Source organism: Arachis hypogaea, chromosome 1 (genome assembly GCF_003086295.3).
Source record: "Arachis hypogaea cultivar Tifrunner chromosome 1, arahy.Tifrunner.gnm2.J5K5, whole genome shotgun sequence".
Lineage (NCBI taxonomy): Eukaryota > Viridiplantae > Streptophyta > Magnoliopsida > Fabales > Fabaceae > Arachis > Arachis hypogaea.
The window spans coordinates 4,323,896-4,395,984 of record NC_092036.1 but is presented as its reverse complement, the minus strand read 5'-3'; the positions used below and the strand labels follow the sequence as shown (position 1 = coordinate 4,395,984).

At 30.5% G+C, this 72,089-nt stretch overlaps 8 protein-coding genes across 11 annotated transcripts; 5 read left to right on the top strand and 3 right to left on the bottom strand.

The window, feature by feature from the left end:
• Positions 1–91: 91 nt before the first annotated feature.
• On the top strand, positions 92–857 carry LOC114924386 (uncharacterized). Its single transcript, XM_029288795.2, has 2 exons — positions 92–198; positions 281–857. The coding sequence occupies exons 1-2, from the start codon at positions 105–107 to the stop codon at positions 706–708; spliced, it is 522 nt and encodes a 173-aa protein (XP_029144628.1). The 5' UTR covers positions 92–104; the 3' UTR covers positions 709–857.
• Positions 858–10,041: 9,184 nt separating this feature from the next.
• On the top strand, positions 10,042–12,178 carry LOC112791439 (pentatricopeptide repeat-containing protein At2g17670). The gene has a single exon (XM_025834284.3). The coding sequence runs from the start codon at positions 10,159–10,161 to the stop codon at positions 11,584–11,586; it is 1,428 nt and encodes a 475-aa protein (XP_025690069.1). The 5' UTR covers positions 10,042–10,158; the 3' UTR covers positions 11,587–12,178.
• Positions 12,179–13,062: 884 nt separating this feature from the next.
• LOC112791433 (NDR1/HIN1-like protein 1) lies at positions 13,063–14,366 on the top strand. Its single transcript, XM_025834273.3, has one exon. It carries the CDS (start codon positions 13,354–13,356, stop codon positions 14,125–14,127), a length of 774 nt encoding a protein of 257 aa, XP_025690058.1. The 5' UTR covers positions 13,063–13,353; the 3' UTR covers positions 14,128–14,366.
• A 1,473-nt stretch (positions 14,367–15,839) lies between these two features.
• Positions 15,840–22,059, bottom strand: LOC112791420 (uridine kinase-like protein 3). Of its 4 annotated transcripts, none has more exons than XM_072236079.1 (16): positions 22,008–22,059; positions 21,816–21,871; positions 20,591–20,749; positions 20,193–20,284; positions 19,938–20,007; positions 19,548–19,666; positions 19,243–19,339; positions 18,878–18,957; positions 18,539–18,733; positions 18,348–18,431; positions 18,211–18,271; positions 17,184–17,244; positions 16,954–17,047; positions 16,791–16,863; positions 16,585–16,667; positions 15,840–16,244 (listed from the first exon to the last, which is right to left on the bottom strand). In XM_072236079.1, exons 3-16 carry the CDS (start codon positions 20,739–20,741, stop codon positions 16,071–16,073), a joined length of 1,434 nt encoding a protein of 477 aa, XP_072092180.1. In that variant the 5' UTR covers positions 20,742–20,749; positions 21,816–21,871; positions 22,008–22,059; the 3' UTR covers positions 15,840–16,070. The 4 variants fall into 4 exon arrangements, with proteins under 4 accessions (XP_072092180.1, XP_072092177.1, XP_025690037.1 ...); XM_072236076.1 differs by having other exon boundaries at positions 20,591–20,752; positions 22,008–22,052; XM_025834252.2 differs by lacking the exon at positions 22,008–22,059 and having other exon boundaries at positions 21,816–21,954.
• Positions 22,060–29,258: 7,199 nt separating this feature from the next.
• On the bottom strand, positions 29,259–32,033 carry LOC112790743 (uncharacterized). The gene is made up of 4 exons (XM_025833305.1): positions 31,445–32,033; positions 30,599–31,160; positions 30,169–30,542; positions 29,259–30,082 (listed from the first exon to the last, which is right to left on the bottom strand). Exons 1-4 carry the CDS (start codon positions 32,031–32,033, stop codon positions 29,259–29,261), a joined length of 2,349 nt encoding a protein of 782 aa, XP_025689090.1.
• Positions 32,034–46,186: 14,153 nt separating this feature from the next.
• LOC112791410 (kinesin-like protein KIN-14F) lies at positions 46,187–56,015 on the top strand. Its single transcript, XM_025834239.1, has 14 exons — positions 46,187–46,329; positions 46,591–46,796; positions 50,021–50,184; positions 50,748–50,891; positions 51,252–51,635; positions 52,216–52,284; positions 52,417–52,653; positions 52,751–52,832; positions 53,496–53,591; positions 53,682–53,861; positions 53,953–54,059; positions 54,545–54,723; positions 55,498–55,662; positions 55,751–56,015. The coding sequence occupies exons 2-14, from the start codon at positions 46,616–46,618 to the stop codon at positions 56,013–56,015; spliced, it is 2,253 nt and encodes a 750-aa protein (XP_025690024.1). The 5' UTR covers positions 46,187–46,329; positions 46,591–46,615.
• Positions 56,016–56,383: 368 nt separating this feature from the next.
• LOC140184480 (kinesin-like protein KIN-14F) lies at positions 56,384–58,251 on the top strand (the record flags this gene model as incomplete). The annotated part of the gene is made up of 3 exons (XM_072236026.1): positions 56,384–56,548; positions 56,640–57,259; positions 57,863–58,251. Coding segments are annotated over 3 exons (954 nt in total), but the record flags the coding sequence as incomplete, so codon positions are not given.
• A 5,712-nt stretch (positions 58,252–63,963) lies between these two features.
• On the bottom strand, positions 63,964–68,339 carry LOC112791402 (uncharacterized). Its single transcript, XM_025834225.3, has 3 exons — positions 67,249–68,339; positions 64,944–67,130; positions 63,964–64,584 (listed from the first exon to the last, which is right to left on the bottom strand). Exons 1-3 carry the CDS (start codon positions 67,889–67,891, stop codon positions 64,073–64,075), a joined length of 3,342 nt encoding a protein of 1,113 aa, XP_025690010.1. The 5' UTR covers positions 67,892–68,339; the 3' UTR covers positions 63,964–64,072.
• Between the last annotated feature and the right edge of the window lie 3,750 nt (positions 68,340–72,089).

The window sequence follows — 72,089 nt, the reverse complement described above, 5'->3', positions numbered from 1 at the left end:
TGGCCTTTGCTTCTGTTAAAATTGTTTCTGTTTAAAACCATTTCAATCAAAAGATTTATACTTGATTAACTTCTTGTTTACTTGTTCCTTTTTCAGCCAATACCATGGGTTTGAGCTCAGATTCGAAACAAGTTCCAAAACCTGCGCGTTCAGGAGAATATGCTTCTACGCCAATCTCTGAAAATACTTGTGCTGAGTGTAAACTTCTGAATTTTTCATATAATATTGCCTTTCAACAATTTAGTTTTATTCTTGCATTTATATTTATCACATGATATAGGCGTGGTGGGTGCTGAAGAAGATTCCCAAGCGAAGCAACTTCCCCCAAAGGAGATGAATCTTCCTCGCCGTTACTCAAAGCGCCTTGCTGGAATTCAGCCTGATCCAGTGGCGGAACTTGTAACAAGAAGCCGAGCACGGCGAGGTGCAGCCAAGTCTCAAAATGCAGCAAACATGTCACAGTCAACTAAGTTTTCTACTCCTGAATCGAGCAGCCAGCCGCGTATTGAGATCAGGTTACCTTTTCCAGTCCAATGCTTTGTAAACCATCAATTGGCGCACTCGACACCACAGATAGCAGCAGGGATGCCGCAAACCTTTCAAACACTACAGACAAAAGAAAATACTACAGAAGACGCCACGGCACCAGGCAGGGCGGCGAAGGCGGGACAGCACCAGGCAGAGGAGCACGCAGCGGAGACAGGCTAAGGAAGCAACAAAGAAAGGCGAGGAGAGAGTGATAATGACTGGTTTTGAGACCTTTTGTTCATCATTTTCGGAGCAACTTTGATGATGAGAGAAGAACAACAAACACAGATTATATTACTAAGTTATAAGAATTTGGAGTTAGAAAAAGAGACAAAATATTTATTTTTGTTTGTTATTTTAATTTTATTAAAAATTAATAATTATGTTATTTGTAATTTTAATTTGAACTTAATTTTTAATTTTATATTTATTAATTTATATTGAATATAGAAGGATTGAATTTTATATTTATTTAAAAAAATTTAATTTTTTTATGGATAGAGTATGTGTAGAGTAAAATTTAAAACTTTATACTTAGGATTGAGTTTTAAAAAAATTTTCACTTCACAAATAAAATTGAGATAGAGTGTAAACTACATGGTATCTTATTCTATTTTGACTATTGTGAGCTTTATATGTAAAATTATTTTTTTTATTAAAATATATCTTTTATAAAGTAAAAACAAGTCTTTTTAAAAAAGTTGATAATCGTATTTTTTTAAAATTTATATTTTAGTGTTTTTTATTTTTATTTTAAAAAATTGTCAAATACATTAAAATTTTAAAAAAGATAATTTTTCTGTTAAAAAATATCTTTGACTAAAAATTTGGAGAGATCTCTCATTCTTACTCTTCTTTCATATGAACATTCAAGTGCTTTATACATTTATATATATCACTTTTGATCTGACCTCTCATGAATCATTCAAGTTCCTTATGTGAGTCAAATTTGTAATGGAATGTATGTTAATCGGACACTCTACTATACAGATCGAGTGATATAGAGAGAGAAAATAAATTTTTTTTTATAGTTATTTTTTATTATTTTATTGTTATTCAAAGTGTGAGTCCTACCTTTTTCAATTTATCTTTCATTCCATAAAAAGAAAGATCTATAAACTTACATCTTTACCATATAATTCACCCAATCAAATTTGAATTATAAATATCTGTATAGACACATATAATAAATAAACCTTGATTGTACTGAAATTGTGATGGTTGGTTAACCTTTTCAATAATATTTGAGGAGAGATTTCTCATTCTTATTCTTCTTTCATGTGAACACTCAAGTACTTTATACATCTATAAATATCACTTTTGGTCTCTCATGAATCATTCAAGTTTTCTATGTGAGTTAAATTTGTAATGGACTGTGAGTCAAATTTGAATTATAAATATCTGTATGGACACACATGATAAGTGAACATTGACTGTCCTGAAATTGTGACTGCTGATTAACCTTTTTAATAGTATTGAAGAGAAATATCTCATTCTTACTCTTCTTTCATATGAATACTCAAATGCTTTATACATCTATATATATCACCTCTAGCCTTTCATAAATCATTCAAGTTTTTTATGTGAGTCAAATTTATAATGAACTATGGGTTAAATTTGAATTATAAATATCTGATGGACACACATGATAAATGAACTTTTATTATTTTAAAATTGTAACTGCTGGTTACTCTTTTCAACAGTATTATTTGAGGAGAGATCTCTTATGCTTATTCTTTTTTCATATATGAACGCTTCAGAACTTTATACATTTATATATATTACCTCTATGTTGACAAGTTCCCTTGTAAGCATTTTGTCTGCAACATCTCCGAAAATTGGAAAATGATACAATCAATTGAACCCTTTGTGAATAAGTCGATGTTAAATGTGAAGTAGAACAAAAATATGTCGGTTAAATTATTCTTCTTTCTTATTGAAAATATTACAATTAGGAATCAAGATAACTCAACTATACATTTAAATGCAAATGACTAAATCACTCATTGTGATATATCATACTCTTTTGATGCCTTAAATTAATGTTCATGAGTTATCTCGCCTTTGCTTCTGTTAAAATTGTTTATGTTTAAAATAAAAAGATTTATACTTGATTAACTTCTTGTTTACTGTACTTGTTCCTTTTTCAGCCAATACCATGGGTTTGAGCTCAGATTCGGAACAAGTTCCAAAGCCTTCACCGTTACTCAAAGCGCCTTGCTGGAATTCAGCTTGATCCAGTGGCGGAACTTGTAACAAGAAGCCGAGCACGCCGAGGTGCAGCCAAGTCTAAAAATGCAGCAAACATGTCACAGTCAACTAAGTTCTCTACTCCTGAATCGAGCAGCCAGCCGAGAATTGAGTGGTCTAAACATTAAAATTAAAATTTTGATATTCAGAGGATTGTTGCATTACGAATTTAGTTAGTCTATATACATTTTAGTTTTTACTATAAAAATATACATTTAAAGTGGGATAATAGATTAGTTTTTTAAATTGTAGATTCAGTTTATTTATTTATCTGTTTAAATAAATATTAAGAATTTAAATTTTATTTATTAATTAATAATAAATTTTTAAATAAAATTCTGATAAATTAATTATTGTGTTGGAAAAAAAATTCCGTAAAAAAAACTTGTTAATAATGCGAATTGAAAATTTACGGATTTAAATGGTGTAAATTATGGTTTAAACAGATTGTTCTACAAATCGTGTTCCTTATACTAGGCTCTATTTGCAAACAATACGTTGATAATTAAATGAGATTCCCCTAACCAAAAAAAAAAAAAATGAGATTCCAGTGAAAATTGCATGAAAATGCTCTAGTATTGTCCCATGACACTTGTCAATGGTCATTCTCATAATCATGCAATTCACATATGGTCTATGGAGTCATCTCCGTCGATAGAAGTAGTTCCATAGGCAGCAGGATGCCATCAATGGACCCTCATGTCATGTCATCACCACTATTTCTCAAAAATATACTAAATACATGATTTTTTATAATTTAAAAATAAAAAAAATAATTTTTATTATTTTTCAAATGAATTTTTACTTATATTTGTAATGAATTGTGATTAAATTTACATTATAAATATTTGTATGGACATACATAATAAATAAATTTTGACTATTCTAAAATTATAATTTTTGGTTAACCTTTTTAACAATATTTGAGAATAGATATTTCATTTTTATTTTTTTTATGTGAACACTCAAGTACTTTATACATCTATATATATTATTTCTGGTCTCTTATAAATTATTCAAGTTTCTCATGTGAGTCAAATTTGTAATATATTATAAGTCAAATTTGAATTATAAATACCTATATGGATACATATTGTTGAGTTAAGAAATTAACTAAATTAATTAGTGATGACAAACATTATTTTTAGCAAAATAAATAATTAGTGTTGATAAATCAATTAATAAGTATATGTTGCTAATTATTTATTTTTATGTTGCAGGCCTTAATTAAGTTGCAGCAGCCCAACATCAAACAAAAGATATCAACTAATGGGCTGAATAGTAAGTGAAAAATAAAGACAAGCCTAAGTCATTCATCTCAAGCAAAATTCATCAAAAAAGCAAAGCAAGGCACCAATGGGCTGTAGTAGAGAAGAACCCGATCCAAGTCCGATCTGGTTTCAGAAATGCAAATCCCTATTTTTTGCTTAACCAAAAGCAACGTTCATCTCTCTCTCTGATCAAGTCAAATCAGTTTCAGAAAAGTAAGAAAGAGAAAGAGAGAAAGAGCTTCCTCACCAAGATAGTCACCAAAGAAGCAAGAAAGAGAAACTAAGCTTGAAAGGCAGAAGTCATCTCAACAAATCCAAACCAAATCAAGCTTAGGTTATAGGTAAATCTTTTCCTCATACATGCAACTCGAACTCATCTCTTCTTCCCAACTCTCTACTCTATCCGAAAATGGCATTCAAGGAAAAGTTGTTCTCTGCCCTATTCTGCTTCACATCTACGGTCACAAGTGATACTTGGGGACCAAGTAGTTTGTCAATGGCTAAGATCAAGTTGACCATGAGAAGATTTCTATGGTTGCTGTTTTATGGCTTTCGGTCAAGATAAGGAAGTCAGAAGCAAAGTTTCTACTCTGAGGATTAAAGAGGAAAAGTGAACATGTGGGTTGGTGAAGCTCAAGGCTCAAGGTGTTGACCTTGGAAGAAGAACCCAGCAACATGCAAGGAGAATAAAAGAAGACTTCTTGCTCATTCAGAAGGCAAGGAGAGAAAACCAGAGAGTGAGAACAGTGTTCTGTTAAGAAGTTCATCTACTTGGATAATGCTTTCTTTCAAAGAAGCATTCTACCAATACTGAAGAACTGCATCTGAGGTTTGCGAATCTGGTTTTGCACATAGCTAAAAGGCTGCTGATAAAGTCAATCTCCTTCATGTTTTACTGATTGTAATGTACTTTTCTAAGTTTATCTTTCTGTAATTTCTTGAGAGAAAAGGCATTGTGAGAAAGCTTAAGAAAAAGTCATGAGTAGAAAAAGGCTGAGAGAAACACTTGAGAGAAAAGCCTAGAGTTATTTTTTGATTTCTTTAGGTTGGTTAAGTGTCTTGTATCTTGTACTTGTTTTGGTATCCCTTTCTTAGTTGGGTCAGCACTAAGAGGAATAGTTAGGTATTAGCATAACCAATGTCAAGTTAAGTTAGAACTTGAGTGTGAAAGGATTGGGTCAATCCTGTGAAATTGGTGTATGTAATACTGTTAACTATAGTGAAATTCTTCCATAATTGTGGAGGAGACTGGATGTAGGTTGCATAGCACAAGGCAACCGAACCAGGATACATGCTGGTGTTAGCTTTTCTCTTCTCTGTTGAGTTCTGTTTTCTGATATTCATGAGACAAAAATAAATTATCTCATAAATTTCCACTACTGAGTTCAAACAGAATCAGAATTGTAATTTTGTTTAAAAAGGATCATAACAGCAACTTAAAAAGGAAGGCATAGATTCAACCCCCCTTCTCTAAACCTACCACAACCTTCACATATGATAAATAAACCTTGACTGTCCTGAAATTGTGACTGCTGATTAACTTTTTTAACAATATTTGAGGAGATATCTCTCATTTTTACTCTCATTTCATCTGAACACTCAAGTGTTTTATACATCTATATATATCACCCCTGCCTTCTCATGAATCATTCAAATTCCCTATGTGAGTCAAATTTATAATGGACTGTGAGTCAAATTTGAATTATAAATATTTGTGTGAACACACATGATAAATGAATTTTGACTGTCCTGACATTGTAACTGCTGATTAACCTTTTTAACAGTATTTAAGGAGAGATCGCTCATTCTTACTCTTCTTTTATGTGAACGCTCATGTGCTTTATACATCTATATATATCAATTTTGACCTGTTATTAATCATTCTAGTTCTCTATGTGAGTCAAATTTGTAATAGATTATGAGTCAAATTTAAATTATAAATATGTGATAGACACATATGATAAATACTGTTGGTTAATCTTTTCAACAGTATTTAAAAAGAAATCTCTTATTCTTACTCTTTTTTTATGTGAATGTTCAAATACTTTATACATCTATATATATCATTTTTGACTTCTCATAAATCATTCAAGTCCCTATGTGTTTCACTGACAGGTTTGGTTTCCTGTAAGTATTTTTTATCTGCAACATCTCCGAAAATTAGAAAATGAAACAATCAATTGAATCCTTTGTGAATGAGTTGATGTTAAATGTGAGATAGAACAAAAATATGTCGGTTAAATTATTCTTCTTTCTTATTGAGAATATTATAATTAGGAATCAAGATAACTCCACTATACAGTTAAATGCAAATGACTAAATTACTCATTGTGATATATCATACTCTTTTGATGCCTTAATTAATGTTCATTAGTTATCTGGCCTTTGCTTCTGTTAAAATTGTTTCTGTTTAAAACCATTTCAATCAAAAGATTTATACTTAGATTAACTTCTTGTTTACTTGTTCCTTTTTCAGCCAGTACCATGGGTTTGAGCTCAGATTCGGAACAAGTTCCAAAGCCTGCGCGTTCAGGAGAATAGTATCTACGCCAATCTCTGAAAATACTTCTGCTGAGTGTAAATTTCTGAATTTTTCTCATATAATATTGCCTTTCAACAATTTAGGATTTGTTCATCATTTTCAGAGCAACTTTGATGATGAGAGGAGAAGAAGAGCAAGCACAGATTATACTACTAATTAAATAAGTTTGTTATTTGAAGAATAATATTGCAAGAATTTGGAGTTAGAAGAAGAGTGATCAAATATTAATTTTTTTTATTTATATTATTTTATTAGGTCCCTTACAACAAAGAAAAGAAAAAGAGATTCCAGTGGGAATTGCATGAAAATGCTCTAATATTGTCCCATGACACTTGTCAATTGTCATTCTCATAATCATGCAATTCACATATGGTCTATGGAGTCATCTCCGTCGATAGAAGTAGTTCCATAGATTAAGTAATGAAGTATATAACATACATTGTTCTTTTATTTTATAAAGACTTAGTTTTGTAACAATTAGTATATTTTATAAAACATAAGGATAGTGTAATTTATACTGAAATTAAATAAAAGTTTGTCATGCCTGATAGCATATGAACTCAAATAACAAATAGTGTAATTTATACTAAAATTTATTGTTGAGCTTTATGTCACTTAATCTAGTTAATACAGAATCTTCAAAGCAGATACTCACGTAAGTCCCACTCTGGTTATCTCCACTAGTGGATTATATTCTCTTAAAAGCCATGTGAATTATTTGAAGCAAAAAAATAATCACAAAATTTATGAGTGATTTGTGCAACAAATCTTATAAGTTCATTTTCAAGGGAAATATTCCCTTCTGATACTGTAATACATAAGTTTACAAATTGTCTTTTTTTTTTTTTTTTCATGACTTAAGAAAACTCAACTGATTTATTTTTTAAAAAATATAATATTTGTCTATTTTAAAACTTTATACAAATATATTAAAAGTCAAAACAAAACTTGCTTTAGTCACCAAAAAGAAAACAAAACTTGCTTTGCACAAGCCTATGATCCATTTTAATTTCTTTATGGATGAACAAACCTCTAGCACGCTAAACTCTTAACAAATTATTATGAATGTGTCAAAATCTAAACTCTCTTTCTTTATGGATTCAGTTTTAAGATTATATACACCGAATTAATAATGCATGAATATGTCTGAAGAAACCAACATAAGTTCAAAGGACAAATCTGGTTCTGTTATTATAGTAAATAGGTACACATGAGATTTTCATTTGAGCATTCTCAAACAAAAGCACAAGGAAATGATGTTCTCAAAGCTCACTTCAAGATTTTGTTTAAAACTAAAATTCTGCCACTTCAACCTATTTCTCTGATGGTAATGGACTGTGAGTCAAATTTGAATTATAAATATTTGTGTGCGAGTCAAATTTGAATTATAAATATCTGTATGGACACACATGATAAATGAACCTCGACTGTTCTGAAATTGTGATTACTAATTACCCTTTTCAACAGTATTTGAAGAGAGATCTCTCATTTTTACTCTTCTTTCATGTGAACACTCAAGTGTTTTATACCTCTATATGTATTACCTTGATCTCTTATGACTCATTCAAATTCCTTATGTGAGTCAAACTTGTAATGGACTGAGTCAAATTTGAATTATAAATATCTATATGAATACATATGATAAATGAACTTTGACTGTCCTGAAATTGTGACGGTTGATTAACCTTTTCAACAGTATTTGAAGAGAAATTGCTCCTTCTTACTTTTCTTTCATGTGAATGCTCAAGTGTTTTATGCATCTATATATATCACCTCTGACCTCTCATGAATCATTCAAGTTCTCTATGTGCGTCAAACTTGTAATGGACTGTGAGTCAAATTTCAACTATAAATATCTGATGACACACATGATAAATGAACCTTGATTATCCTAAAATTGTGACCGATGATTAATCCTTTCAACAGTATTTGAAGAGAAATCTCTCATTCTTACTCCTCTTTCATGTGAACACTCAAATGCTTTATATATCTATATATATCACTTCTGGCCTCTTATAAATCATTAAGTTTCCTATGTGTTTCGCTGACAAGTTCCCTGTAAGCATTTTTTGTCTGCAACATCTCCGAAAATTGGAAAATGATACAATCAATTGAATCCTTTGTGAATGAGTTGATGTTAAATGTGAAATAGAAGAAAAATATGTCAGTTAGATTATTCTTTTTGTTAATGTTGCAAGTGTGAGAAATATATAAAATTAGTCCCACATTAAAAAGAATAAGAAAGAGTTAAAAGTTTATAAGATAAAAAATCCACTATTTTAAGATTTTGAGTTGGATGTGATGTCTTTTCATTTTATATTCTTTCGCTTGATTCTTGACCGAAACCTCCAACCACGGTTTAAAACCATTTCAATCAAAAGATTTATACTTGATTAACTTCTTGTTTACTTGTTCTTTTTTTCAGCCAATACCATGGTTTACTTGTTTGTCATTTACATAATCATGCAATTCACATATGGTCTATGGAGTCATCTCCATCGATAGAAGAAGTTCCATAGGCAGCAGGATGCCATAAATGGACCCTCATGTCATGTCATCACCACTACTTCATGGCGTTGCCTTCCATGCTTGGAGTGGTGATAGAAGGTGCCTCGTGTGTGTGTAAGTGGGAGTGGGTAGAGACTAGAGAGGGAACAAAATGCAAATTTCATGTATCTTATTAATTTTCCATCATAATCTTGGACTTATTAAATTTCAAGATTTTTAATATAACATATAATTTCACTATTTACGTTTTATATTTTTATTTAGGTTAAAAGAAAAATATTAAGTAAAGTATACAAATAATGGATAAAGAATATTAGTTATAATAAATAATTATTTTTAAAAATATTTAATACCAAGTTGAATATAATAATAATCAATAAATTATAGTATATTATAAAAATAACAAATAATAAGTAGTAGATATGATTTTTAGAATAATTAATTACATTTAAATTTTACAAACCATTAAGTAATGTTTACTTATTTATTAAATTTAATTTTGATTAATTATCCATGTAAATAATTTTGTACATACATTTAATTTCATCAACAAAAATAACTATTTTTAACATTCACAGTATAAATAATTATCTAAAAAATGATATAATTATATAAAATATTTTATTAGTCGGTACATGAAAATTAAAATTCTATAATAATTAATAAATTATTTTTTTATATCATAAGAATAATTAAACTGTTTTTTATTATTGCTTGTAAAGAAAAAAGAATAAAAATTTTAATATTATTTAAAAGAATAAATCATAATTTCAGACAACAATGCAAAATAAATAGCATGTTATCATAAAATTGCTAATTAATAAAATGATAATCTTATTATATTTTTTTTTTATGTTTACTTCGGATTAAAAATTTATGTAATATTAAATTGTTTAATCACTAGTGTTTATTGTTTACTTAAAAACTAAACCCTAAACCCATGTTTGTGTTGTATTTGGAGGAGCTTTGAGACTTTACTCTCATTCTCTGCCTCCTTTCTTGTTCCCCTCCCATCTCTACTCTCAGAATCAGAAGAAGAAGAAGAAGAAGAAGGACAAAATGGGAAAAATACCACCTGCATTTCGATCCGCTGTTACAAACCCTCAATTCAGAAACCCATCTTCTCTAATTCCTCCGTCCTCTCCATCCTCCAAACCCCATCACTTTCCCAAGAAAATCCCTTCTCATTTTCCCGGAAAATCCCGAAAACCTAACAACCAGCAACAACCTCCGAAAACCCCCGTTCTCTTCAAATCCCCGAGCCTCCAAGAAGCCAAGACCGTCTTCAACTCCATAATCAAAACCTCCGATTCCGCAAATGCTTCCATTGACCCTCGATTCCACAATTCCCTTCTTCAATCCTACGCTTCAATCTCCACCTTTGACGATTCCGTCGCTTTTCTCCGCCACATGTCCGCTGCAAACCCTTCCTTCTCCCCCGACCGATCCACCTACCACATCCTCCTCTCCCAAACCTGCAACAACGATTCGCCTCCTGATTCCCTCTCCTCCCTTTCCCCAATTCATAAAACCCTAAATCTGATGGTCAAAGACGGCGTCTCCCCCGACAAATCCACCGCTGATGTCGCCGTGAGGTCGCTCTGTTCCGCCGGAAGGGTAGACCACGCTGTTGAATTGTTCAAAGAGCTTTCTTTGAAGCATTGTGTTCCAGACACTTACACTTTCAATTGCATTGTTAAACATCTATGTAAGTGCCGTAGCTTGAGTACTGTTTATGGATTCATTGATGAGATGCGTGATAGTTTCGGCTTTAAGCCTGATCTTGTTACTTACACGATTTTGATTGATAATGTGTGTAATACTAAGAACTTGAGGGAGGCTTTGAGGTTGGTTAGTGTGCTCAACGAGGAAGGGTTTAAGCCCGATTGCTTTTTATACAATACGATTATGAAAGGGTATTGTATGCTGAGTAGGGGGAGCGAGGCGATTGAGGTTTATAACAAGATGAAGGATGATGGGGTAGAGCCTGATCTTGTCACTTATAACACTTTGATTTTTGGGTTGTCGAAATGTGGAAGGGTTGTGGAAGCTAAAAAGTTGTTGCGAGTTATGGCGGAAAAGGGCTTTTTCCCCGACGAGGTGACTTATACTTCGCTGATGAATGGTATGTGCAGGAAAGGGGATGCACCGGGTGCGTTGGTGTTGTTGGGAGAAATGGAGGACAAGGGGTGCTGTCCGAATTCGTGCACGTATAACACCCTGCTACATGGGTTATGTAAGTCTAGGTTGTTGGAGAAGGCAATGGAATTGTATGGAGTGATGAAATCAGGTGGTTTGAAGCTTGAGACAGCTTCTTATGCCACGTTTGTTAGGGCACTGTGTAGGGATGATAGAATTGCTGAGGCCTATGAAGTGTTTGATTATGCAGTTGAAAGCAAGAGTTTGACGGATGTTGTTGCTTACTCGACATTGGAGAGCACGCTTAAGTGGCTCAAGAAGGCAAAAGAAAAAGGTCAGGCAGTTTAATTTGTTCTTTTTGCCAATGGTTGCCTAGGATGTAAAAGAGTTTGTTGACAAAGTCAATATACAAAACTGTGGAATGTTTGCTATGGCGAATGCTAAGAGAAGGAAAGAAGAGGAGAGAAAATCTCAGATTGGCACAGGCAGCAGTACGACACAGCCATTGCAAAGAAGAAGAATTGTCAAAGAGGTTGATCATGGTTTTCATTGGCCAGTACCAGACGAAGATCCAACAAATATTTAAGAGTTAGCTTATACTGATAAGTGAGTGATACCTACATGCCTGATGTGGGACAATCTATTTCTCGATGCACCGAGGCTACAGAGTGATGCCCAGTTAGTTGAATTGCATGTGTGAAATGACCCCTTTCAAGAGGATATAGCTTGTGATGTTTCCCATTGGTGTTTAGCCACCAGGCATGATTTTTTTTTTTATTGGATTAGTAGAATATGTTCTCTCAGGCATATCACACACTCAACAGAGAATTTGGATAGATTTAAACAAACATTTCACGAAATTTGCTGAGTTATTTTAGCACTCAGCAAGCTGTATACAATAAGAAGAGAAAATAAGGTTACGACATGAATTTTACATGAATATTGTTATCTATTCTTTTTTTCTAGTTTTTACTCTCATTTTCATCACCATCTCTTGTACCGAAGAACATATGCAAAGTTTGAGCTTGTAACAGATATAATGAAGGTTCAAACGGAGTGGGAGTTGTTCCGGAATAACTCCTGCATTGTTTTTTTATCCTAAAGGTGCGAAGAGTCAGTTTTCCACTGTTCTTCCCTCGCACTTTCTGCTTGGATGCTGCATTGTTTTTTTATTTTTTTGGTTTCTCACGGTATTTTCTAACCCGATAAGCTAAGGAATAATTCGTTGTGGATTGGAGTTCCATTTAAGGGTGCATAAGGTGGGATTTGAACCCCAATACTTGCTTAAACAAATTAGTGAATTAACCACTAGATCAACCCAACTTTGTTATTAGGTCAGTTTATATCAACTTTTGAGGCCCTTGTCCAAGTAGAAGAATGTATAGCATAAATTGCGTACATGCTCAATTCCTGTGATTGAGACTCGGCAGAAAAGCATGGACTTCATCACTGTATCCATAAAAAGAAGGGGTCACTATCCAGCATTGTTTTATTCTTTGTTTTATATACTTTCTAGCAGCTAGCTTCCTTAGTTCTTAAACATCCTACCCATCAAATACATAGTTTTGGAATATACAAGACATCTTGTTAACTAATTTTAATTTTCTATTTAATAATAGATAATAAATAAGTTGATATGATATTTCGTAATGAGTACCATAGAAAGATTTTAAAGACTTCAATTGAGTAGTGTATAATTCTATTCAATTTACCATTTTGACCAAATCTAGCAGCCATTGAGTTCCAACATTCTTAAATCGTGATGAAATAAAGAATATGAGGTGATGGTTCTCTTAAGCACTTGAAACTTCTTTAGCACTTTCTCAAAAACACTACAACCTAAAAACAAAAATTCAAAATCCAATCCTCAAATCCGCTCCAACTTTAGTACTTTAGCACCACCACCCTGTAAACTCAACCTTTTGCTAATACCCAGAAGAAGAAAAAAAAAATACTACATTGTCCCCACTATAATATCACAATTAAAAGCTACTTCTTATCTTCACTTTTCACTTTCCTTAACACCATCACTCTATTTTAGAATAATAAACAAACACCTTCATCCTAATCTCCACATTCATCTCTTCCTCTTTGTCCTACATAGATCACTAAAACATGCTTTCTCTTCCACCGCCGCCGCCGCCGCCGCCACAGCTCTCACCCCCACCAAGAAAACAATCAAAACCAATTTCACTTGACCAAATTGTCATATCAACAAAACAAACAAGAAACCAAAATTCTATTGAAACAAGTGCACCAAATTCTGTTACAACAAAGCTAATTAGGCCACCAACAACACCACTAAGACAACCTCAACCAAAGAGAACAAATCCAATCATATGGTTCACTGCAGTTCTATGCCTAATATTCAGTCTTGTCCTTATCTTCTTTGGTATTGCAACATTGATTATCTTCCTTATCATAAAACCAAGAACCCCCATTTTTGATATTCCAAATGCAAACCTCAATTTGGTGTACTTTGACTCTCCAAATTACATCAATGGTGACTTCACCCTCCTTGCAAACTTCACCAACCCCAACAAAAAAATCAATGTCCTTTTCGAGTCTTTAGACGTCGAGCTCTTCTTCTCTGAGAGGCTCATATCGGCACAGTCGATAGAGCCGTTCGCTCAGAGAAGAAGAGAAAGCAAGTTGCAATCAGTGAACTTCATATCTAGCTTGGTGTTTTTGCCTCAGGATATTGGTGTGAAGCTTCAAAAGCAAGTTCAGAACAATAGGGTAATCTACAATGTGAAGGGAACATTTAGAGTGAAAATCACCATTGGTCTAATTCATGTATCTTATTGGTTGCATAGTAGATGCCAGATTGAGATGACTGGTCCACCAACTGGAGTATTAGTAGCAAGAAACTGCATAACAAAGAGATGAACATAAGGTTCTGCTTTGCTTGTTTGATTTAATGTTTTCTACACTATATAGTTGTGCATAAGAATGATTCTGTAAAGTGTTTGATAAATATACCATATGATACAGATGGTAAAAGAATGAAAAAGGGAAAATGATTAGATGATGAATTTCAAGGTGTTTGGTATGTAGATAATTAAATCAGAGAATGTGATGTTGGGGGATTCATTTCATCTGCAAATAACAAATAAATGTTCAAATTATCTTTACTACTCTTGATTTTATCAGGGAATAGGTACTTTTGTTATATTTGACTTATTTAATCATTTTGGTATAGTTTTCTACTAGTTAGGCACTTTGATATAGTAATTTCTTTTCTAATTATTCTATTAATCTTATAATTGTACCAAATTTTTAATTAAACTCTTGTAATTTAAAAGTTTGTAATATATATCAATATTAGATAAAAATTTGTAATTAGATTTTTATCTTTACTAGTTATTTTTTCAGAAAAAAAAAACAATAAAAAATATTTGCTTTTAGAACATTCCATATTTCATTCTACATTAAACACAAAAACAAATCTTTTAAAAATATTTTAATAACAATAGTTTGAGACAACCTAATTTTAAAAAAAAATTATCTAATATATATATTCAATTATAAATTTCAAACGATTGAAACCTAATTAAAATTTATTAAAACTATAAATATAAGCAGAATAATTACACCTAATTTTTTATACAAAGAACACAGCAATCAATAACTTGAATTTTCTAAGGGTTTTGGAAAGTGTCCTTCAACACTATTTTGTTTTCTTAATTGCATAAAATTTATTATATATCAGCTGTACTTATTAGATATCTTTTTGACTGTCTAAAGCAATTAAAGCCAAAATGTAGAACAAAAGGTTCTGCAAAGATTGATGGACAATCAACCAAGGTTTCAAAATTTTTACTTGCACCAAATTGTTTAGGATAAAATACACTTATCTCTGATAAATTTAAGTAATGAAGTATATAACATACATTGTTCTTTTATCTTATAATGACTCAGTTTTGTAACAATTAGTATATTTTATAAAAGATAAGAATAGTGTAATGTATACTAAAATTAAATAAAAAAATGTCATGCCTGATAGCATATAAACTCAAATAACCAATAGTATAATTTATACTAAAATTTATTGTTGAGCTTTATGTCACTTAATCTAGTTAATACAGAATCTTAATCTAGTTAATACAGAATCTTCAAACCAGATACTCACATAAGTCCGCTTTTCACTCTGGTTATCTCCACTAGTGGATTATATTCTCTTAAAAGCCATGTGAATTATTTGAAGCCAAAAAATAATCACAAAATTTATGAGTGATTTGTGCAACAAATCTTATAAGTTCATTTTCAAGGGAAATATTCCCTTCTGATACTGTAATACATAAGTTTACAAATTGTATTTTTTTCATGACTCAAGGAAACTCAACTAATCTATTTTTTAAAAAATATAATATTTGACTATTTTAAAACTTTATACAAATATGTTAAAAGTCCAAACAAAACTTGCTTTGCACAAGCCTATGATCCTTTTTAATTTCTTTCTGGATGAACAAACCTCTAGCATGCTAAACTCTCAAATTATTATGAATGTGTCAAAATCTAAACTATCTTTCTTTATGGATTCAGTTTTAAGATTATATACACCGAAAAATAATGCATGAATATGTCTGAAGAAACCAACATAAGTTCAAAGGACAAACTTGGTTCTGTTATTATAGTAAATAGGTACACATGAGATTTTCATTTGAGCATTCTCAAACAAAAGCACAAGGAGATGATGTTCTCAAAGCTCACTTCAAGATTTTGTTTAAAACTAAAATTCTGCCACTTAAACCTATTTCTCCCATGATACTGTTGTTTTTAATTTTGATAAGCTGAAAAAACATTGTAGAAATTTCTTCCCTAGTAAGGAACTACTGTGAAGGAACCACCAACTGCTCATCATCATCTGTTCCGAAGTACCGGTCGCCGAACTCACCCATGCCCGGTATGACGCGGTAATCTTTATTCAAACCAATCTCAATCTCAGATGTCACTATTTTTATTCTAGGAAACTTTTTGCAGACCACATGAACACCTTGAGGTGCCTGAAAAGATGAGGCGACGATGGATGTTAGTAATCGTCAACTCGGCCCTTAAAAAGAAAGAAACACGAATAATATAATTATGAGTACATTCCAGATGTCGTCCTAGCCGAAAACAGGAAGACTAAAATGCCAGGTTGTCCACTTTATTTGAACAATGCGGACGAAGTTGGCCGGTGAGAGACAAAAATTGTCACTTTGAAATCTTGAAAGAGTAACTTGTCTTCCTTGTTTTTTTAGTGATGAGATGGGGATTTATTTACTCTATAATTATATTATTAAGTAAAAAGGGCCAAAAAGTATAGAGGAACTATGTATAGGAACAAAGAAATCATTGACTTACAGATATCAGGTTGAGAAATATAATGTTGGACTCCGGTACACCCTTTCTTATAAGTAAAGAGATCGCTTGTACAGCCGAATTACCTGAAGATGAATTGTTGATTCAATCAAAACCGTCACGGCGAAAATGTTGATTCAGGTAGCCGTAGGCAAGAAACAATTAGAAACATCAGAGCAATAATGAAAACATGCAAGAGAACAACAAACCTGTGCCAAGGATAGGATCCAACAGTAAAACGTGCCTATCCGAGATATCGTTTGGAAGCTTTTCGTATATTAGCTGCTCATTGATGGAAGGTTAAACTTTCAATGATCATGACACTCAAAAGACATAGACATGTGCCTGACTTATACATGCAGAGAGACAAACCTGCTGACCGTTGTCACCTTCTCTGTGAATTAGAATTTTCCCGATCTTGATACCTTTACAGCATGCTCGTAAAGCATTCTCCATACTCTCCCCACTGAAATTAGCAGATGTTAGATTTAAATACAATAAGTGCCACTAAGGAATGAATTATCAAGTGGTGTTATTTCATTTAAATAGAATAGATATTTTAGTCACCATATGGAAGTTCGAAAATTCGACAAGATTAATACCTCCTGATGACAGAGACACCACACAATCTCTTACAAAAGTCCACGCCAGTGTATACAGAACCTGTATTGAAAGAAACAACCAGAGGTTACCATGAGAAGGTTCAAAAACAGAACTTCTAGAGGTACTATAACACAAACACTAAACGCATTTGTTTCCCAACTTGTCCATTGGGTTTCCCTGATTGTAGATGGATGAGCGGTCAAACACGTATAGACAAAACAAGAACAAGGATATAAAAGAAAAAGTTGGAGTAGCACCTATTGTTGCAAAGATGGTAGAATCCCATCTTAGGTGATTTGGATATCTAGAGGTACTATAACATGAACACTAAACACATTTGTTTCGCAATTTGTCCATGGAATTTTCCTGACATGTAGATGGATGAGCGGCCGAACATGTATAGACAAAACAAGAAACAAGGATAAAAGAGAAAAAGTTGGAATTGCGTCTATTGTCAAAAAGACGGTAGAATCTCGTCTCATCTTAGGTGGTTAGGATATGTAGGGAGAAGATTGGCAAAACATCTCTGAGGACAAGTTTTGGAATTAAGCAAAATCAGGGAGTAGGAGAACTGAGTGGATCCTCAAGACCTAACTAACTTGTGCAGAAATTAAGTGCAAGGGAATGCCATGCTATAGGTGGGTGTTCGCACAGTGCACGCGTGTGTTTTTCTGTGGAGGGAGAGTGGGGATGCTATAGTGCTTGCTTCTAATTCTCTTCTATCTTCTCTACAAATGTGAGCTGAATTCCAGACTCATCAATACGAATAATACAATCACACTACTCCTATTCTCCGGTTTTTGGTTCCTTATAGAGACCAACTACGCTATATACGAATCATCCATGATAATATCTAGTAAAAGTAGGGAATAAAGCATCTATGAAGAACCATAGTGGCCAAACAATCCATGTAGATCCTTTAGCTGCAAGGATCTGACAAAAGAAAGAAAGAAAGAAAGACAACAACACATGAAGCTTTTATGGCACAATAATCTCAAAAGGAAAGAATAGAAAAGAAGAGGTTACCAGTGGGAGTGATTACTTGCTTTTCTGTAAATGGCAGATGCCCCAGCCCATGTTCAACAACCTGGTCAAGTGCATAAATTAATGAAAAAGCCATATCATAAAAAAATCATGAAAAAAAATGGATCCTGTCTGCTTACCAAACGAATCAAACGGTCAGAATAAAATACAAAATCATGCTTTGTTATCTGAGCATCACGTATCAGGGTATGCATGCCCCGTATCTGCATAGAAGCAATTACAATGAGGATTCAATCTTTATAGCAAACCAAATTTTGGAGTTCTCCCTAGGATGAGATGATAGTGAAGGTCAATAGCAAGAAAATGGTACCTGAAAAGTTGACTGAATGACATATAAATTGGAATATATTTTACACAGGTCATGTTGACCAAGCTTCGTGCGGATATGCTGTACAATCAGGTCAATGGCTACATGATTATCTCCCCCACGCGGTATAATGATATCAGCATACTTCTTTGTAGGGAGAATAAAATCATCAAAAGCTGGTTTCACAAATTTCGAATACTGCAACAAGGATTACATATGAATCAGCTTGCAAAATCCATTAAATTGAAACATAGCCTTCAAAAGAATGTGTTAAGTTAATTTTATGACAAGCACAAAACAAGTCATTCATGGTAGCATGCATGGTGTGACAGAAGTTGTTACCTGATCAAGAACTACGGCAATATCCCGACCCTTCTCGCCAGTATCTCGTCTAATCCTTCTCGCCAGACGAACATCAGCATCTGCGCTGAACAGTTTAATATGTAAAGCGACAGCTTAACTTAGTATTTTAACAAATGACTATAAGAAACACAATGTGAATTAGTACAGAGGGAAAAGAAAACAATTCCATGAATAAAAATGAAATAAATCTAACAATAGATCCCATATAAATGCCATATGCTACAACAGAACACACACAACAAGAAAAAAATACTGAGAGAAATAAAAATGAAATGAGTACAGATCCCAAATAAATTACAGAAAATAAAGTCCAACTTAAGGGTGAAACAACAATAATAAAAGACCTGTATCAACAAATATCTTCATATTCATCAACTCCCGAACACGTGGATCATGGAAAACAAGGATCCCTTCCAAAATTATAACATCTGAGGGGTTTACCTAAAAGGCACATCACAGCAACATTATTTGAATGGCAGTGACATATTATGTAATTGTATTCTTGACAATCAAAATTATGCATCGGGATTAAAATGCTAAATATATTTTTTTACAAGCTCTAAAATAGATTTCAATCTAAGGCTGTTGAGAATTTTGAGAAAAGTGGGGCTAAAGCACCTAATCCAAAATGAGATTTCCAGTGACATACCCTTCTTTTTGGATACACATCACTCTTGTAACTCTTGAAGTCGTACTTTGGAATATCTACTGCCTCACCACGCTTCAACTTGTCCATAACACATAGCAATAGCTCAGTATCAAAAGCATCTGCTGATGCCAACATCAGTTAAAGAACATTCACATGCATTAGGGAACCTTGCATTAAAGCTCGGCAAGGCCTAGGTGGGTACGGTTACATTAATGATTTAAATGTAAATGTGTGAAACCATTACAAGATTTCAGAAAAACCGAATTCCAGATTTTGTAAATAAGCTACATAATAGTAGAATACATAAAGCTGCCCCAGTAACATCAGATAATATTTCATACTCTATAAGGTCACTGAAAATTAAAGACTCAAAAGTATAATTTTACTGACCAGGATGGTCAAAGTTGTAATCCTGTACACGAGCAAGTTCCTCTTCAGTCAAGTTATGGTAAAAAGAATCCTGTCATAAATTAAGAAAATGTGACGAGAGGAAGAAAGGAACAGGTGGTAAAAGTAATAAATAAAGAAAGAAATTGGAACAATGGGACTACAAAGTTAATTGTTTGCATTCTATAATAATTTTGACATAGCTAATAAATCTCAATTTTGATGATATTATAAGCAGTAACAAAAAAAAATCACTACCTGATTAACTAATACAACTCGTTGATCATGAAGTTGCTGAATAATCATATCACAAACTGCAGTCTTGCCTGATGCTGCACCACCAGCAACACCTGCATGATGAAACACAAACAATAAATAAATTAAATTCCCCACAAAAATGATGGAAATTTTGTAAATTGAAACTAAAGGCATCCCAATTAAGACTCGTTTTTTATTAGTATTTCAGAAAGCAGTAGATGTTTGTTCAATAATAACTATATATGTAGTAGCTATCATCAACAAATTGAAGCAATCTGCAAAGCATGAAATACCCAAAAAAAGACATGTCTTAGTATCCACCTATGACTCGCAAAAAGCTATGACAAATGGTTGTTTATACATGTTAAGGGCTTGTCGTGACTCGTGAGAAAACACACCTATGACAAATGGTTGTTTATACATGTCAGTCGCCGATGTTGTCGGTTGTTCCATGCCTGACTTTCTTTGCTCAAAACCATCCATGTGAAATCCAGAAAAGTGAACCTCGGAGGAAGACTCCATCAAATCAACAGCTGATTTAGTATCCATGCAAAGACCTACTAAAATATCGGTTGATATTCACATATAGAGAAACCAATAACATAAACAAAAGATAGGGACATCTCACACCGGTCCCCATTTAATATCTCATCAAAAACATAAAAGACAAAGATAAATAAATATACAGAATTTAGTTTTAACAAACTCAAAATATGTCTGATTGGATTAAGTTGAATGAACCAATGATAGAAGACAATACAGTCAATGACAATGCTAATTGGATATGCAGACGATTGTACTGAATAAGATAGCAGATTAAGACAGATTATGGTAAACTCATTCTAGGTCTTGTAATTTTCGTTTTATATGTGACCTTGAACTCTGGTTAAAATTAGCTTTCCAATACCAAAAAACCAAGTTGGGTTGATTTAGTGGTTAGCTCACTAGTTCGCTTAAACAAGTGTCGGGAGTTCGAATCCCGTCTTGTGTATGCAGCAACCCACTGGCCAGCGGCAAACTCTTAAATGGAGCTCAGTACCGCGACAGATTAGTCCTTGACCTGCCGGGTTGAGGGATACCGTGAAAAACCAAAAAATTAGCTTTCCAATTCCTAAAGCATGCTAAGGTAATATTAGAAAGGTTTCCACTCTCTAATACCTACCACACACGATTTTTCTTTCTTATAAGGGTGAATAACAAGACCTCTTATCTCATTTCCAGAACATTCATAAAACAGCAATAATGAATGGGCATGATCTTATTTTGTTAATGAAAAACTTCAGAAGCCAAAAAAGGGAGGCAGTTCAAGCAAGGATTGGACAAGTTCATTCCAATGCAACCAACACCCAATAAAATATAAATAATAGTTAAAATAAAAATGCAAACTTTATGCTTGCCCATTTCATCATTGTATAAAATATACAATCCCAATCAAGCAAAGAGGCTAAACTCAAATGGGGTCTCAGATCCCATGGGAAACATGGAGAAATGAAATGAAAGATTGCAGCTTTGATCAAAATTGAATACAGTACCAAACAGTAGTAACATAAAAATCAAGCAATGCTCACAGGGATTTGTTGTAATGAAAAAACAACAATAAAAGATGTTGATTTCAGAACTCACCTCAAACTGGACACAAGAAATTAATTCAAGAGAGATTGAGTGAGTGTAGCGGTGACCTGCTGAATCAAAAGAGGTTTAAGAGTTATCAAAGAGAGGGCAGTGTCAATGTTTAAACACTAAAGATTATGAAGAATTTGGTGCTGCTTTTTTTTTTTTTTTGGTAAATGGACCCTCTATTTCATATCAAATTACCAATTTCACCATGTCCCTACCAAATCACCAGCGTAAAATTCAAAGCCTAAAAAGAGGGTATATATATATATATATATATATATATATATATATATATATATATATATATATATATATATATATATATATATATATATATATATATATACGAATCTTTGTTATCGAGTTTATTTTAAAAGCTTTAAAAACTATTTTTTTATTTTTTTTATAAAAAATAATAATATTAATATTTGGTATAATTTTTAAAATTAAATTATAGTTTTTTAAAAAGTTATTTAAGTATTTACAACAAAAAATTAAAAAAAAATGACTTCTCTCATAATAATAAATTATTTATTATATTTCTTTTAAAATAAACACTTTTAATATAAGTATTTATTGTTTAAGCTAATTTTTTAAAAAGAGCTTAATTAAATTATTTATCCAAACTAGACCTTATGTTTTATTGAAAAAATCTAAAATTATTTGCCATGATCATTTTATTTAATAATTAAATTAAAGTATAAATGCTTCACTATTATTTGTAAGAAAAATGCTTAATAAATATTATATTGAAATGTGAAAATGACAAATATATATTTAATTAAATTCATTAAAAATAGGAAAACATGTTTTATTCATTAGATAACTTGTAAGATTCATTTTTGAACATTGAGTATAAAAATCAATTTTTATAAAGTTAAGTAATAATAATATAAAAATATTAAATCATAGTTGGTAATTATCTAAAAGATATTTAGTTATGGTCATTTGAGAGGGAGAGAGAGATATTATAGTTGTAAACTTGTAATTATAAACTTCTCCTAAAATCCATTCTCACTTAATTTTCATGGATTGTCACTTTATCAAGTTGAAGATGGCTAACTTCACATAATGAAGAGTCCCATCAAAATATTGTTTGATATACTATGAAAATTTAAATATAATTGTTTTTATATAAAGTTAATAATTAAAAATGGTTAGATAATTTAATAAATTTGGTTAAATTATTAGTTAACAGTACAATTTTTAATAATAATTAACTTTATATACAAATAACTTAATGTGAATTTTTGCCTTGATATATATGTCTATATATAGAAATAACAAAAGTATTTTCAACAAATAATTTATTGTAATTTGAGACATATTAAAGAAATTTTAATCAAACTTTACTTGTAACATTACATATTTAGATGCTAAAATTATCACTTTAAAGGTTTTTTAGTTAGTGAGGTTGTTATCCAATTAAAAAAAAGTTACTTTTTTCTTTAAGATTATGTAAATTCTAAACAATACTAAAAGAGTTATGAATATATATTATTTTCAAAAACTGTATACATATATTCAATTTTATATTATTAAATTAATAAAAAAATAATTATTTTTACATTATTATTGAAATATTATTTAAATAAAATAATATAATTAATTAATTATATAAAATATTTTTGAACTAAAAAATATAAAAAAATTTTGAATATATCAAAAATATCAGTATTCTAATTATTTTAACTATTAATTTTAATTAATATATATTATATATTTTTTTATAATTTAAATCAATGATTAAAACAACTGAAATATCGATATTTTCGTTACACTTAAAACTCTTCAAAAAAGTATATACAATTCGTGCTTCAAACTTGTCGTGATTATTTTAGATTTTTCCTCGCTAAATTTGTGTTCCATTTTTAGTAGTTTTTTTAATTATATTTATTCTTGTGTAATGTTTCTGACTTTCTGAGCATGTCAGTGTGGGTTCTTCAAAGCTGATTGGATTTTTGTAAAATCCGACGTGGCAGTGAATCAGAGTTGGGACCATTGGCTGCTGCTTTCAGCTATATATTTTAACCAATACGGCATGTCGTTTTAGGAAGTTTCGTTCCGCTTCTTAACTCATTTGACTCAAATTGTCAATTTGTCAAGAAGCTTCAATTGGGTCCCACCGGTAACAATTTTTTTTAAAATATTCAAAGAAAAATCATTTTGTTTTACCAACAGGATAAAAGTGATTAAGGGTTGTTTGAAAAATTTTAAAAATAAGTTTTTTTATTTTTTATTTATAAAAAATAGTAGTATTAATATTTAATGTAATTTTTAAAATTAAATTATAATTTTTTAAGAAATTATTTAGGAGTTTATATAGAAGTTAAAAAAAATGACTTTTTTCATAATACTTCTACTTTTCATCACATTTCTATAAAATAAATATTTTTAGAATTAAAAATCAAAACACAAAATAACTTATTTATAAATTACTTTTAACAGAGTCATTTATTGTTTAACTTATTTTATCAAAAAGAGCTTAATTAAATTAGTTACCCAAATTAACCCTAAGTAAATACCTAATTTGGCTTCTGTCTTTTTTTTGGAAGAATATTGCGATTTTTGTTCAAAAAAAAGATAAATTGACTCCTGATTTATATTTTTGTGAGATATCGTAGTCCTTTTATTATTTCTCCTAATCAAAACTAAAAAAAATGTCTTACGTGTCAGTTAACATTGATAATGTAAAAATTAACACTTGTTGATCATTAAAAAATGGATAGAAGTCAATTTGTCTCGCTTTAAAAAGTAAAAACGACATCGTTCAAAATTATGAGACGTTACATTTTTAAAATTGGACAAATTAATTCCTATTCATTTTATAATAACTAACGTAAAATTTAATAGAATGTTAATCTTTACATTATTAACGTGACACAAAAAATATTTTTATATTTTTATTTGTTTTCATCAAAAAAAAAGAGTTTTTTAATTTTAATATGGGGATTATGATGGAGTGTAACAGCGTTATGAAGGTTTAGGGTGTATTTACGGCGGGGTAAAACAAATCGGACGGACCGATTTGGTGGGTAGAAATCGGATGGACCAATTTCTGGGTGGAGATAGGTCGCAAATCGGTGGCACCGATTTGAGGACAATGGCCAGGTGTCACACATGCACCCAGGTCCTGTTTGGCCCGTGACACTCCTTCTCCCAATTCAAGTGTTGTAACCCCCTCCCAACCTATCACTTTCACTCTTCGTTGGATCTCTCTCTTAACCCCACACTTTACTCTCTGAACCCCACCTCTTTCCCTTCTTTGTTCATCATTGTTGAACCACAAGAAAGGTTCAAAAAATTTTGAAGAAAATGCCAAAAAAAAAAAATTAAAAATGTAAATCAACCGGAACTTCATATTGTCAACTATCTTGGCCATTCAGATTATGTAAGTTTTTAATTTTTTTTAATATTCTAATTTATTGATAATAATAGTGATAATAGTAGGTTTTAGTAGTAATAGATATTATAATGGCACTAAATAAAAATTAATCTGATCATATGTGTGTGTATAACTATTTATTGTTTGTTAAGTAGTTAGAAATAGAAACTAAAATAAAAATGAATCCTCTATGTTGTATGTCTGAAATGGTTGGATTTAGATGTAACCGTTGAGTTGGAATGAATGAGGAAGAAAAATGAGATCTGTATATAATAGATTGGAGTAGATTGATATGTTGTTGTTGTTATTATCTTGTTAGTATTAATAATTGAGTTTAATAAATTATTATGATTAATAGTAATAATAACAATATAATAAATTATTTTATTTATGATGACTAATAATTGAATTTTAATTCAGTAAAATTTAGACAATAAATTAGTAATAAGTAAATTTAGATTAAGAAATTAATAGTATGTTGTGTTAGGAATAATAATAATAATAATGATAATAATAATAATAATAATAATAATAAATAAAATAGTTTGCTGTTTAAAATAATAATAATAATAAATTCTATAGTATGCTGTTTAAAATAATAATAATAATAATAATAATAATAATAATAATAATAATAATAATAATAATAAAGTTAGTTAGAATAAATTAAATCCAGATTAGTTGGGGTATTTTTTTTAATAATCTAATTTATTGATAATATTAGTGATAATAGTAGATTTTATTAGTAATATATATATATATATATATATATATATATATATATATATATATATATATATATATATATATATATATTATAATGGTGGCACTAAGTAAAAGTTAATCTAATCATGTATGTGTGTATAATTATTTATTGTTAGGTATTTAGAAATAGAAATTAATCATGTATGTTGTATGTTTGATATGGTTGGATTTAACCGTTGAGTTGGAATTTTGTTAATAGTTATTGGTTAAAATAAAATTAAAGAAAGAATGAATGTGATGTGATGAATGTAAGGAATGAATGAATGAATGAATGAATGAATGAATGAATGAATGAGAAAGGAGAATGAGATGTATACATAACAGATTAGAGAAGATATTGATATGTTGTTGTTGTTATTATTTTATTAGTATTAGTAATTGAGTTTAACGAGTTATTATGAATAATAATAATAACAATATAATAAATTATTTTATTTATGATGACTAATTATTTTATTTATGATGACTAATAATTGAAAGATTGTTGTATCATTTACTGTGTATGCTTCAATGCAATTATGATTGGAGTTAGTTATAATGGACATGTTAGGATAATTGTGTTTTTGATAATGTAGTTATATTATGCTGGTACTTATAATGGAGATTTGATATTGTAGGGTTCACGGATGTTAATGTGTGAGCATTATAAGCCGCCGGATCGATACAACGAAATTGTTGAGTCACAGTTACGCGAGACTGGCTTTTATTATGTTTCTCAGATTGGAGTGGTCCAATGTCAGTCAGCAATGGTTAATGCTCTGGTTGAGAGATGGCGGCCTGAGACTCACACTTTTCACTTTCCGGTTGGTGAGTGTGCCGTGACGTTGGAGGATGTGGCGATGATTCTCGGTCTGCCGACAAATGGACTTCCAGTTACAGGACCGACAATGAGTAGTTTTGAGGCATTGGAAGCTGAGTGCTTGCACCAATTTGGAGTTGCACCGAGGAAGACAGACTGTAGAGGGAGCTTTATAAAATTAACGTGGTTTAGGGGTTTGAAAGATCGTATAGTGTTGAATGATGATGTTCACATTCAGATGTATGTAAAGTGTCACATAATGTTGTTATTTGGAACAATTATGTTTGGAGATAAGTCTGGTGCAGCAGTGCATTGGAAATTTTTACCTTTGCTCCGTAATTTTGGTGGAATCATACAGTTTAGCTGGGGTTCGACATGCCTAGCACACTTGTATAGGTCATTGTGTAGGGCAACTCGTGTCGATTGCAAGAAGATTGACGGGCCACTGACATTGTTGCTTACTTGGGCTTGGATCCGGCTACCATTTCTAGCGCCGATTCCCGGCAATCCCCGATTGTTTCCAATTGCAAATAGGTAATTGTGATTATTGTATGCATTGAAAGAAGTTCTAGATAATGTAATTTGTTTTTGACAAGATAAGTCAATTAATTAATTGTCGGATGGCAGGTGGCGTGACTGGGAGCGTGAAAACTATGGCTACCGATACACTTCGCTTGAAAATTACAGGAGGTTGTTAGATGATCTACAAGAAGGACAGGTATGTTGTAAAATACTAATACCGTATGTAGCTTGTTAAGTGAGTTAATTTTTGGGTACTCATCTGAATTGTTCCATGTGTCCAGTTTGTTTGGCAGCCTTATGGCATTGGAGACATTGACCCAGACTTGGTTCCTTTAGCCATCCGTCATAATTTGGTTCTTTGGAGTGCCAGAGTGCCACTTATATCCTTTAAATGCATCGAGTGACATGCAACTGATAGAGTCATGAGGCAATTTGGTATGAGACAGGGTGTTCCTACTCTAGTGCAGGATTTAGGTGCATCACACGGCGAAATTCTAACTGGGCCTAAGAATCAAGATTGGGCCAATACCCACTTTTCTTGGGTGATGCAGTGGACCAACCGGTATAGTCACATTCTCTCTGATGACTTGGTGCCTTTACATTATCAATTGGAAAGTTACATGGATTGGTACCGAAGGGCATATGGTGACCACTTGCAACTGTCGAACCTTGTATTCCAAGAGAATCCAGAAGGTCCTCAGCCACCACCGGCACCGGAACCGGAACCGGAACCGGAACCAGCACCTTCACCACCGCCGCCACTGGTACCGCCACAGCATGGGGTTGACTATAGGCCAGCATATGTTCCGGACACGCATCCGTCTGATTATTTTTCATCCTCAGTCCCGGTACATTCACAGTATTGGGGTGGTACACAGTATGAGTATGGAGAGCATACTTCATTCAGTCAGCTGCTTGGTTTGATGGCCTCGGGGCCTCACCACTCATATTCAGGTAGTCATGCTGACATTCCCACCGATCATCCAGCACATCCGGGTATGATTACTCCAGGTAGGAGGTCATTGGATTCGAGGCCTCGGGTTCGCACTTCCTCTGAGAATTCCGGTGCCAGAATGTCTGTTGACTCGAGCAGAAGTGCCGAAGGGGTGGGAGGAATTATACAGAGTGAAAATCCTAGACGTATTCCGATGAGTCTGATTCATGAGAGTAATATGGCAGTTGATGATGAGACTGATAACTATCTTGTTGACGATCCAGAGGATGAGGATGAGGATGAGGATGAGGATGAATTAAATGCTGTTGATGATGACCCAGCGCCTAGTGCAGGTAAAATATTTTATTCTTAACAATTTAGTCGTTCATTATGAATGTCTATTAGTAGCTTCATGGTATTTTTTTATTCGCGTTATATATTCAAGTACATTTTGATTACTAGCATCCAATTGGTAGGAATTTCATTATGAATGTCTATTGTATTATTTTGATAGGTACGACCACAAGTGAAAAAGGTAAAGGTTACAACCTTAGAGCTGATCCTCCACGTCGGAGTGCGAATCGGTATACACCATCCGCCTTTAACAAGATTGCCAAGAAGTGCAAAAAGTTATACAAAGATATGAAGTGGGGACCGAGGAAGTAAACTTGTATGGATTAACTTTGTTTTTAACTAGGTAGTTATCAGTAATTTAAAAAAAACTTGTAACTTTGAAATTATTGAGTATGTTACTATTTGGGTGTTGTTACTTATTAACTATTGAGTATGTTACTATTAGGGTGTTGTTACTTATTAACTATTGAGTATGTTACTATTAAGGTGTTGTTATTAACTATTGATAATGTTACTATAAGGGTGCTGTTACTTATTAATTATTGAGTATGTCACATTGGTTGTTATTAATATTTTTCCATGAAGTATGTTAATGACGTTGGAAATCACTACAAGCACGAAAATTAGCAAAAGTTCAACCAAAAGTCAATGTCGTACATAAATTCAAATGAAACGTAACAAAAGTAATTACTAATCGTCGGCTGGTCCAGCACTAGGTCCACCAATTTGACGACATCTACTTCGACTATGACCCTCGTCACCGCATTGCTTGCATCGCCTAGGGCGACGCAACATACGAGTGTCCATCTCATTCAAGAAGCGGGTCTTCTTCGGACGACCTTTGGCAACACGTCTGAGGAACGGGTTTCCAACGAATCGAGGCCCCTGGTAAGCAGGCCATGTTACAGGATTTCCCAGTGGCCTAAACCTAGCCCTGTATACTCTTCGAACTTGGTCCATCTTGTATACATCATGAACGTACACTTGCCAATCCAACCGCTGGTTTGCACAACATGCAAACACATGTCGACACAGAATTCGGTCAACCTGAAATTCACCACAGTCGCAACGACGGTGGCGTAGGTCAACTGCATACTCAGCCCCACTTGGCATCTCGCGTACCTCGAATACCTCATTCTCTCTATCAAAACAGCTAACCTGTATGTTACTTGATGCTCGTTGATTTGCATGCAGCTTGGAGGTCACCACCTCAGAGAACACAAGTCCATTATTAATTCGGGCTTCAGCCTCAGCTCTTTTCCTTGTGAACAACTCGTTCAGTCTGTAAAATGTAGCCTTAACAAGGGCAGTCACCGGGAGATTGCGTGCACCCTTTAAGACGGAGTTGATGCACTCCACAAGATTGGTCGTCATATGACCCCACCGGTAACCACCATCAAATGCCAAAGCATACTGCTCACGTGGGATCCGATCAAGCCAATTGGTGTAAGCCTCACCCCGTTCCTTTAATCGTTCATAGCGCATCTGGTACTCCTTGATCGTCCTCGAGTATCCTATGAAAAACATTTAGTCAACGATGGACATCATTATACTTTCTCGTACTTACAATCACATTAAACTTCATTGTTTTCAAACTTACCAATGTTGACGATGAGCTTCTGCAAGTAAGGTGCCTTGAACTTCCTCAAGAAGTTTGACTCAATATGCCAGATACAAAACATATGGAATGCTCTAGGAGGAGACCAAGCACCATTACTTCTTTCAATAGCTGACCTAATAGAATCGTGTCGATCAGAGATAAGTCCCACTCTATCACGTGTCACCACATGTTGACGCAAGTTACTCAGGAAAAAGTACCATGCATCCGAAGTCTCTCCCTCCACTATGGCAAATGCAATAGGCACTATGTTGTTATTACCATCCTGTGAGACTGCAACCAATAAACAACCCTTGTATTTTCCATACAAATGAGTCTCGTCCACCTGCACCACTGGCTTGCAGTGTCTGAAGGCCCTTATACAAGGATAATAGCTCCAAAAGACTCTATGCAGTACACGTATATCAGGAACCAAATCATCCCCTGGTAAGCAGGCATTGTTTCAAAGTGAACCACTGCTGATGGCTCCTTTTGACACATGGCCTCAAACCATATGGGCAAAGCTTCATACGATGCTTCCCAACCACCGAAAATTGATTCCACCGCCTGCTGCTTTGCTAACCAAGCCTTGCGATAACTAATGGTGTGGTTAAACTTTGACTGAACTTCAGCAATGATTGATTTCACCTTTATAGACGGGTCAACTTCTACCAACGGCTTAATTGCTTCCGCAACTGTCTTCGAATCCAGCTTCGAATGGTCTTGAGAAATAGTTGACCTGGTACACGTGTGACTTCCATTGTACCTCCTTATCTCCCAACAGTACTTCTTCTGCATTTTGGTTACCCTGATCAACCAGTCACAACCATTGCCATATTCTGTGCATTTGGCATAGAATGTCGTGGGTTTCGACTCATATACCCGATAGTCTACACTTCTTCGGATGGTATAATCTTTCATTGCCTTGATTACTGCCTCCCTTGAACTGAATTCCATCCCCACTGTGAACTCACCATCCGCCACAACAGGAAGGGCTGCATACATCAAAAGAAAGAAATCCTTTATTATGTCCTCAGTAATAAATTACTTACTACAACTCAAATACTAAACACACTAGAACTATATAAGCCTATAATAGTCTTTTTTTTCCTCTGATCTATCTACGCAAAGAACCACTAAATACAATTCATAATAAAGAACTACCTGTTAATAAAAAAAATCAAATGCTATGCTCACAAATAACTATCCACATATGCTACGCATCTGACTTATTTATCAGCTACATCAGAGTTTGACATGTCTATCTAGCTTTACGCACCTGAATTCATATATTGCGGAAACTCCGGTGCGTGCATAGCCTCCAAATCCAACGACCGCATGAAAGAAGGCTCCTGAAACGGATGCGGGTTTGCTAGTGCATTTGCAACTTCTGCCACATCTGCGTTCATATCACCGCCAGTTTCATCTTCGTCTTCACCTGGACCAACGATCTCGTAGTTACTTTCAAATTCATCCTCGCTTTCACTATTATAATCTTCCAACTCAATGTTACGGTCTGCTTCGGATTGCTCAAACTCAATATACAACTCGATGCACGACATTCGGTGGCGATTATCCATATACAATGAAAACATTTCATGCATACTCGCTTCATCTGTGACGTACTTGGTCTGAAATTGAACGAACCCACCAAACACAGATAACGGATACCGGTACAAAATACACGATACTCTCCTAAATCTTTGAGAATCTATCTTCTCACAAATCACCCCTTTCAATTCCTCAAATGATAATGTGAACGGAATAACAATATCTAATGGATTCTCACACACAAATTGAACCCCCTCGTATGTTTCCAGTAAAATCTGCCCATAATAATAAATCTTCAGCACAACTCTATCATCCATAATAGTATACGTACCTGACTAAACTCACTATTCCAGAAATTTATTCTACTTCAACAGGGAGGGAAAAAGAAAGAAAAATGAGAGGAGGAGACAAAGAACAGCTGGGAGAGGAAGAACAACTGGGACGGCTACGAAGAATTGAATGGGACTTCTGTGATACTTTTCATTTTAGGAATGCACTTACATGCAAATCGTAGGGACCGACCGTGTTCGTATCGAAATTTGTGCGCATCAGAAATCGGTGGGTCCGACCGGTCCCCTCCGGGATTAAAAAAAAATTCCAGGTCCCCAGAAATCGGTGGGTCCGATTTCCTCCCTCTTTGTAAACCCACAAATCGGTGGCACCGATTTCTAGCTCAACAACCTCACACAATTCGGACCCACCGATTTGTGTTCCTTCCTCAACTTGCTTGAAATCGGTGGGTCCGATTTCTTTCCCACAAAATTTCAAACTCAACGCCGTCATAACAGTGTAATTCACCTATGATGATCATAATTCAGCTAAACTCACAACAATAAATCATATAAAAAAAATGAGCCCAAGAAAAAATAACAGAAAAATCACGATGTCTTACAAAAATATAGAATCGAGTTCTTTAAAAAAAAAATCAAATTAGATGTTCATTTACAAAATAATAAATAATTCATCGTAAATTTAAATTTCACTTAAAAATTTATCTCTGATTAATAAATATATAAGATAGAATTTAAATCTAACCTTTACTTAAACGAAATCACGACTAACTCAAATCGGCACATACTTGTATGAAAACAATTAATCACAGTTGTGCTTATAATAAATTGAATTTGACAAATTTAACGTAAGGCATCAAGTCATACTTTTTTAAATTTCGTTATTTTTATCTTGAAAGTTAGTGTACGTGGCTTTTATCCGTTTATATGTTACTAACTTAGTTAATGATTTATTATGCTATGCGATGTCTTAATTCAGTTCCCTTTTTTTATTTCCATCATCTTCTACTTTGTCTTTTTCACAATCTTGGGGGATTTAAAAGGTGTCATGGCTTTATGCAAGTAGCGTATACCGAATTAACTTTTTCTTATCCGAATTATTGCAGCAAAGTTCAAATGAAAATTCATTTACATTTACTTATTTGCTTACGGAATTAGTCCACCATTTTCTATATTTGTCAGAAAGAATAAACAATAAAAATATTATCGTAACAAACATATTTTTAAGAAGAACAATATATTAGATAAAGATAAGATCTATAATTTGATGTACTTAGTTAAATAGGATAACTTAGTGGACAAAGAGATAGTTCGAATTAAGAAAAAAAAATTGGATATTTTTTTTGAAAAATAAATCCGTTGAATTTTCTCAAAATCTCAAATCATTTTTTTATTAAACTAAATTTCGATGAATCTGTTACAAAAGACGGTCAGTAACTTACGGCAGTATATTAAATGATCGTAAAAGTAAATTTTTAACTTGTTACAATGCGATTTTGGGTAGTTGTACGATGACTAAGACTGAAAGTGAGTTAAATTAGACTAAATTCAAGTTTTGCTCACAAAAATTGAGTTTGAATTATAAATTGACTTATTAATAGTTGAGCTTATTTCTTAAGGTTAAACTCGACTTAGTGAAAACTCTTGAGCTGACTCAAATAACAGGAACACAATCTATAATTCTATATCAATAAATTATAACTTATATATATTAAAAAATATTTTAAAATATTAATTTTATATATTGTCTATCTATCAATATAAATTTTTTATTTATGTCCTATATTAAAATTATATATAAAATATGATTATAAAATTATGAAAGGCCAACCTGAGTAACCCAAATCAACTAGGCTGCAAGTTGAGATACATTCTTGGAATTCCCTGTAAGCACTTTGGTTATTGTTGATCGTCCCATCACGCTTTTCATAGTTATGCAACATGGCATTAAAATCCCCCAACAAGCACCAGGGGAGATTAATGTTACTGGCATACGTTTCAAGAGAATTTCACAAGGCTCTTATGGTCACCCTTTGGGGGCTACGGTAAACAACAATAAGAAGCCATGCGCTCGAGTTATTACCAGAGACTTTAAGGTGGATATACTGCCTATCATGTTTCAAAACATTCACGTTCCAAACAGAGGAGTCTCAAAGACACCATATTCCTCCAGAGTGACCCATATCATCCACAACAAAAGATTTATCAAAGCCCATCTTGTCCCGAATTTGTTTTCCCCGAGTTCCACTTACATGGGTTTCTAACAGAAGGAAGAAGTTTGCCACATGCTCCTGTCGCAGGTCCTGAATAATCGACAGGAAAGCTTTACTGCCAGCACCCCTACAGTTCTAGCTGATGATATTCATTATCAGAGATGCAAGGGAGGGAAAGCCAACAACGGCCAGTATTACTTGCGGGCAGAAGTTGTTTCGGACCTATAAGGCCCTTGGAGGACGATTCCTCCTTACTGCCCCTGCTACCAGCCTCTATCATGAGAACATCTGATTGCTTCACTTGTTTGCCTCTGAGCTCGCCAATCCCTAATCTTTCACCTGGTGAATGTTGATTCGTCTAAGAATTAAACAACATATTTTTCCTAACCACATGCTGATCCAGGATCATACGGGCATTCTTTGAAGAATTGAAGGCTTCCCATTTCTCTCGCTCCATCCTCTTCAGAAACTCCTTGACCACAAGTTCCATACTTTCAAGTTTATGATCGTTATCTTTCCCTTTGACAGCTCTCGGTTGAATTTCCTGCCCTTTAGGGTTAGGGGAGGCAATTATCGGATTTTTCTCCTTATTCTTGTTGTGGTTTGGTTTCCATCCGGATCGGGTAATCCTTTTGGAGGAGGCATAGCTTTTTTTTTATTTTCCGGGTTTTTCCCAGCCCCCTGTCTCAGGATCCTTTTTTGGCCAGGGGTCTTACCCATCGCATGTTGGGCTTGGGTCTGTTGCAATCCGTTAACTTCTATTTCCTTTTGTACCTTCTCGACATGTTCCAAGCTTTCCTGAACGTCCTCCGACATTTCCTCATGCAAGACCGTGAATCGAGATCCATCTGAATCTTACCTTTTTGGAGACTCGTCTTTTTCAGAGTTATTTTTAGTAACCTGCTTCTGATTGCCATGAAATTTTTTCTCACGTATTTGGATCTTCTTTTTATTGACGTATCTTTTGACCATCATCCAAGGCTTGAAATCAGGGTTATTTTGACCGTTACCATGAATGTCATTATTGTGCTGATTTTGTGGAGCCCCAAACTTTCTATTTTGGTCATCACCATGTTCAGCCGTACCATCCACCAGGGGATTGCTTCCGGCGCCGACATCATCCATAGGATTTTCAATAGTTGATAAGTTCTCTGTGCACTGCTCTGATCTATGTCCGTACCTGCCACAAGAAAAACAAATTTGATACAGACCTTCATATTCAAGGTGTAGTTCACATCCAAGCACTGAGATACGTGGCACAAGTTGTTTTGCCAGATCGATCTCCACACGTATACGGGCAAATTTTCCTATCGAGTGGATAGACGTGGTTCGATCGATATTTAGCATATGATCAATGGTCGAACCCACCCTCCAAAGGAATTGGTAATTATAAAGTTCAATAGGGAGATTCGGGATGCGAATCCAGGCAGCAATTTTCCTAGCTTCTGTGGATCCTGATAAGAAAAACGGTCTCCGTCTCTGAACAATAAGGTAGAGCCAGCGACCATCCAGGCCCTTCCATAAGCGCATGAGTGTAGTCCTCCTCATCTGAAAAATGAACCAAAAAATAGTCACGATTCATATCAATGTCATGAATCTTACCTTTACCTTCCCAGTCTCTTCGGAGGCGTTGTTCCATAAAGACGAAAGTCACACGCTTTCCCAAAATTTTGACCATAAGAGCATTCTTCCATGGTTTGCACCACTCCTCAAATTCTTCTTTTGACATTGGAATCGTAGGACAAGGATTAAAAGGTTTTTCAACATTCACCCCATCCTCATCATCTTTATACCACTTATTCTCCGGGTTGGGCTCATCATCGTCCATAATAAACGAGGTCTCATAGTTGCCTTCCAATCCAGGACTGGTCAGAAGAGTTTTTTTGTATGAACATTTTTGAATTGGTGTGTCTTTCTCCTCAACTGGTACAATTTCCATACAATTAGGTGGGTGATTAAGATTCACCCCTCTTCAAATTTTGCTTTTCTTTGTACTTCTCTGTACCAGATCGTCTTCCTGAGTGAAAACCCTAACAGAGCGTTGTTCAGATATCTATTTTCATATTTGCTCATCATAATTTAATTTATTACTAATATAAAAATAATATTGATTTTATAAAATATAAAAAATTAAATATTATATTTAAATAAAAATAAATTTATTTTTGCATATATCAAATCGGATAGAGTCATGTTAAAAAAAAATTAGAATTCGAATAAAAGTTCAGAATGAAAAAATTTAAACCCACGATACAATTTAAATAAAACTACCCTAACCTATTCATGATCATTTATCACCCTTCATCACCTTAAGCCCATTACTCAATAAATATATACTCGTCACAAATCACAATCTTTATGGAATATGACACGTGTCAGATTTTGATTAATTAACTTGTCCTTATTTTTGGGGAAATTCATTGAACTGGAGAAGTGGATAAGAACCCTTTTTTTGGTTCGGACTTTGGATAATTGAATGCAGCTTTAAATGAAAAAACGTTGACTTGACGAGTAAGCGCTTGGCGAATAAGTGCATCATCACATTGTTTAACACGTTTCCTTGCTTTTTAATGTTTTTTTTTTATATATAAAAAAGAACATTCACTAAATATTTCTTAGCTAGTAAATTTGTCAAGATTTTAAAAAATATTAAATATTTAAAGATTAACAGCAAAATTTCTTATATTTGATAACTATTCATCATGAATATTTAATGTGCGTGACAGTGTTATTGTGTTCAAAATTGTTTGAAGCCCATAAAGAGTTCATAAAAATTCTTTCTAAAAGCATGAGTCTCAATGTCATAATAATCAAACTATTTTTCAAATACTAATATTCCATGACCAAAAAAAAAAACTAATATTTATATTCTCTTATCTTATATTTTCTATTATCATTGTTGTCGAGAATAAAATGGCAATTTGAAAACGTCTTTCTTTTCTTTTATTTTTTTTCTTTTCTTTTCTTTTCTCGAATAAGTTTTTATTCTCATAAAATACTATTTTTTATTCCTATAAATTTTTTTAATTTTTATTTAATAAAATTTAAAAATATTTAATTTTAGTCGAAATCAATTATCATTAATTTGTTCTGTTAAATACTAATATCACAAATTATATATATTTTATCTTATTACATAAATATTTTAAGTTGCCACATGCATTAGCATTAAATCTGGCAAACTAATACAACACCTAAAATAAAATAAAAAATTACTTGAGTGAAATCCAAGAAAAATTTATATAGACAAAAATTTATTATTTTATATGAACAAAAACTTATTCAAACCCTTTTTTTTCATTTATGAAAGTTTTTTTGTTAAGTAATGAGTACTATATTTTTTTGTCAATTAAACAAATTTTAATTCTTTATTTGTTATATTTTGGATAATATATATATATATTTTTTAATTTTTAAAATTTTTAAAAAATATCCTCAACATTTAGTTTGTCTTAATTTTATCTTTAACATTTAAAAAAAAGTATGAATTTTATTCTTAGACATAATTTTTTGCTAGTTAATTTTTGAACAATTTTTTTGTTACTAATTTTACTCATTTATATAATACCATTATCATCGTAATGTAACTAGTAATGACGGTGGCAGCAAATTTTGGGGCGGCAATGGGGCGGGTTTTTGCTCTATCCGATCTCATCTTGTCGTACAACAATTCGCATAGAATTCACTCCGCTTTTATTTGTGGATAGTAAAACGTTGAACTCTAACCTACTCTTGCGGGTACCTACTCCGCCCTTGCGGGTACCCACTCTGCCCTTGCCGGTACCCGTCCCGCCCCTATAATTATTAAAATCTAATAAATAAAATTAAATTTCAAAATTTGTATAACTATCATCACATACATAACATAAATTAAAGTAAAAATTTAAATATGATACAATATTATTAATCATTTACTAATTATTTTACATATATTATATATATTATATATATAGCGAGGCGGGTAGGGGCGGATATTATCTAAATCCGACCCCGCCCCGCTCCTCCAAAGAATCCGTCCCACCAAAAATCTGTCCCGAGCGAGTAGGATGGAGTGGGTACCTGCAAGTTCGGGTGGTATTGCCATCCTTAAACAAATTGGTAATAATAATGGTGATAATGATGATGATCATATGATGGTAACAAAATAAATGATAATGGTATGACATAAATATAGATAAAATTGGTAAAAACAATTTGACCGAAAATTGATTGGCAAAAAATTATGTCTAAATGTTTTTTTTAAATGTTAACCACAAAATTGAGACAAGTTAAATATTAAGGATATTTTTGAAAAATTTTAAAAATGTTAGAGATAAAATATATTTTAATTTTATATTTTATATTAATAATTTAAATTTAAAAATTATAATTTAAAATTTAGAATTTAGAATTTAGAGTTTAATATTTATAATTTAAAATTTAGAATATAGAGTTTAAAACTTAGAATTCAAATTTTAAAGTTTATGATTTAGAATTTAGAATTTAGAATTTAGAGTTTACGAGTTAGAATTTAGAATTTAAAAAGTGCCACCCTCTTGATTTTTTTAGAACATTTTTCTTTTGGTGGTATTAAATTGAAAATTTCTTATCAAGTTTTGATAACTAAAAATGTTCCATAAAATCTAAAAATTAGTTATAAGCTCAGCCATATATTTGGATAAATTTATATTTTTGCATACTTTTTTAACAAAATAATTGGTCACAATAATATCAAGCATGTTATAATAAAATAATTAAATATTTTATAATAAGATAATTAAATTTAACATAGTAGAATAATAATTTTTTTACAATGCAATCAAACTTTTTTGAAACATCAAATATTCATTTGTATATTTAAAAAAACCTATTTTATTAAATAGTTGAGACTTTTTTATGGCACCTTACTTCAATAAAAATATTAAAAATCTTTTTTTATAAAGATATTTATATTACAAATATGACTTATTTATTTGGTCATATTTTAAATAAAGATTATTTTTATAACATACCAAATTAAATCTTATGATTTATTATTTAATGATAAAAAAATATCTGTTAAAATAATTATAGAATTTTTGTTGAAGTTTACATTTTTTTTTTATAGCCACCTATCATTAAATAAAACCATTTAGTTCATTAGTCAACAAGTGGATAGGAAAGGATGGTGCGAAATAAGAACAGAAGAACAAAGAAAAAATGTCCGTTGCATTTATATCATATCATATCATATCAAATCATATCAATATAAAGTAAAAACTTGCAATGACCTTTTGTAGAAAACCACCATTTTTTCGTCAATAATTTTTTTATGTAATAAATTTTTGTACAAATCAAGAATCTTTTCATTCTATATTTTCTATTTTGATTTTTTGTATTATGGAGAAACGTCAATGAAAAAGTGGTATATATCCGTTTTGTACCAAAAGAGAGATGTGCTGATATTTTTTCTTTAGGTCTGTTTTTTTCTTTTTTGGTATTCGTTTTGAATTGAAATACAGTTACATTTGGGCCTAAAGATTTTAAATTTCCAAACTTTTAAATTTAAGGTTCCATTCCAAAAAAATGAGTTTTAGGTTCGTCTTAGACCCAAAAAGAAATTGAACATTGGGTATGTGAATTATTGTTTTTGGTCAAGAAAAGGAACTATTACTCTCTCAAGGCAAAAAAAAAAAAAAAAACTTCCACCCCTAGCTTTATTTTATTTTATTTTATATATGATTCTAATAAACCAACTTGGGTTTATTGAGTGATCTACTTACTCAATCACTTAAGCAAATATGGAAAGTTTGAATTCTGTCTTTTATATACAATAATCCATTATTAAGAGACAAATTTTTAAATAAAACTCAAATCCACAATAAATTAATCTTTCGGTTAGAAAATATTATAGGAATATATATATATATATATATATATATATATATATCAGTTTAATGAACAAGAATATTAAAAATTTGAAATGAAAAAATGATTTGTATTATTGTATATATCAAAAAAAGGTAAAATTAGTTCAAGCCAAAGATCATTCAAAAAAACCTAATAGACCTGATTCGAGTATGTATAACTAACTTAATTCAACTCGTATATACTGAATTGTAACAATAATTTCTTGTGAATTATATATATAATATTATGTTTATTCTTAAGCATATAAAAGATATCGTAATTAAGCTATTCTAAATCTATACAATTGTTTTAGAAATAATCTATAATACAACCTTTAATCAAACAGTTAATTTTTAAAAAATTATAGAGTTAAGATTTAATTTGGTCTCTAAATTTGTATATAAGTATTAATTTAGTCTTTGAAATTTTAATTGTCTGTAAAAATTTTTAAATTTCAATTATTTCTATTTAATATCTAAAAACTTTGCAAGTGTGACTCACATTAATTCTTAAAAAAATTTTCAGTACACAAATATTAATAGAGTGCTGATATGGACAATTAAATATCACACTGAAATTTGTGAAATGATGCTGTTTTGATTTAGCGTTCAAATAGTCCAAATAATATCGTATCACTTGTTTTGGGAGGAAAAATTTTAATAAACACTACTTACGAAGTTGTTTTTAGACTATCTAAAAATTAAAACAAAAATGATATCATTTTGAATTTAAATAATATCCAACGGTCAACGATAATATATTTGTGCGTCGAAAATTATCTAGGAACTAATATAAGTGACATTAGTAAAGTTTGATTAAATATAAACAATTAAAATTTAAAAATTAAATTAAGATTGTATATAAATTTGAGGATCAAATTAAATATTATCTTAAATTATATAAAATAAATTTATTCAAAAGTATAATATGTACTTAAATCAATACTGATGTCATTTGAAATTAAAGCAGTTTTCTGTGTATATACAAATGAGCCGGAAAAGAAAAATGGAGTGATGAGTGAAAAACATGAATTTCAATGAGAAGTTTTCTGTGTATATATATATATTAGCATGCGTGATATGATAATATACGTGAATCACTTTCATTGAGAAGTTGCAATCTCAATGGACCCCAATCAATTATGAATGACAAACATCAATTTTCAACCTCACATTAACTCAAATAAAAAACTTCCACTTTTTTTTTTTCTTCTTGACATTGCAGAAATTGAGGCTATGATCAATCTATAATATTTACAAGCAGGATCGAAGGCTGTGCTCTTAGCTGTTTTTGTTGTTATGGGAGAGTTTGGAAGATAATATCTAAAATTATTTTATATAATATAATATTAATAATTTTTATATATATAATATTTATAATTATATATTTATTTTAATAATAATTAATAAATATTAAATAAAATAATTTTAGATTATTTTAATTAATTTTTTGTTATTGTTATTTGTTGTCTTCTTTTTTTTTTCATCTTTTTTCCAATCCATCTTTTCCCCACTTATCAAGGCATCAAGGGTCATGACATTGTAATAATATACATATATATATATATATATATATATGTTATAACGCCGTTTAACTAATCCAATACTTTACCCATCTTTTTATGTGACACAACAGCATTTCCAAACATATTGAAGGACAATTAAAGAAGATATTGCAAGTCAAAAGAAGGGGAAAAAAATTGTTCAACACACACACACTGACACACATGTATGAGTTATGAGCAAATTCATAGATTTAGGCCCAGTTTAAAAAAATAACTTAAACAATAAATAATTATATTAAAAATAATTTATAAATAAATTATTTTATATTTAAATTTTTAATTTTAAAAGTATTTATTTTATAAAAATATGATAAAAAACAATAATATTATGAGAAAAATTATTTTTTAATTTTTCTATAAACTCTTAAATAACTTTTTAAAAAGCTGCAATTTGATTTTAAAAATTACACAAAATATTAATATTACTATTTTTTATAAATTAAAAACTCAAAAAAGTTACTTTTAAAATAGTCCCTTATTCCCTTGGTAACTTGTAACTAAATTCTAATTAACTATAGAATAATAGAAGTGTAGCAGGAAAATGTTAATATTGGAATCTAAGTAGTAAATACTTTTTCTAATGTTCTAATGTTCTATCTTGCCAAGACTCAGGTTGTCCCGAAATTAGATCCGATTGAAAAACCTAATTTTAAAAGGTGCACTGTAACATTCACTAACTTAGTATTAAATTAAACTTCATTTACGAGTTTTATTATTTGGATTTTGGAAGATAAAATTTTTAAAGATTTTTGTTAACCATCCAAATAAATCTCTTGCTTCAAAATATATAGTTCTTCTAACTCAAGAATTTTTATTTTAATTTAATTAAGTTACTATTTACTCTTAATTATTAGTGTTAAAAAATACTAAAACATTATTATTTTAATAAGATAAAATTTAATTTTAACATGTTGTCAATATAAAAAAAATTTATATATATATTTAATTGCGTAACGCTGTATCAACAAAAATAACTACCTTTTACATTATAACTCACAAGCACACATTAAAACCATAGCATAATATAAAATGTTTAATCCACCATACCTTAAAATAGAAAATTTGAAAAATTATTGTAGACATATGATCCATTAACTTCATTCCGTGTCTCTTGATAAAGATGGCAAACTCTAATTTTAATGCTAAATAGGCAAAGGGCACAGCATGCATGCTTCTAGATGAAGTCTCTTCCATCTTTAACCAACAAACCAAAGAAAAAAAAAAGGCTACAAATTAAAGTGAATCAAAACAAGCTCTCTTTGTGTGTGGTCCATAAAATGGGGTGCAAAATGTAAAAACATGAATATGGAAAAAAAGCACAAAGCTAACCTCCGCAATGATTCAAATTTTGGGGATCCAACGTTTTATTCGGAAATTGGTATCAAACATTGGACTTTCGGCTCTTATTCTTTTATATTATAATAATATCATATGATGAATATATACTAGTGCTATATATATATATATATATATATATATATATATATATATATATATATATATATATATATATATATATATGTTTGCCTTAATTCTTCTGTTTTAAGCAATGATATTGACTTATTATTGTCATGTATTTTTGACATAATTGTACTTCAGCTTCTTCATTTCACACTCCCAATGGAGGAGGGCCTTTATGTCATTTCCACTAAAATAAATAAATAATATAAAGATCATAATGTATCATTTCTAGTTAACAATTTATTTTGTATATATTGTCAATATAATTTTTTCCTACTCATATATATAATAATATATTGTTCTATACTAACAAATAATGTTTGATTTAATTATTTATCATTTTAAAAGTTTTTTAAACACAAACATTAAAACTATTTTACTTAATAATGATTCATAAAAAGTTACGTTGCAGCAATCTCAACAAAAGGAAAAGGACATATAATTTCAAGAGGGAGAATCGTTAGTCTTCATCCATGATGTATGCAGTTTTAAAGAAACCATCAACCAAATTAAATTGAAATCAGTGCTACCAATAAGCATGTTCATTATATTAATTTTTTAGTCAAAAGGTTTTAATTGTTCTTTACTATTTTCCTATTCAATTTTTATTAGTTTTTCTCTCACTTTTTTTTTTGTTTAGATTTTAACCCTTTGGTTTTTAAAGAGTAATTAATAATTACTAATATAAACAATGTTAATTAAACAAGAATTTAAAAGGTTTAAATATTGAATAGTTATGATAACAGAAAAAAGTATTAGCGTATTATCTCCAGTAAAATATCTTATATATTATTATTCTTTATTAAATATTATCTTGTTTGATTCTTAGTAGGGGTGTACGTGGTCCGACCCGGCCCAAAACTTCGACCCGGTCCCGAACATTTTAGGAGTTAATTTGGTGTGATTTCATCAGGTTTAGAGTCGGATAAGGGTCTCAAAAATAGACCCGGTCATTATTTCGTGTCGGGTTCGGGCTATAACTCGGGTCACCCGAAATCGGTCCGGTAGCCCAATCACCATACACAATAAATATTTTATATTATTAGTGATGGATGATGGCTATTATTATCTGGAATTTAAGTATTGTAAACCTTAATATTTTGTATTATTAATCATTATATATAAGACTATAAGTTAATGTTTATATTTAAAATGCGTAAGACTTTAGACTAATGCATAATATTGTGTTATTTATATTAATTTAAATATTTAGTTTTATTAGATAATATTAGTATTGATTATGGTTGTGCTTTAATTTTAGAGAAGAGTTGGTTTTTGTTATATTTTTCTAAGTAAATTTTACCGTGTCAAATAATGGTTGGAGTCTTAGAAATTTGGATATTTTTACATGCTAACTTACAGGAAGGTATCAAGGTAATATAATGTTAACGGCCCAGTTTTCACCCGGTATAATTGTGGCCCGAAAGGATATAGGTTTCATCGGGTTTAGGATCGGGTTCGGGTCTCATAAATAGACCCGGTGCATATTTCGGATCGGATCTGAATCACATCAAACCCAGTTTTACCCGACCCATATACACCCCTAATTCTTAGTTTAAGTCTTATACTATTCTTTATATAAAAAAAATGTTGATTTTGTGGAGAATATGACTTGAAAAAATGAGAAAGATAAAAATTTAGGTGCAGTTAATTTTATGTGTAGTTGATAGTTGAGAATCATTAAATAATTTAATAAGTTTAACTAAATTATTATTTAACGATTATCAATTATCTACTTCACATGAAGTTAATTGTATTTGAGTATCGATGAAAAATTGTCTAAAGTTGTTTATATTCTTTCTCATTGCAATTTGCAGTGTTTTGAACTTGCAATTGGTTTAATTTTCCATCAGAGACTTGTATTGGGTAAATGCTTTTAGAACCTATGGTTTTTGGCCTAGCAGACAAATGAAAGTGTATTGTGTGCATTCATGCATATATATGAGGATATCAATTTTCCGCCCTCCATCTCCGTTAAAAAGAAAAAAACTCTATTTCGATCTTATTTTTGTTATGAATTTCTGTCTAATTATTTCAACAGAAAAAATAGATAAGCATATAAATATTATCTTAGTTTTTTTTTTAAAGTTAACACAAAATTATAACATAATTTAATATAATTCAGTAAAATTTAATATAATATAACAATCCAAATATAATTTAACATAATTGAATATACAATTAAATATCAACATACACATTAAGATAATAAAAGTAAAAATAGTTTTTAACATATAATAATAATAATAATAATAATAATAGCTCCGTTAAATAATGAATCCATCACTTAATCCTTTTTTTCCCTTTATCTTGTGATGGTGGTCCAACTAAAATATATATATATATATATATATATATATATATATATATCAAATATTTATTTTTATAATTTAAGGTAAAGTATTAAATTGGTCTCTTATGTTTGGGCATAATTCTGTTTTAATCCTCAAGATTTAAAGTGTTTTATTTGAATTCAAAAAAGTTTTATTCAGCTTCGTCAAATAGTTCCATCGTGAGGTTAAAATTAAATAATTAACGAAATGTGCTACATGACAACAATACAACAATAAGGTCGATAATCTGGAGGATAAGTATAAGCTCCAGAAGCACAAAATCAACCGTAGATGCATCAATTCATTTATTTATCATTCTCTTTAGTTTTATAGAAAATATTTCATTTAAATTGTAAAAAAAAAATGATAAATAAATGTATTGATGCATCCACGATTGATTTTGTGTCTTTGAAATTTATATTTATTCTCCAAATTATTGACCTTGTTCTTGTGCTACTGTCATATAGGACATTTTATTAATTATTTAACTTTGATCTTACGGTGATACTACATTGAAGCTAAATAAAACATTTTTAGATTTAAATAAGACACCTTAAACCTTAAGAACAAAAATAGAATTACGCCGTAACGTAAGGGGCGAATTTACTACTTTATCCTATAATTTATATTATACATGAGTTTTATAATCTTATGTTAAAAGTAATTAGTGTTATATTTGTTCACTTTACTAATTTTAATGTCATATTTAAAAAGAATAGCGTTGAATCGTTGATCACATTTGACACCATTTGAAAATTCTTCTCTCACTCATCACTATATCACTATAACATCATTAACATTGAAGCCAAGCATTCAACATATAAATAAGCTTCTTCTCACTTGTTTCCTCGTTCTTCGCTTTCATTTTCTTCTTCCACATACTGGTACCACTTTTATCCTTTTTTTTTAAACATCATAATTAAGCCTTATATATCTACATTTTTTCCTTTGCTCAATTTTCTCTTATTATTTTTTCCCTTGATTATATACATTACAATCACGAACACAATGCATAACTATTCTAATTTTAATTCTATATATACATTACTATCATGCATATATTGGTAGATTTATTTATATAGATACAAATTCTATTTATCTAATTTCATATCCTTACATTGGTTCTATATATGTATATGTATCAGAGAAGAGGAGAATAATTTATTGAAGATGCCACAAGAGAGCTTCCATAATCCATTTTTCACTTCTCCTTCAAAGAGAGGATTGAAGGGTTTGGTTCCTAACAACAACAACAATAATAATAATGAAGCTTCTTCAAAGAATGCCATAGCAATAATAGAGGAAAGTTTCAATGATCATGAATTGGCTCAAAGAAAGGCAGAGGAAGCAGGTAATTAATTACATACATATATCACTTAATTATTAATCAATTGTCTCCTTTTAATTACTTTATTTATACATCATTCTATACTAATTAACGCCTAAATTAATATCCTATGATTTATATAATGCCTTTAAAAAAAAGGTTACTACATATATATTTCTTGCACTTCTAAACATAATTTCCATGTGATTATATAAGAAGATTTAAGAAATGACTATAAGAGAATAGTTTTTATGCATTAATTATCAATGATGATGTTAAACAAATTTATATTAATATAAATAAGAATTAGAAAAAACATTAACATCATATTAAATACAAAAACTTGTTATTTGAGTTGAGCATATTTTGTTAAAGTTTCTTCTATTATTAGTTGTTCCTAGTGTAAAATCCGGACGTAATCCGGACCAAATATTATTCTATTATAAAAACTTATTGGTATTTATTTATTGATAATAATAATTGTTATTTTTAATTCAAAAAAATTTTGATGTATAAAAAATTAAAAATTTATTGTATAATATATTAATATGTAAAATTATTCCATCTTTTATTTTTAGAGGCCAAAATAATTTTACTATTTTTCTAGTTCATATCAGTAAATTTTACTTAAATATCAAAATTATTATATTTTTATATTTAAATAAATATTATTATATTTAAATAAATATTGTTATACTCTGTTACTGTTATAGTAGTATTTTGAACTTTATATCACTTTGTTATTATTAAGTTTAAAGAGATCATGATGAGAGTTCATAGCTAGTGAAATGGAAACAGAAATTATGTTTATAAATACGCTAAATTATTTACATCTATTTTATTGTCTCTAAAGATGAAATTTCTACTTTAATAATTAAATTTTTTTTACTCTTAAATTAAATTGGTTGTTAATAGTATTACTCACTTCTTGCATGTACTGAGTTGCAAACAACACAACGAACTTAATTGTATAAAATTTTAATTTGGAAAGGGATCAAATTTTGGATATGTAATCTTTGAATTTTTAATTTGGACATACAAATTTTTTATTTGTTGATTATTAGTTAATTTTTGTCGTCTCTCTAACAGGACCATTTTAAAAGTAAAAATAATTTTCCAAAGAAAATTGTTTATCCTTATTGCTATTTTTTTCTTTTTAATTTTTAATTTTTTATTGTGGTGTAGTTCCTACTCCAAAAATAAAAAGTGATATAATTCTTTATCAAAAGTAAATGAGTGGGAAAAAGATACTTGAGTTGAGGCACAATTCTTGGTGTGATGTTAGGTTCTTATGACCCCGTGGAAAAGAAAAGAAACAAATTTCATGTTGTTCTTTTAAAGTAATTTATTTGTTTTTTTTTTTTTTTACTTTTTCTTTTGGTCAACCAAATCATTGCATGGACCCCATTTATTTAATAAAAGAAAAATAAATAAAAGAGAAGAAAACAAAAAAGTAATAGTTGGTTCTATATACTAAACAAACATTGGTTAGAGAAAAGAAAAAAAAATGTGATGAAGCAAAAGATTGTTATGGCAAAGCATGATGTTGATTGATCAAGGGTAATATAATAATACCCCACAAAAATAATATTAGTGTGGGTCCAAAATTTTGTGTGATATATATAGATTATTGTTGTGGGAGCATATAGTCTTTGACATTATCTATTAAGCCACTTCATCAAAGCTAGAAACACCATATATAATAATTTTGGTGCTATCTAATTAAGATGCATGCCACATTATTATTGTGATAACAAATGATTATTGTTTGTCAACTTTAACTTTAATCTTTGTTGATTGAGATTAAAGAAACTGTAATTAAACAGGATTAGATATTATTTCTTTGGTCTCTTTTTTTTTTTTTTGGTTTCCTACGGTATCTTCGGCCCGACAGGTCAAGGACTAATCCGTCGCGGTACTGAGCTCCATTTAAGGGTTTGTCGCTGGCCAATGGGTTGCTGCATGCACAAGGCGGGATTCGAACCCCCAACCTTGCTTAAGCGGCCTAGTGAGCTAACCACTAGACCAACCCAACTTGGTTTTTGGTCTCTTTAATTAATCTGAAGTTATAGTAATAAAAAAAGTCAAAACTCAATGAAATTGAAAATGAATTGAATTTGAATTATTTGATTAAAAAAAGAAAACATTAAAACTCTCTCCGCTTAAAATTTCTTGATTCCTTTAAATTTGTGTGAAAAAATCAGCTTGCATAAAGTTAATAATTAGAACTGTTACCCTAAAAATTACTATTACAACTCTTTTCATTAAAGAACATTCTTTGACAACTGGATATATAGTTGCATTGCTTCCAAGGATACTTTCACATTTTTCAAGAGCATTGTTGTAAAGAAGAAACAAGAAAACTTTTAACAAAGGAGCTAGATAGGTCAATTAATTAGTTGATTACACTTATTGATGACATCTAAAACAAATTAAATAGGCATACTCTAAATCCAGAAATAAAAACCATGCATGCATGTAATGTAACTTGGTAGAATAACATCAATAATAAAACCTTATTTTACTATATTTAATTTTAATTACATGAATCAAATAATATCATTATACTTTAACATACATTATATTTACATTGAGAATGATTATACATAAATAATATTTTAATAATATACATAGAGAATATAAAAAATATAATTATGTTATACTTAAATATTTTTATTTTTTGTAATATTTTATTTATCTTTTTTTTTACGTATCTAAACCACTTAAAATAAGATTTTATCATTTTTTTAAGGTTTAATTACTCTGTTAGTCCTATAGTTTCGTGAAATTTTTAATTAGATCTCTATACTTTTTTTCTTTTTAATTGAGTCCATGCACTAAATATTTTTTTCAATTAAGTCTTTCTTAGTAGTAATTAGCTTAATTTTATAGGGATCCAACTAAAAAAAAAATAATTGGTATAAGGATCTAAATAAAAGGAAAAAAAGTGTAAGGGCCCAATTAAAAAAAATTTGTGCAAAGACTTAATTAAAAAGAAAAAAGTATAAGGACCTAATTAAAATTTTTGCAAAATTATAGAGACTAATAGTGTAATTAAATCTTTTTTAAACTATAAACGCTATTTCGATCAAACTTTTTTTTTCGATATTTTCGTTCTTTGTTCTGCATATACAAAATGAAAAAGCAAGAATAATACTGATTTATTTATAGAAAAATGATATAAATAGGGATATTTGATGATAAAATAGAATTAGTTGTGTTATTAAGTAATGAGTTGATATGATCAGCTTCAAGGAGAAACCAAGCATCAGAATGGGTTCGAGAAATGGATGAAGCAGCAAAAGCATTGCTCCCAAAAGAACCTTCAGAAGAAGAATTCCGCAATGCGCTTCGGAATGGACTCATTCTTTGCAATGTCCTCAACAAAGTCCACCCTCGTGCTGTTTACAAAGTACTCTCTCACCTCTTCTAATCAAATATTTTTTAGAGATCAAAAACTTATCCAACCATTAAAGGTTTTGTTATTCTAACATGGATTTCTTTTCTCGTATAATTTTCTTATTTACATGCATTTTCTAAAAAATTATTGTTGTTTTTTTTTAAGTTTAATTATTCGATTGATATTTATAATTTTATTAAATTTATAATTAAATATATATATATTTATTAATTAAATTTTTATATTATTTTTAATTTTATAATTAAGTCATTTTTAAGTATAAAAATATTAAAATTAATTAAATATTTTTTATAAATTAAAAATATTTTTAATTAAAAATTTGATTACATTTTTAACTATATATTTTTTATTAAAATATTTTGATAATTTTAATATTTTTGATAAAAAATTTTAATTATTAAATTAAGAATAGTATAAAAGTTTAACTAAAAAAATATAAAAATTTAATTATAAATTTAATAAAATTATATAGATCAATTGAATAATTAAATTTTTTTAATATAAATTACTGTAATTATAAGCTAAAGATATTAATGTTGCATTGGATTTTGAAGGTGGTGGAGAATGGTGGGGTTGCGGTCCCAAGCGCAGAGGGCGCAGCACACTCTGCAATTCAATATTTTGAGAATGTCAGAAACTTTTTGGAGGCTGTCAGAGATATGCAGCTTCTCACTTTTGAAGCTTCTGATTTGGAGAAGGTTCCAGTTTCCAGCTTATCTTTTATATATATATATTTATTAAAAATCATTCACATACATCATTAATTTGATTCTTCAGTTTCTATTTCACCGAATATATATTTCTTCTTTTAGTATATAATACTTAAAACTATTGACATGAATTCATTTAGTTTGATTGAAAACTTAATTATATTGTTATTATTTAAAAATTCAATAAATATATAAATTAAAAATTTAGTGTTTTTGATCCACAGTTAGTTATTAATGTTTAAAAATATAAATTAAAAATATATTATTAATTTATTAGACTAAAAAAATTAAATTAATAATTAAAAATAATAACAAAAAATAATAAATTCTATTAATGCATGGATCCAGGGTGGTTCATCAAACAAAGTAGTAGACTGCATTCTATGTTTGAAAGGGTACCATGAATGGAAGTTATCCGGTGGAGAGGGAGTATGGAAGTATGGTGGGACTGTGAGAATTACTTCATTTCCAAAGAGATCTTCTCCTTCTTCATTATCCACAAATGGAAGTGATCAAAGTAGTGGTGATGATCAATCATTGTTGGATGAACAAATAGAGGCATCACAATATGAACACTTGTTAGAGTTTCTTCAGCTTTCTCAAGAGTTGTTGATTCAAGAAGCAAGAACTGCAAACACTCTCTCTTTCCTTTTTGATCACTTTGGACTCAGGCTTCTTCAGGCATACCTTAGAGAAACTGATCACATTCAAGATCTGCCTTTCAATGCAATGGTCGGTAAGATTTTTTTTTTTATTTCATCTTTGAGATTGTAAGAATAATTAAATTTAGGGAATGAATATTATCACTCCAATTTTGATAATAATTTTTTTATAAATATAGAGTGCGAAAAAAATATATGTAAAATGGCGATATCATTTTTCTTAAATTTAACTCTTGACTTTCTATGATATTATTTTGTGATTTAGTTCATTCTCTAGATAAAATTTTCCTTTAAAAATTAAGTTGACTATTATACTAAAAGGCCACAATTTATGTTAGATCATATTTAATTACAATTTTAAAGATGAAATTGAAGTTTTTGAATAAATAAACAAAAATATATAAAAAAAATATGACATGACACTTTTGTCTATCGAAAATAATTTTTCGAATATACTTTTAATATTTGCGATATTTTGTGTATATTTTTTTTACCATTTCAAACTATTTCATATATATTTTTGTCTATTTACTCTAAAGTTTTTAATTTGTTTTATTTTGTACAACAAACATTTCTTAGTTTGTATGATTTATAAATATTGTTATGGTTCATGCAATGTTATTGGTGATAATACGGGTAACAATTTGTAGGTAATTGATACCCTTCTTAGCAAGGTAGTCAAAGATTTCTCATCCTTGCTTACTTCCCAAGGCACTCAGGTACTTCTTAATTTCTCCATGTATATCCCTTTTTAACAACTTATTTTATTCTCATATCATGTTAATTTTCTTTTCTTAACAATTAAAATATTGTTGACAATATATATATCTCAATTTTTAAAAATTTGGCAGCTTGGACTTTTCCTGAAGAAGATACTGAAAGGTGATATTGGGTGCCTATCAAAGAGAGAGTTCATAGAAGCTATCTCACTATATCTTAATCAAAGAAGTAATTTGGCATCAAATGATTTCTCCAAATTCTGCATTTGTGGTGGTAAACGTGAAAATATTCGGCATAACAACAATAATAATGGCAATTATTCCTCCAAGCATATTGAAGTAATCAATAACCAACAGAAGCAACTTGAGGTATATATAATTGTGGAACTTACTATAATTATTCATTTAACGTGATTTAACATTGTTAGCACCATTCACTGAAATAAGGGTTATTCTCTTGCTTCAGGAAATGAAATACTTTTTTGAAGAGACAAAAATGGAGGTCAAACAAATTCAGTCAGAATGGGAGCAAGAAAGTAGTAGGCTAGGTAATCAAATTTTTTTTAATTTTTTATTCTATTTTATTTTACTTTTAAGTCTAACTAGATTTTAATTATAAAAATAGAATATAAAAACAAAGATAAATATTGTACTTGTTTGCGCCATTAAATCGATAAAAAAAAATTTTAATGTATGTTTGACAAATTTCTAATGTAAAAATAAAAGTATTAGAAAAATAAATTTTTTTTTTAGAAGTTACAACATATATTTGTTTTAAAAGATTTTTTTCTTAAAAAAATATGTTTTTCACATAATAAATAAACAAAAATTTTTTTATCTTATTTTATCTAAATATAATTGATAAATAAATTTTTTTTACATGAAATATCCAAATATAAAATCATTTTTACTTTTGTAAAATATCTTCTAAAAAAATATCATTTAAAAAAAAATTTTTTAAGAATGGTGTCCAAATAAGTCAATTGTCAAAAAAAATTTTAGAAATAGACATAGACAGAAACAATATATTTTAAATGATACAGTAAAAAAAATAAAATATGTGACATAAAATAAAATATTAAATTAATTGCCTTATTGAATTGCCACCAAGGAATTTTCTTCCAAGGGTATAAATGTCCAATTAGTGTATATATCAACTTTTAGTATGCATTCTAGCTTTGTTAGTTATTGACATTATGTTGCATACTCAGAGGAACATATCAAGAGTCTTGAAGTGGCCTCCTCTTCCTATCAGAAAGTTTTGGAGGAGAATCGTAATCTTTATAATCAAATACAAGACCTCAAAGGTACACAATCCATAATCATCAATTTTATGATCAATATCTATGTTTTTACTTATAACATAATTATTATTATTATTATTATTTTTTATATAGGAACCATTAGGGTGTATTGTAGAGTGAGGCCATTCTTACAAGGACAATCAAATGGAGAGTGTACAGTAGATTATATTGGAGAAAATGGAGACATGATGATTGTGAACCCCCTTAAGCAAGGCAAAGATTCTAGAAGGGTATTTTCATTCAATAAGGTGTTTGGAACAACCATAACACAAGGTATATATTTTTTATATTGTGATTTTATTATATACAGGTTTTTTATTTTTCCTTAAATTTTGGATTTATTTATTATTTTTATGATTTGCAGAGCAAATATATGGTGACACTCAACCACTAGTGAGGTCTGTTTTAGATGGTTATAATGTGTGCATATTTGCATATGGACAGACTGGCTCAGGAAAGACCTATACAATGGTATTTGATTTTGGTTTAATTATTCTATTAGTCCGTATAGTTTTATTGAATTTTCAATTAGATTCCTATATATATATATATATTTAATTGGGTTCTTATATCATATCAGATTTTGTAGTTAAATGACTTAAATTCTTGGCGTGACAAAAATATTGGAATTAATGAAATATTTTGTTAAATAAAACAAATATGCCTAATATTTAACTGAAATATTCGATCTATTTTATTTAATAGAATATTAAGTTGATTTCAATATTTTTGAGACAGATAGAGATTTAGTTATACAATCTAATATGATATATGGACCTAATTGAAAAGAAAAAAAAGTATAAAAATCTAATTAAAAATTAGGTAAAACTATAAGGATCAGAAAAATAATTAAACTTTTAATTTGTTAATTTACTTTTTGCTTATGATTTATCTAGGCACAACTATAATTAAGTTTTGAATATCTCATGACATGTCTTATATTTGTTGTTGTATAGAGTGGTCCTGATCTGACAAATGAAGAGACATGGGGTGTAAACTATAGGGCTTTGCGTGACTTATTTGATATATCGAAGGAAAGAACAAATGCCATAAAATATGAAGTTTATGTTCAGATGATTGAGATATACAATGAACAAGTCAGAGACTTGTTAGTCATTGATGCCTCTAATAGAAGATATCCTTCAACAAATTTATATATTAATTATACTACTTATCATTTTTTACCATAATAATCTATTCTTAATTACTTGCTTCAATATTATTAGCAGCAACCATATTAAGTATACACAAAAAATCAACTCCAAATTAACTATTTGTATAAAATAAATAAAAAAAAATATTTTCAAAAAACTCCTCTATTGGAGTTTGATAAATTATAAAAATTTAATTATAAAATTTTTAAATTATAAAGACTTACTGCGTTTGCTTACAAAGATAGGACATTAAGACATGAACACAGAAACACAAAATCATGTTTGGCGGAGACACGGACAAAAACAGTGTCCAGAGACACTGAATTAGTGTATTTTGTGTCCATCCTAACAGGAAGGACACAGAGACACTAACAAGGGACACAACTTATTTTTCATTTTTTTCATTATTTTTGTTCATTTTTCATAATTATATTTTTTATTATTATATTTTTCATCTCAAATTTTTTGAATGAAAAAAAATGAGAATAAATTAGATTTTCATAATTTGTTCTAGTTAATCACCAAACAGAATAAAAAAATACAAAATTTTATGTCTTTGTCCATCAGTGTCTTGTCATGTTCTTAATGTCCTGTTCTGTTCTCAGAAACAAACGCAGACCGAATCATTTCAAATAAATTTAATCAGTAAGATTCAAAATATAAGAGTTTAATTACAAAATATTAAATTACAGAGATTTATAAAAAAATATTTGAAATTCTACTTGCAATTTGTTTACTTGCTTAACAAGATTCACATTAGATATACGAAACAACTCTCAACTAAATGGTCTAAATGTCCCCGATGCATTCATAGTTCCAGTCACTTGTACCCAAGATGTTCTTGACTTGATGAGAATCGGTCAGAAAAATCGCGCCGTGGGTGCTACTGCGCTAAATGTTCGAAGCAGCCGTTCTCACAGGTACAAATTTTCATAACCATCTAATTATGTATCGTCACATCAGAACAAAAAAAAACTTTTCACATGTATTACTTGATGATTGTTGCAGTGTTCTAACCGTTCATGTTAGAGGGGTGGAAGTGGTTTCGAATTCGATTCTTCGGGGTTGTCTCCACCTAGTTGATCTGGCCGGAAGTGAAAGAGTTGATAAATCTGAAGCTGTTGGTGAAAGACTAAAAGAGGCTCAATATATAAATAGGTCACTCTCTGCACTTGGAGATGTTATCTCTGCTCTTGCACAAAAAAGTCCTCATATTCCTTATAGAAATAGCAAGCTCACACAAGTCTTACAAGATTCTTTAGGTAACAAATAGAGTGAATATCTCGTTCGACTCCTGATAATTATTTCGAAAAGACAACGAGACTCCCAAGAAAAAAAAATATCTAATTCAGCCTGTGATTTTTTTTATGACTGATTAGCTTCTGTGCAAAAAAAAAACAACATTGACTTTTTTGACACAGGAGCTAATCCGTCCCATAAAAGTAAAGCTCAGGAGTTGGGTTGATATCTTTTTTTTGTCAAGGACCTTGTTATCTTTTGAGGTAATTGTTAGAGGCTGTTTTGAATTTTTCTCTAACAAGTATATACATTGTTATTTGTGTTTTTATTCAGGTGTTAAGAGTGTTTAGTGTACTAATAGTATTATTGGTTTATTGTTGTTGTTGTATGAATAGGTTATAAGAATGGGAACAATGGAAGAATGGGAACAACTCTAGAAATGCCATTGAATCACAGAAAGGAAGAGCTATTTCACCTTATCGCTTGCCCAAATATGGAAACACTAGTGCCACCATGAAATCAGAGACTTGTCAGAGACCAACACCAACAGATGATAAAACTTTTGAGGTTATCCAATGCATATATATATATATATATGTATAAAGTTGAATAACTTATACGTATGAAAAATTCAATTTTAAAAAGTGAATATTTTCAGGGGAGGAGTTGCTCATCGGGTAAGCAAAGAAGGTCAAGGTTCCCTTCAGCATTGGACTCACCAATGGCAAAAATGGAAAATATTAATTCCCATAAAGGAAGATCTCCATCACCTCCAGTTATAAGGAGATCACAATCCACAGAAAGAGGTTCATCAGTGATTAAAATCAAGGTCAAAATCGACACAGCAGATAACAATAACAATAATAACCACCAAACCCAACCAATCATCAAGCATCCATTCCCATCTAGTAGGAAACTTCATCAAGAAATTAACGAAGAAGAACAATTCAAGCAAGCACTTAGTGTAGTAAGGCAAGGTGGTATTAGAAAAATCACTAAGCTTGATGGTAACAATAATTATTATTATAATAAGGGTAAGGCTAAGAATAATAATTGTCAATTATTATCACCCTTTAAGATGAATCAAAAGCATGATATGGTGGTGCCTACTACTACATTTGGTGAAATTGCTTTGGATTCACCAAGAACAAGTGATTATTCAGATCAGTCAGAAAATAGCCTTGGCTTTACTGAATCTGTTACAGATTGTGGCGGTTTAAATCTAACCAAGATGCGTGATAACTTTCCAAGGACTTCTCATAATCTTTTTGGTTCAAGGTATGCTTATTAGAACTTTCTATTTTATATTATTTTGTTTATTTATTTTTTAACTTCAAAAATTAGAAACAAAAAGAATTACCTTATTGTCCAGTCAAATTACCATTGTATCCTACCATCTATAGTGATTTAATTTGACAAGGATAACAAATATTTATATATTTGTCTAACTAAAAATAGAGATAAAATAAATAAATAAATATCCCTCGTTCTCAAGTTTATGTTCTAATTATTAATTTATTAGTTTAACCAATTCAACACTAGTTCAACCGATGAATTTTCGACCGATTTTTTTATTTAGTGGCAGTTTTGTTCTACAATAGTTTTTATACGGATCCAATTAGATTTTTCACCGATTTTTTGTTCGACCCGACCATTTTGAATCGGTTTTTAGAACCATGTTCTTTCTATCTCTTTATTTTTTTGTTATTATCTGTCTCTATATATGTTTAATAAATCCAAACATCGCTTTTTTTTTTCTCTATCAGTTTAAATACACAATCAAAACAGTACCTAGATTTTCATTTTAAGAAATATTATGTTCATAACTAGTCTCAATGTTAATAATATAACCCTCTTTTTTTTCCTTTTTGTCATATGCAGAGGAATGGTGCAAGGAGGAGAACCATTATCAGCAGCTAGCAGAGTTGAGAACAAATTTTTGAGTGGTTCAGGAGGTAGTAATACTAAAGAATCAAGTAAAACAGTAACCATGCCTGAATTTAGAAGGAGCAGATCTACCCCACGTGGAAAGTTTCTTGGTTTATCATGAAGATTTCATCTTAATCAGTTATATTATACACCTTTTTATATATTTATTTACTTTTGTACAGAAGATACCACTCCAGCAATTTTATATCACATAATTTCATACAGACTTTGAAGGTTTTTTGAGACTAATTAATTAATTTGTGTCACCTATATATCTATATTATTGTGTCTTGAGCATGCATTGTAATTTTAACCATATATATAAAGGAAGTATTCTGGTACGGTGGCATGATTTACATTTTTCAACTTCTTGCTACTTTAATTTTCTACCCGAGGATTTACATTATTTGAGGGAGGGACACTGAAGTTATTGGTTTGGGAGTAGTTACCAACTATGAACTATCTCGCCATTATTATTATTATCATCATCATCCTCATCATTATGAATGTCATCTTTCATTGTTGGGCCAATTACTATGCATATTGGTCCTGCAGATGCATGTGCTTTTTTACACCTTTACTAGATATAGATACAGCTAATTTTAGTTTAAATGAATATGTAAGAGTGACACATTTAATTTCCGCTTTCCCTTTAAAAGTTATTACAAGACCCCATGTAGTTGAATAGTCGAAATTTGTTCTTTTTACCCTCTTAAAAGATCCTATGTATGTATGTCAAGCTAAAGAATTATTATTAGGTGAAAATTCAGTGTAGTCGACTTTAATAGGTTAGATGAAAATTTAGTCAAATTATCTAACAGCTCTCAGTTATCAACTTCATGTGAAGTCGACTGCACCTGACTTTCTATCTTATTAGGGAGAGAATGGCTTATTGCTTAAATTGATTTTCGGGTTCACCAATAATTGAACTCTTGACCTTTCGGATTTAGAGCTCTAATACCATGTCATGATACCACTCATCCCAAAAGTTTCAGCTGATGAAAAAATGTAACACTAATGGTTATATCTCTAATACTCTATAAACCTCCATTGTACATATTGTACAAATATTTCATTAGCTCCTCATACTTTCTCTTATACTAAATATACATTAAAACCAGTTATCAATGTTAAATATATATTAAAATATAAAAATATATATTAAAATAAGTTAAATTACATATATATTTTTTATACATAAATATATAATAGCTGATATTAATTTGTTCATAGCATTTTTGATAAAAAAAATTTATATTTTTCAAACTCTAATTTTTTTATAAAGAAAAATAGGGTCTTATATAGGTATGAAAGCTTGATGTGTTCATGTAGCTAGAATGAGAAAGAAGACTATACTATTCTAAACTTTTTTATAAGCTAATTTTTTATTTTTTTAATTAGTCACAATAATAATATCATAGCACTACTATATATGTTCCCGCCCTTAAAAGTATTTTTTTGATTGAGTTAATGATGAGATAACATCTAATTACTTTTAAATCATCTGGTGATATAAATAGGACAAAAAACACCTTAGGGAACAACATTAATATTTATTTATTCTATCAAATGTTTGACACAAAAACAATATTTTATCAAAAAAATTATTGTTGTATACATAATTTCTTTTGAGCCATGCTATACGAGTATTAGAAATCTTCATGCCTTGGTCATCTGTATAGGAATATGAATATATAGGAAATGGTTTTTAGCTTAAAATTATATTATAATCAAGTTCTTAATATTATATCATAATTAAATACAATAATAATATAAATAAACACGATTTACATTTATAATTAAAACACAAAAATACATGGTAGTATATATTATATATTGTTTATGAAAAATTTGATTATTTTATTATAAAATAAAAGTTTAATTTCTCTGCTGTAAAATATTTAATTATGACAGAAATAAAATATATAATTTTCTACTTGTAAGAATTAGAGGAGTAATAATACTTACTCACAACAAATATTAAAAGCAACACAATAATATTCTGTAATAGCAAAAAATCACATAAACCAGAAATTAGAAACAAACTAACACACTAAGATTTTTAACGTGGAAAATATTCTCAATGCGAGAAGTAAAAATCATGAGTCACCAAGATTAGGAAATAGCTTTACTATGATAAAAAATAGGGTATAAGATAATCACAAATTACTGCACAAAATATGCATACAACAAGCCAAATAACCCAAACTTCAAAGTTTACAAAACATGAACAAAAATAGATAAAAATATCACAAAAACAAAGTCACTGTGTGTGACCAATATCTCTCTTTACATACATTAAATTGAAGATCCGAACGATGAAAATAAAGAATCAGGTGTATGGAACATACTGTTCAAATTTAAACTCGATCCAACGGTTAACAAATGTACAGCGACCAATTTACAGAAACAGTTTTGTATATATATGAAAATAACTTTCTCTTGTCTCTTCTCTCTAGTGTTTTGGTGTTCTTCTTATAAATAAGACCTCTCTCATTCAACTCTAACTCACCTCAACTATTTCAACTATTTATAAATTTGGATACTAATATTTAGATTTTTTTTTCCACATAAAAAGAGAGTAAAAAAAACTCAACCGTTATTTTAATAGTTAATTATTTTGTTAGAAAATATATAGAACACGCAGGTACATACGCGTACACATACATAGATTATTCTACTGAAAAATATATGGAACACGAGTAGATATATACACGTATATAAATACACATTGGTTATTCTGTTGAAAATATATAGCACACATATATAAAATGACTTATTTAATTTCTAGTGTTGATAAATAATAAGACAAACTACACTAATATGTTTTAACAGTCATCTACTGTAATATTATTATACAATTAACTTTTTATGAGATTTAGAGGTTACATATACGTCTAGATATTTCGGATTTTTTTTTCTTTTTGATAATTAAATTATTCTTTTTCACAATTTAAAACTGTCTTTCTTTATTATCATCATCATTATTGAATATGTATAAGTTTTTTTTAAGATGAAATATTATATTTTTGTTAATTGTAATTTTTATTAACTAAGTTACAAGCTTGTATAAAATATAGAAATTTAATTAAAAATTTGGAACATAATTTTAATTTGTGTCACATGATCATGTAAGGCGGTGAACATGGGACCATGTGGGTAGTGTTTGAAAGCCTGGCTTGGCCATGTTTGTGTTTGAGGATTAAAGAGAGTACATGCAAGAATCTTTTATTCCTCTATATCAATAAATTCTAAATAGATATATCCAAAATATGCCAATCATTGTTTCAGCTTCCACAAGCCTTAAGGTCCCTTTCTTTTCCATGGCCATGGACAGATAACCTTCACTATCTCCTAGAAATCCCCCTAGCTGGCATTAACAACAAAGTAATTTTCTCTAACATTCACACAATACAACCCCAACAAATAAATGTTATTAATTAATTAATTTGTTAATATATAGTCATTGATTCAACACTAGTAATTAATTGCTTGGTCAAAATATACAAAGGTTTCAATTTGCAAAGCAACTCAATTGATACAAAAATGCTAAATTTATTTGCTATGTACGATGTAAATGGCTACGAAATTATTTATATTTCTAAGTAGGGATTCACGTCATCCGTTCCGGTCTAAAATTAAATATTTTGGAACTAATTTAGTGTGATTTTGTCGAATTTAAAGTTAGGCAAAAATTTTGAAAATAGACTCAGTCATTATTTAGGGTCGATTTTGGATCATGAAAAATCCGACTTCACCTGATCCATATAAGGATTAAAAAAAGTATATATATTTTAAATTAATTTTAATATTGTGTTATATTAATTATAAGCTTATGGTTTTATTTTTAATCACATTTGTTGAATTAGGAAATAAATTAAAGAAACATAAAATTAAAATTTATGGACAAATTCAAATTTAAGTATGGTTATCAACTTCTTTACAACAAATATTTTTTTCTTCTTTATAAATTAGTTCATCATAATTTTTTGACATAAAATTTATCAAGACCTAAACTTCATTCAATAAAAAACTAATTTTAATATGATTCGAAAGTAAGTAGTGTAATTTTATCGAATTTAAAACTAAATGAATATAAAAATCTCAAAAATAAATTCAGTCATTATTTAACAATAGATCTATATCGAAACAAATTCCGTTTCACCCAATTCTATTCCTAAGTTCATTATACTGACTTCATAGACGTGTATTATTGCCGATTGATATAAAATTACACCAAAAGCATTTTATAGATGTTTTTGCCCCTATAAAATTTAGATTTTATTACTGGAACTTTGATTGATTTAATGCATTTCATCTTGTTACGGTCTAGTATTTTCAAAACAAAAATTTCTGGAAGATAAAAAAAATTAATCAAAATAATTTAAATTTATTTTATTTAATATTTATTAATTATCACTACAATTAATAAATACTAAATAAAATAAGACAAGTTTGGATTGTTTTTTTTTAAGTATTATCGTTTTAAAACAGGACATTTAGCATCAAGTCAATCTAAATGCTCGTCTTTGAAAGTATAATTGGACTACGAAATACTCATGTTATATCCGGTTAAATTCGGCAAGAATCTAACATAAATCTTTTTTTTTTTTCCAAAGATAATAGGTTATATTTTATTAATTATTAAAAAATGAAATATAAAGATGTCTAAAAGTAGGACAGCATAATAAAAGGTGGGGATTTCTCAAAAACACTATACTGAAGGTATTCATCCAACGGTGCGTGGTCGAAAAATGAAGAAAAATTTTAAAGAAGAAATAATGATAAATCAAATTGAATGCATTTAAGAGCTTGTCTCATGGAGATGGCGACTTAAACTGGGAGTTCTTTGAATTTCACGGAGCAACTTGACAGAGCTTGCTAGAATGGCAGACGGCATAGAAGTAGAACCTTCAAAAATCAACTGGTTGCGAGCTTTCCAGCAGTTCCAGCAAATGATGGCAAGCAATTGAGGATTACGGTCAGCATTCTTCAACGGGTTAAGTATCTCTGTTGATGCAGTCCACCATGTCCAAAAGTCGTTAGAACTCTGGAAGACAGTCACGAAGATAACTCTGAGACCATACGTCTTTAATTCTAGAGCAATCGATCAAACAATGAGTGACTGTTTCCGTTGCTTCATGACAGCAAGGGCATATTGGTGATATAGATGGGATGCGGTGATGAATCTGAGCAAGCACCGGAAGTCGGCCATGGAGAGCTTTCCAGATAAATAGCTTAATTTTGTGAGGCAAGTTCAACTTCCATAGATCAATCCACGGCTTTTTCTGTTGCATATAATTAGGGCAAAGCTCCAGAGGCGGATGGTAAAATAAATAGCCAATTCTGTAACCTGAAGCTGTATCATATTGCTTGGATTTGTTCAAATCCCATTGCAATTTGTCCCGTTCAAATCCCATTGCAATTTGTCCCTACTCTGCTGAATTTTAACTGACAAAATCCTGTTTGCAACGTCTTGGGGAAATAGTTCTTGAATGAGATTCTTATTCCAATTTCTATCTTCAGTAATTAGATCTTTAACTCTTGGAAACAACTCAGAAATAGCCTGTCTATTTGGCATGTCAGAAATCATTAAAGGATACGGAGGAGGCAGCCAAGGATCCTCAAAGGTTCGGATATCCTCACCAGTACCCACAGCCCAATTAAGACCTTTTTCAACAATTTTTCGGCCTTCCAGTATGCTCCTCCATCCCCAAGAAGGTAAGACTCCAATTTCTGCCGTTATAGCATTACCATTGCTAAAGTATTTACCTCTTAAGATTTTGGATAATAAGGAAGTAGGCTGTGTTACAAGTCGCCAAAACTGTTTGCCTAAAAGCGCCAGATTTTGGATTCTGAGATCTTTAAATCCATAATAAATATATTATAAATATTGCGTGGAAAATCCACTCTAAAATATACTATTTTTTCTAATCTTTATACTTATTGAACTTGAGTGACTTGGTTGTGAAAATCCCTTGGCTCTCTATCCAACTTAGAAATTATGGCTAATTGAAAATCTCCAGCCTCTCAAAGGATTACTGCTGAACAAATTTCTTTAAAGAGAGAACTCTACTAGCACTGGCACATCATAATATTACAATAGACTATATACAATTGAGCAAAAATTACAACTTTTCCATGATAAATTGAGTTAACTGCTTAACTGTTTGACTCATCAGAGAAATTATAGGAACAATTAGAAGATCCATGAGAAACAACAGCATTCCTAGGAGGTAGTGATGGTGATGGTGATGGTGATGGTGGTCTAATTGGTGAAGAACTATGTGATGCTAAGCTCAAACCTCCTTTTTTATTCTTCAGCACATCATAATCAGGCCTTGATGTTTCAATAGGCCTAATTTCCTTTAACATTGCAACAACATCCTTCATTGTTGGCCTATCATTTGCTCTTGTGCTAACACACAGAAATGACACTGCCAAAGTTTGTATCATCTCATGCATGGTAGGGTCAGATCTCCCTTTGAGCTTTGAGTCAAGGATGTCTGATGGGTCACCTTTGTTGGCTAAGTGGTTCCTAACCCATTGAACCAAGGGTGCACCCATTGGTAGGGTTGGGTCTAATGGGTGCCTTCCTGTTAGAACCTCAAGTAGAACCATTCCGAAACTGTATACATCACTCTTTTCAGTTATTGGTTGCATAGATGCATGCTCTGTGCATAAACCAGGAACAAAATGAAATTAGTACCTTTATTTTGGAGATTAAAACAAGTTAAGCCCCAAAGTAATCGTTCAGATTGGTCTTGTGTATTAAAATAGTCTTTAAAATTTCAATTGCACTAACTACATTCTGTAAAAGTGATAACATTTGCGCAAGGTTTAGCCTCTAACTAAGTAATTCAAAATGGAGACTCACGTACAATTATTTTTTCGTGAAATTGATGGTTAAGAATCATTAAATAATTTGACATATTCGACTAAATTGTCATCAAATAGTTTTCAACTATCAACTTCAGAGTGAACTTTTACCTTAATTCAGTTCAAATTTAGAGAAAAGAAAAGGAAAATTTACCAGGAGCCATGTATCCATATGAACCAGCAAGGTAGTGTCTTTGTACTTGCATAGAATTTTCAGTATCAGTAGCAATTCTTGCAAGCCCAAAATCAGCAAGGTAAGGTTGAAATCCAGGTCCTAACAAGACATTCATGGCCTTAACATCTCCATGGATTATAGAAGGAACACAATCATGGTGCAAATATGAAAGTGCATGAGCTACACCCAACACAACATCATATCTTGTTTCCCATTCAGCTTTTCCCTTCCCTGAACCATGAAGCAAAGAACTCAAACTTCCATTAGGGAGATAATCATAGAAAAGGAGTTTCAAGTTCCTGTTGGATCCCCAACCAAGGAGCCTTATGATATTCTTGTGCCTAATTGATCCAAGTGTTCGAATCTCGTTATCAAATGCTCTAGATTCTTCCGATGACGTGGACAACCACATCTTCTTAACGGCTAGTATTTCGCCGTTGGGAATCAATACCTTGTACACCACTCCAGAGCTTCCGGTTCCAATCACATTCGATGAGGTCAAATTCAAGACAATTTCATCAATGGATAGTTCAAATTTTTGATATAATGTCAATTCCCAGCTATCGGCCTGCGTCCGTGATTCGTTCAATCGTGAACGAATCAGGACGCAGACCGTTAGGAGCACCAGTGCAGTACTGGTGCTAAGGAGAATTGACATAACAAACTTCATAACTGATTTTTTGTGACTCTTTGACTCTGTTTTCAAAGAAGAGTTTATAGCAGTTCCAGAAATATAGAGACCTTGATTTTCGGCGAGATCACTGAGAGGGAGCTTATGGAAGAATGGTGTGTTTGGTAATTCACCAGAGAAGCCATTGAAGGAAACATTCAAGGAAACAAGATTTTGAAGGCTAGAAAGAGCATCTAAGTTCCCTGTGAGATTGTTGTGTGAGAGATCAAGTACTCCTAGCTTTCCCAGGCTCGAAAACTCGGTCGGAATCTCGCCGGAGAGTCGGTTATGGCTGAGATTCAGCGAGATTTCGAGCGAAGAAAGTAGGCCAAGTTCTTTTGGGATTTCCCCTGAGAAACTGTTGCTTCCTAGATCAAGAAGTTGTAGCTTGGAACAAGAGAGAATCTCTGAAGGTATTCTTCCATTGATTTGGTTCTTTCCAAGGTAGAGTTTTGTTAATTCATTCAGTGAACCAATGGAATGAGTCAATGATCCTGAAAGCATGTTATCTGATATGTCAATTAATTGAAGGCTTTTGGGAAGAGAATCAGGAACAGAACCTGTGATGCTGTTTGAATGAAGATCCAAGAACTCAAGGTTCTGGCACCCACCAAGTGTTTGAGGAAAGTCCCCACTGAGATGGTTGTTGCTCAAATCCAAGAAATTCAGATTTTTTAAGTTTCCAATCTTTTGTGGAATGTTACCTGCTAGTCTATTGTGATTCAACCGGAGCCGGTATAGGCTAGTGCAGTTACCTATATCCGGCGGAATAACGCCGGATAAATCATTGGCAAGAAGCAAGAGTTTGGTGAGATTTTTCAATTCGAATAGTTGGTTTGGAATTGGACCTATCAAATTGTTGTATGAAAGATCAAGTGCCTCAAGTTCTTGGCACTCAGAAAGACTATCTGGGAGTTTTCCTGTTAGATTGTTCTGCCAAGCATAGAACAGAGTTAGGCTTCTCAAGTCGCCGATGCGTGCCGGAATCTCGCCGGAGAGAGCGTTGTTGTCGAGCTGCAGCTGAACCAGAGAGGTGCAGTTTGAGATTTCAGGAGGTATGGAGCCTGAGACCTGGTTGACACTAAGCTGAAGCTCTTCAAGATTAGAAAGCTGACCAAAACTCCTTGGAATGTTACCTGTCAGAAGGTTTTCGGAGAAATCTATGACCTTGATCTCTCTGCATCTTCCAAGGTCTTCTGGGATTCTACCAACTATGTTGTTCTGCCATAAAAGAAGATTCTGAAGCTTGCTGAGTTCTCCAATTTGGTTTGGGATTGAATCTGAGAGAGAGTTCTGGTACAAGTAAATGTTCTGCAACTCACTGCAGTTGCCAATCTCTTCTGGAATAGGACCTGACAATAGTGTTGTGTAAATTGCCATGGTTTGAATCCTTTTCAGCATTCCAATTGATGAAGGGATTCTCCCAGAAATGCTGGTTTCTGTAAGACCTAACATGACCAAGTTGGTGCAGTTTCCAATCTCCCATGGAAGCTCACCTGCTTTGCACAATGACAAATACAAATATACAAATATTGAATCCGATACAGTGTGATACATAAATTTAAGAAATTGAAGGTAGCAGTATTTGAGTATTTGTGCATCATAGAAGCTCACCCTTAAGATTCTTGTTGCCACCAGCTCTAAACACTTGAAGCTTGTTTAAGGATCCAATGCTCTTTGGAATCACACCACTGAGATGATTATCATAGAGTGTCAAGTTCACAAGGCTTGATAGATTCCCAATGCTGAATGGAATGTTTCCTTCAAGTGAGTTTCTGTGAAGGGACAAACTAACTAGTTTTCTTAGCCTACAAATCTCTTCTGGGATTTCGCCAAACAGAGAATTGCCACTAAGATCAAGAAACATGAGTTCTTGGTAGTCTCCAATCTCCTTTGGGATCCTTCCTGTGATGTTTGTTGATGAGAGGATAAGAATCTTCAATGACCTTAATGGTTGAAAATTTGAAGGTACCAATGAACCTTCCAAGTTCACTGATTTCAAATTTATTTGGACAACATCCCCTTGTGAGTTGCAACGAACACCAAAAAAGTTGCATGGTGTTGAAGTAGAATTGTTCCATGATGCTAATGAATCTGAAGTGCTGTTTAAACTGTTCTTCCATGATAAAAGAGCTTGGCCTTGTTCATTAAGTGAGAAACAACAACATGGAAAGAGGAGAATGATGTTTAATGAAAGAAGCAAGGTGAAGAAGAAGATTTTGGGAGAAAGTGAAAGATTCCTTAAGCTTTCAGGCATTGTTGTTGAGAGAAGATAATGGTTGATATGTTTTGGGATTGTAGAGGGGGAAACCCCATGTTTTTATTTTTGTTTATAGAGAAGGAAGAACAGGAGAAGATCTGGATCCAAGTGCCACCTTCTTCTTCTTTATTCTTTTATTATTATTTCAATGTTTTCTTTTTTCTTCTTTCTTCTTTCTTTATTATTAATAATAACAGAGAGAAGGTCATGCTCATATCATCATACCCCATTTTAGTTGTTTCATTCTGGTAAAACTTTTCAGTATTCTTCACTTTTTAACATCTCAAACTTGTAGTTTGGTATGATGAAATCTTTTGGGATGTTTCACTAAAAATAGTTCACATATTTGGTACTATTTTGTCAGCTATTATTCAGTGATGGTAAAAATATCAGAGAGATGTAAATGTATGGTGGAACTGAAAATCATGAGAAGAAGATTTTCCATGTTCTTGTTGCTCCCCATGTGGACATATGTATTATCTTGTTCCCTGCATTATTTGCTCTTTATTTTTTTATTTTTTCATCTTCTTATATTTATTTGGTATGAAACAGGATATACAGTAAAATGTTGATAGGAAGATTGATAGTGATATCAAATGAGAAAGGACATTAATACATTATGATATTTTGAATTTATAGCTTAAAAGCTCTATTATTCATTTTGGTTAGCAAAGAAGATAAGCAATTCCCTTAATTAGTTTAGAGCATTTTCAATGCTAGTTTTAAGTTTTGTTTCATTTTGAATCCCATAAAATGACATATCACTATTTGTGGAACTATATTATAAATAATAATTTAAAACTAAAAGTAAAATTTGTCGCTCCAATACTTGATTTAATTTAATTAAAATTTTTATTATTTTTAATTATTTTATCAATATAATTATACAAATAACAAAATTATTTTATTAATTTTCCATCAAAGTGATACATTGTTTCTAAAATTTTATTCCATCTATCAATTTTAATATAAATTTTAATTCTAAATCAATTCAATTCAATCCTTGAAAATAATAGAAGTGATATTCAAAAAAATTTCTATTACAGTTGCTCTTAGCCTGGGTCTTATTCTTATTATTTGTGTGGTCCATTTATTTTATGTGGTTGAAGTTGTTTATGAGCCATTCATGTGGTTCCTACATGATGTGTTTCATAAATATAACTAAGCAGCTAAAACAACACATATTTGGATTTGGATTATTTACAAAGAAATGCAAAGAGGCAAGGCAATTTGGATTTGTTTCCACTTTCCACTGTCAAAATATAAGAAACTAGGATCAAACCATATCAATTCTTCACAATCTATTAGGATCTGATATGAATTTGGTATACATACAGTAATCTTATAATTCTTATAAATAGAAACGCAAATCCAAAGATTTTATTCAAATTAATGATTTCTTAGTCACAAGATAGTGAGGAATTGAAATAAGAGATAGAGACGGAAAGACTGAGACTGGGAGACAGACATTAAAAGAGACAGGATTAAAATAAATTTTCGTATTCTATTTGGTGTAAAATAAGAGACAGAAATTGAAACAAGAATGAAATTTTAATTTAATTTGTACAAAAGGCAAAATCGGAATTAATTAATTGAAATGAAGGTATTTTAGGTATAAAATATTATTAAAGTTTTAGTCTCCATCTCTAAAAATTTTAGTCTCCTGTATCCCCACTTTTTGAGGTACTGAAATACTGAAATTTTGAAGACAGAGACAAAAATTTTAGTACCAGTCTTCAACCCAACAAACATGATACTGAGTCTTAGTCTTCTAATCTCATTACTTCAAAACAAACGCTACATTATTGATATATCTAGATTCACCAATCTCTTGATGAGTATCAAATGACTTTTAGTTGACTCCTTTATTTATTTATTTTATATTTATTCATACACTTTTATAATAAAAATTGGATAATTTACTATTTTAAAATAATTGGGAAAAATCTTTACCAGATTATAACAATTGAAAAGTTCATATATTTATGTCTTGTTTCATTTTATATAGAAACCGTGGGAGCTTAGCACGGTTTCTAAATGAACATAAACCGTGCCTGCTAACCAGGTTTTATATTGAAGAGCATTTGAATGTAAACCATGGGAGGCAGCCACGGTTTATCCTCGGTAAATGCAACACATAAATCGTAGGAGGCAGCCACGGTTTATGAGAAAAATTTTGTGTGCATAAAACTTTGGAGACAGCCACAGTTTATACATGAGCGACTATGTGAAGTAAGGTGGCTAATAGAGAATCCGAGGAGTTTTGTGGTTTATAGAGTCAGCAAACTTATTTACGTTTTAATACGATTTGAATTGTATTAGTATATTTTTATTTTTTAATTAATTTAATTTTATATAAATAATTAGAATTTTAAATTATAAAATTTGTATTAGTTTGTAATTTAAAATTTAAATAGACATAATTTAAATTAATAATTTATAAAATTGTATGTATTTGTGTTATTGTACTCATATGATTTATTTTACTATTGTATTCATATGAATATTTGTAAGTAACTATAACTAACTATAAATTTACAAATATGATACTATAAATTTACAAATATGATACTATATAAATCAATGATATCTGTAAACTTATAGTTAGTTATTGTAATTGTGTAAAGTAAAGTACTTTACAAGGATATTTATTGAAACTAATATGTTAATTATTTATATACTTAATCTGAACACTATAATTTCGCATTAAGATAAAAAAAAATTATTAAAATTATCATGGCTTATTATAATCAACTACTATTAATATTATTGCACATCATTCAGCCACTATATTTATAATTCAATGATTATAATGTAATTTGAAGTATTCCAAAGTCAAAATACATGATATAAGACATCCAACACAATTACATTGTGAACTTTACACATATATATACTAATATCTCAAAAACTCAGTCAAAGATCAATAGACATATTTAACTATTGTCACTGAAGTTATTACATATAATTCAAAAATTAAATTATACCACTCAATGGTATTATCATATGATAATTTAAAATGTTGAGGATAAATAAAAATAAAAGATGAAATTAGATGATAATTAAATACATTCATATTATTTTCAAATTAAAAGAATATACTTATTTAAAATAATATGATTACGTTTATTTAAATTTAAAAAATTTTAAAAAGAATATGTTTATTTAAAATATTAAAATTTTAAATTTTAAATAAACCTACTTATATTAATTTTAAATTTTATTTAAAATAATACGAATATATTTATTTAAATTAAAAATTTAAAATAATAAGAGTATATTTATTTAAAAAATTTTAATTTAAAAATAATATAATTGTATTTATTTGTTAGTTAAAAATTAGCAACCGTTATTTTTTTTAAATCGAATAAATATAATTAATCATATGAATACAATAGTAAAAATAAATCATATGAGTATAATAATACGAATACATACAATTTTATAAATTATTAATTTAAATTATGTCTATTTAAATTTTAAATTACAAACTAATACAAATTTTATAATTTAAAATTCTAATTATTTATATAAAATTAAATTGATTAAAAAATAAAAATATACTAATACAATTCAAATCGTATTAAAACATAAATAAGTTTGCTGACTCCATAAACCACAAAGTTCCTCGAATTCTCTCTCAGCCACCCTACTTCACATAGCCGCTCATGCATAAATCATGGCTGCCTCCAAGGTTTTATGCACACAAAATCTTCCCCATAAACTGTGGCTGCCTTCCACGGTTTATGTGTTACATTCACCGAGAGTAAACCGTGGCTGCTTCCCACGGTTTATATTCAAATACTCTTCAACATAAAACCTGGCTAGCAGGCACGGTTTATATTCATTTAGAAACCGTGCTAAGCTCCCACGGTTTCTATATAAAATAAAACAAGACATAAAGATATGAATTTTTCAATTGTTGTAATTTGATAAAGGTTTCTCCCAATTATTTTAAAATGGTAAATTGTCCATAAAAATTGGTATCATATCATCATCACGAGGACTTTATATTTTAATCTATTAAAGTTTTTACAACATGAGCTGTTTGAAGTAGAAACCAAATCATATCAATATTCATATCATTACATATTTCTTTTTATATAATTTTACATCTACCATGTGATAATTTCTATTAAACCACTCTTTCATCTTAATTTAAATAAGTTTAGTGTTTTTGACATATTTTATCCTC

What these genes read in the sequence shown, in the direction of transcription:
- LOC114924386 (XM_029288795.2), top strand. Translation starts at nt 105, where the DNA reads ATGGGTTTGAGCTCAGATTCGAAACAAGTTCCAAAACCTGCGCGTTCA. An exon ending in TGAAAATACTTGTGCTGAGT is followed by an intron (nt 199 to 280) that starts GTAAACTTCTGA and finishes CACATGATATAG; the next exon opens with GCGTGGTGGGTGCTGAAGAA.
- LOC112790743 (XM_025833305.1), bottom strand. Translation starts at nt 32,033, where the DNA reads ATGGATGATAGAGTTGTGCTGAAGATTTATTATTATGGGCAGATTTTA. An exon ending in TCCGCAATATATGAATTCAG is followed by an intron (nt 31,161 to 31,444) that starts GTGCGTAAAGCT and finishes TGATGTATGCAG; the next exon opens with CCCTTCCTGTTGTGGCGGAT. An exon ending in GAAGCTCATCGTCAACATTG is followed by an intron (nt 30,083 to 30,168) that starts GTAAGTTTGAAA and finishes TGTTTTTCATAG; the next exon opens with GATACTCGAGGACGATCAAG.
- LOC112791433 (XM_025834273.3), top strand. Translation starts at nt 13,354, where the DNA reads ATGCTTTCTCTTCCACCGCCGCCGCCGCCGCCGCCACAGCTCTCACCC.
- LOC112791420 (XM_072236079.1), bottom strand. Translation starts at nt 20,741, where the DNA reads ATGGATACTAAATCAGCTGTTGATTTGATGGAGTCTTCCTCCGAGGTT. An exon ending in TTGCCGTAGTTCTTGATCAG is followed by an intron (nt 18,734 to 18,877) that starts GTAACAACTTCT and finishes TCCTTGTTGCAG; the next exon opens with TATTCGAAATTTGTGAAACC. An exon ending in GGTGTCTCTGTCATCAGGAG is followed by an intron (nt 17,048 to 17,183) that starts GTATTAATCTTG and finishes TGCTAATTTCAG; the next exon opens with TGGGGAGAGTATGGAGAATG.
- LOC112791439 (XM_025834284.3), top strand. Translation starts at nt 10,159, where the DNA reads ATGGGAAAAATACCACCTGCATTTCGATCCGCTGTTACAAACCCTCAA.
- LOC112791410 (XM_025834239.1), top strand. Translation starts at nt 46,616, where the DNA reads ATGCCACAAGAGAGCTTCCATAATCCATTTTTCACTTCTCCTTCAAAG. An exon ending in AAGAAAGGCAGAGGAAGCAG is followed by an intron (nt 46,797 to 50,020) that starts GTAATTAATTAC and finishes TGATATGATCAG; the next exon opens with CTTCAAGGAGAAACCAAGCA. An exon ending in TGGAACAACCATAACACAAG is followed by an intron (nt 53,862 to 53,952) that starts GTATATATTTTT and finishes TATGATTTGCAG; the next exon opens with AGCAAATATATGGTGACACT.
- LOC112791402 (XM_025834225.3), bottom strand. Translation starts at nt 67,891, where the DNA reads ATGCCTGAAAGCTTAAGGAATCTTTCACTTTCTCCCAAAATCTTCTTC. An exon ending in TGGCAACAAGAATCTTAAGG is followed by an intron (nt 67,131 to 67,248) that starts GTGAGCTTCTAT and finishes TGTGCAAAGCAG; the next exon opens with GTGAGCTTCCATGGGAGATT. An exon ending in ATATGGATACATGGCTCCTG is followed by an intron (nt 64,585 to 64,943) that starts GTAAATTTTCCT and finishes GTTTATGCACAG; the next exon opens with AGCATGCATCTATGCAACCA.